This window comes from Cyprinodon tularosa, unplaced genomic scaffold, assembly GCF_016077235.1.
Source record: "Cyprinodon tularosa strain WSP-4 unplaced genomic scaffold, ASM1607723v1 ctg64, whole genome shotgun sequence".
Taxonomy (NCBI): domain Eukaryota; kingdom Metazoa; phylum Chordata; class Actinopteri; order Cyprinodontiformes; family Cyprinodontidae; genus Cyprinodon; species Cyprinodon tularosa.
Genome location: NW_024039385.1, coordinates 358,547 through 417,131, shown reverse-complemented (window position 1 = coordinate 417,131; position 58,585 = coordinate 358,547). Strand labels below are relative to the sequence as shown.

The 58,585-nt window shown below is 38.5% G+C and overlaps 2 protein-coding genes, 2 long non-coding RNA genes and 1 other non-coding gene across 9 annotated transcripts; 2 read left to right on the top strand and 3 right to left on the bottom strand.

The window, feature by feature from the left end:
* Positions 1–15,068: 15,068 nt before the first annotated feature.
* On the bottom strand, positions 15,069–23,447 carry mcm3 (minichromosome maintenance complex component 3). Its single transcript, XM_038308583.1, has 17 exons — positions 23,285–23,447; positions 23,046–23,158; positions 21,725–21,933; positions 21,510–21,640; positions 21,193–21,431; positions 17,992–18,100; positions 17,756–17,909; positions 17,428–17,559; positions 17,010–17,218; positions 16,758–16,932; positions 16,555–16,681; positions 16,325–16,475; positions 16,109–16,249; positions 15,912–16,021; positions 15,683–15,756; positions 15,468–15,564; positions 15,069–15,378 (listed from the first exon to the last, which is right to left on the bottom strand). The coding sequence occupies exons 1-17, from the start codon at positions 23,357–23,359 to the stop codon at positions 15,180–15,182; spliced, it is 2,445 nt and encodes an 814-aa protein (XP_038164511.1). The 5' UTR covers positions 23,360–23,447; the 3' UTR covers positions 15,069–15,179.
* A 9,328-nt stretch (positions 23,448–32,775) lies between these two features.
* LOC119798918 lies at positions 32,776–32,966 on the bottom strand. Its single transcript, XR_005282783.1, has one exon. It is a non-coding gene; the product is annotated as a U2 spliceosomal RNA (small nuclear RNA).
* A 696-nt stretch (positions 32,967–33,662) lies between these two features.
* LOC119798910 lies at positions 33,663–36,818 on the top strand. Its single transcript, XR_005282779.1, has 4 exons — positions 33,663–33,742; positions 35,409–35,487; positions 35,565–35,706; positions 36,201–36,818. It is a non-coding gene; the product is annotated as an uncharacterized LOC119798910 (long non-coding RNA).
* Positions 36,819–41,286: 4,468 nt separating this feature from the next.
* Positions 41,287–46,666, top strand: LOC119798908. 5 transcript variants are annotated; one of them, XR_005282778.1, is made up of 4 exons: positions 41,287–41,429; positions 45,334–45,398; positions 45,501–46,004; positions 46,150–46,666. XR_005282778.1 is itself a non-coding variant. In XM_038308579.1 (4 exons), exons 2-4 carry the CDS (start codon positions 45,335–45,337, stop codon positions 46,374–46,376), a joined length of 657 nt encoding a protein of 218 aa, XP_038164507.1. In that variant the 5' UTR covers positions 41,287–41,429; position 45,334; the 3' UTR covers positions 46,377–46,666. The 5 variants fall into 5 exon arrangements, 3 of the variants coding, with proteins under 3 accessions (XP_038164507.1, XP_038164508.1, XP_038164509.1); XM_038308579.1 differs by having other exon boundaries at positions 45,642–46,004; positions 46,147–46,666; XM_038308580.1 differs by having other exon boundaries at positions 41,302–41,429; positions 45,253–45,398; positions 45,642–46,004; positions 46,147–46,666.
* An 8,254-nt stretch (positions 46,667–54,920) lies between these two features.
* Positions 54,921–56,734, bottom strand: LOC119798911. The gene is made up of 2 exons (XR_005282780.1): positions 55,763–56,734; positions 54,921–55,614 (listed from the first exon to the last, which is right to left on the bottom strand). It is a non-coding gene; the product is annotated as an uncharacterized LOC119798911 (long non-coding RNA).
* Between the last annotated feature and the right edge of the window lie 1,851 nt (positions 56,735–58,585).

The window sequence follows — 58,585 nt, the reverse complement described above, 5'->3', positions numbered from 1 at the left end:
ATGCCCTCCCCCTGAAAAACAAATAACACTGACTCAAAAGATCCCTAGCTTAACTCAAGGTTGTTCAGAGAAACCTCTTTTAGTCTGAAAAAATTACTCATTTCCATTTTTCCTGTGTATTTAGTTCAATCGTAGTATTCCATATTGAAAACCGCACAGTATTTCTCATTTGTAACATGGGGATTTCCTTTATCTGCAGTCTATTCCATACTTCTTATTCCTATTATTGGTTTCAATTTCTATAGATTTATAATTATGTGTGCATCTCTCCTTACATTTCTTACTTTTTGTTTTGTCACTGACACTGGATTTTCTATCCTGTGGGACGATAAATAATGTCTCTGTGCTGTTCTAGTAGCTGTGGATCTCTGTAGAGTTCAAGTTTTTAGTCTCTTTGCTGCATCTTCCATTTGATTCCTGATATAAATGAAGATTTAAATCAATTTTGGAAATAAATGAATTTTAAAATCTAACATTTTACTGTTTGTAAAAGTAATTTTCTTGACTTTTGGCCTTGAACAGTTACCTGCACTGGTCTGCATCAGAACTGCGTTTTCTGCCACCTAGTGGTTAACATGTAATGAGAGGCTTCCATAAGAAAACTGACCATGCAAGCTTTTTGCTGTTATAACATATATAAATAATTGATTCAATTTGGAGGATTCGGGTTTGAAATCCAATTTCTCCTTTGATTTGTTTCTTATTACTTCTTGATTCAGATTCTTTTAAAAGTTAATACAAGTTTAGGTTTCTAAATGAGCTAATTCACCAGTTTCGACATTGGGTCATTTCCTTTAGTCCGTACTGAGGTGCCTTACTGCTACCACCAATCTAAGCATTTCCAGGGTCGCACCAGCGTGCTCAGTGGGCACATTTCCAGGCCTAAGTTTACTGTTTTCTTTCAACTTAACAAGACCCCAAGAGAAAGTCTGAAGCCACAGGAAACTCTATGGCTCAACACCTACAGGTGACAAGATGCCACACCCTGAATTGTTTATATTTGTGATATAAATTATCTCAAGCAGCAGGTTAACAACCTTAATGAAGAGCTGCGGGGTAAGGTGTTTTATCATTATTAGAGGAAAAGTCTACTTTCAGGTTGAATGCAAAGCACAGCTAAAACAAACCCAAGAACAGGAAAAGGTTCAGAACATCAAATGTGAGTCAAATGCTTTAAGCAGCCTATAGATGCATCCAAATTTCCATATATTCCCCAAGTTACAGCTGATGTTAGTTTTATGAGCTTCAGGTCTTTAAAACTGAAAACATGTCTGGAAATTTTAGAGAAATCAGTTGCAGGTTAATAATGGGAGTGAATCTGCATCTGCAGTGTTTTACTGAGTTTGTCAGGCTTAAAAAAATTTATCTTTTAAAAATATTTGACTTTTTCAGTTGTCTTTTCAAGCAGGAAGAACATTGGTTCACCCTCATCTGGATACTGCAGCATATATATTAGTTAATCGGGGGAATATTTGGTGAACATCAGCAGTAGCCCAGCAGGTACAGAATTGGTATAGTGTAGTTTAATAGGAAGTTTCCACTCTAAATCTTAGATAAACTTATGTAAATGTATGAACTAATTCACTGGTAGTCGTACTAGAGTGAAATCCACCAATAAAACCAATATTTATATGCTTGGTCCCTAGTCTGCATGATTCAATATGGAAAAGTATGAGGTTTAACCCTTCACTGTAAGACTTTTCACTGTGAATTTACAGTAATTTACTGGCAGCAGCTTCGCCAGTAAACTACTGTATTATTTACAGTATCTTGCTGTAATATATAAATACAGTATATTGCTGTAAATGATTCTACAGTTAATTACTGTAAATTTACAACAGATCGTATATATTAATTTAATGTAAATTTACAGTAATTTACAGGCAACAGCTTTGCCAGTAGACTACTGTATTTTTGCAGTTCTGCTTACAGTACATTAATTCTACAGTTCATTACTGTAATAATACAACTACTAAAAAAAGTAATACAATTATTAGAAATAAATTATATAAATAAATGAAAGCTGGAAAATATTCAGTTTCTTTTCAAATATTTATTTGAAAAATAGTGCCTCATGAAAATTACAACATTGTCAAATTGTGTGATCTGAATACTGTAAAGGATGGACAGAAAAACTTTGCTCACACTAAATGTCTTCAATTCTAATGCTAAAACTCTCTGGAAACTTGCTTTCTTATACAAATACCCCAGCATTTTCCCTAACACTGTATGCATATTAGGGCTGGGAATCACTAGGTGCCTCTTGCAATATTTTGCAATTCATATAAAATGAGCAAAACAGTAAAGTAAAGCGCACAGTGCTTCTTCTTAATGTACCATATGTAAAATAAACATTTTAGTCAGTGCATTATAATCACGAACAATTTAGCATCATAAACTAAACATTAATAACCTTTAAAATTTGTGCCATCATATTTGGCAAGAACTTGTCAAACAGAGAGATCTCTTGAATTTCTTCACTGTGCTTTGTGGCATCTCTCGAGACTATTAAGAAGCTAATTCCTACATTCAGACAGGGTACTGTGTAAAGACATACCTTCCAGAACTCAATAACTGTAAATACACTTTCTGAATCAACAGACTCAAAACGACTCATTTGTGAGGAAAGGTCTTAAAGTTACCTTCAGAGGAATAGTTTACTCACAGAACGATTTAACTTTATTTTTCGCTGACCTTCATGGTGAGCAAGACTCTGGAACACTTTTTTAATATTTCAAATGCAGCCGGGGATCAGGACGACTACTCGTTTTCCACAAGTCCACAAAACTTGTCAATGTTCATCCATACTGCTCGTCCAATGTAATCCAAGTGTCCAAAGTGGGTAGTGTCCATAATTTACTAAAAACTACGCCATTTAGTATATTTTTAGAGCCTAAATAGAAGTACATTGCATCTCTTGCATCTCGGCAGCAAAGGCTCTGAACGCCGAGGCTTCCGTAGTTTCGTGAATGCGCAGGTGAGCGCTCCATGGAGTAATATATTCTTTTTAGGCTCTAAAAATATCGTAAATGACGTCGTTTCGAGTAAATTCTGGACGCTACCCACACAGGACATTTGGATTACATTGGACGAGCAGTATGGAGGAATATTAACAAGTTTTTGTGGACTTCTAAGGACCTTGTTGGCTCGGGCTCAACCGAACTCTATTATATGAAAGTTGGGGTAAAACGAGAAGTCGTCCTGATCTCCGGCTGCATTTGAATTATTTGCTCACCATGAAGGTAAGTGGAAAATGAAGTTAAATCAATCTGTGGGTGAACTATTCCTTTAACAATATTTTGCAGACTGCACATAGATTAAAGTGCTAATGTGGGGACTTTTCTACATGCTGAACCGTTGCAAATAGAACAAAATCTTGCGAGATCTCACCATGCTCTTACAAAATCTTGTGAGATTTCCTTTGGAAAAAATATCAATACAGCATTTTTTTTAATATCAATATGATACCGCAACATATAACATCGTGCATCGTTATTTTGTCATACCCCTAATGTGTATGCGTGTGTATCAGACAAAGTCCCACTTGAAATCACTGATCTTCTTGATGAGTGTGCTGACATGCGGATTCACAGATGTTGACTTCTTCTGGACCATCTTGCCGCTCTTCTTGCTTTTCACCATCTCATGGCTTGCTTTTGTGCCTCTCTCCGGGTTGATGTCAATGCAGCTTCTGTAAAACAACATCGACAAAAAAAAATTTTTTTTCCTTACGGTTTTATCAGTCGATGAATGTAGCATGTCAACAATATACAATGTAGTGATCCAGTATGTTGAACCACAAAAAGGAGTTTTCAGATGTAACATTACTACAAAGGTAGCATTTGTAGTGTTTGTGGTTGCTATACTTGTGTCAGAGCCTAAGGACCATTGGCTATCACGTCAAGGTTATTGGCTTATGGTGTTGTATGAAGAAAAGTCAATCAAATCAAGCTCTGTGGAACACTATATTTGAAAGAGAAGCTACCTCTGAATGAACTCCAGTGTGCATGCTGCTTCATGTTGGTACTGCAGGTTAAAATTGTAGTAGGAGGAGAAGACTACTGCAAGGCCAAGAACAAAGGATGTCCCATCACATAACACCTCTTTCTCGGTGCTCAACATCCATCGGTTTGCCTGTGCCATATGACCTAAGAAAAAGACAAGTTGGAAACAATAAACAGAGATCCCAGAAATAATGGAATCAGTCTCTTCTGATTATGTTTCTACGGAAGAGGATTAGGGCTACTGCAGAAGAAAAATAATTCTGAGAAAAAAAGTCACAATTCTGCCTTTTCAGAATTTGAAAAAAAAAAATCTCTTCAAATGTTCTGAGAAATAAGTCTAAAATCTGACTTTTCTCAGAAATCAAAAAAAAAAAAAAACGCAACCGGCGACAACCTCATATCTAAATAGGAAAAAAAAAGGCGAATATTGAATTATGTTCACTTACTCTAAGGAGAGGGTGGAGGACGTCAGGCAGCTCCGGGCATCTGTGATGCAGCTTGGTTGTGACCGGTTCACAGTGGCTTTGTGCAGCAGAGCCGCAACTTCGGCTGTGAAGAAGTCTGGGGTGAAGGGGAAGTCGCAACTCGCAAGACTCCTTTGCTAGATGCAGAGAAAAAAGAAGCCTATGGTGAAATCCACTATTTTAAAAAAACAAAACAGAAAACATAATGCTGACTCTTAGTAATTTTGGCCAAGTTTAGCACTTTGCCTGTTTTGTTTCTCTTTTGATGTGGAAACTCAACTGAAATAATTTATAGAGCACTTTAACACAACAGAGGAAACTTATAACATGCTAACTCAGACCTGCCATGTTACTTATCCATTCCCCTGATGTTTTAATGTTGATTTAACATTAAATTGAGACAAAGCTTACACAATTTTATCTAATGTTATCTTACAAAAACAACATTTTTCAACAGCGTTTTTGTAAAACTTATAAACAGCAGAAAACTAAAAAGAGAGAAGTCCTCAAATCCCGTTTCTAAATCAGGAACAAAAAAGTGAATAATGTGAACTTACTCTGTGAACAGTGTGGAGGACGTTGGGCAGCTCCAGGCATCTGCAGTTGGCAGAGCAGTTTTTCTGAGGACCAATAGAATCCTGTTTTCCCGCACTTTTCTTTCACCTTCCCATAATGCTAAGCAGTTTACAGTAAAAGTGCAGTAATATTGTAAAAAGAATGACATTCTCTGAAATTGCTGTAATCTTTTTTTTTTCTCCCAGATTGCATTGCAGTTTACAGTATGATACTGTACGGCAGTGATACAGTAAAATACTGTTCAGATTTAACTGTAAATTTACATCAAAGGCTTACAGTGTTTATTTAGGCACTCAGTGAAATACTTTGAAAATCTAAATTTCATGCCAATAGTGTTATTGGAATCCAGGACAAGACCTAATTACTTTGGTAACATTTAAAAAAGATTTGATGACAAAAATGAATGTTAATGTAATAACAAGAAACACCAGTTTGCCCAAGTATATTAAGAAAAATAACAAAAGTGCTTCTATAAGAAATTAATGAAAAACACTCTGAGTGAAAGAAACACTTTTTCTTTTTTTTGGTACAACATAACCTTAAAGGCATTAATGCTGATACCGGAACTTACTTTTTTTTAGTATATAAACCTAAAAATAATTGTTAAATAGGCTTATTAACTTTTTATCTTTACTTTTTAACTTTTTAATTAGCTTTTTACCCTCTTTTCTTGACTTAACACAATTTACAGTGGGTATTATATCATTCAATGGCTCATGTAATTGGTCAAATGCCAAAATGAGATGTAAGCCATGTAGCAGGATCTGAATGGCTGGATATAGATCTTGTGCTTCTAGACCTCACTGAGGGACGACAGAGGACTCCATTTGTAGAGATATGCAAGTGATGAAAAACAGTAACTTGCCCTATAAAGGGTTAATAACAGAGCTTATTAATTCTGTGAACAATTGGTGCCACTCCTTAAACTACAGACTTTAATCTGGTTGAAACATTGCAGGCTGATTCGCTGTTTTCTATTTCTGTGTATAGGTATAACCACAGCCCCCTCTGCCACTCAGTGTAGTGATCAGAATCTGTTACTGCAGGTAACAGAAAAGCTGGTATAACATCTGCATCCCATGCATGGACTGAAGATGTCTTTCCTCCCAGCAGCTGACTCTAGATCGCGGTCTGTGATGCATGTGGCTCTTTGGATCCTCTCCCATGGCTCTAAATTGTGGATAAAATAATATAAATACCTAACTGATGAACTAAAATAACAAATTTTCAGTTTTAGTAGTTTTATAAAGAATATTTGACCCGAATTTTTACAACAGATTGATATTGAAAGAACCACAAATGAGTTTTTAAGGTATTCTTTCTTTTAATGACCATGGATATTTTGTGTGTTTTTAATAACATTTTTTTTACATAAAATAATACTATTAAGAAGAAAAAAAATATGCTTCATCTGAATGAATCATTTAATGTTTTTTCTTTATTTTACAAGCTAAAAATACAAATAAACGGTTGCTTGTTTAAAAAGAAGGTCACAATTTCCTATGGTAGATATTTAACATTTACAGCCTGTTTTATGAAAAAGTAATGTAATATTTTGCAGCTCTAAATGACTTTTACTTTGCTTGACTCTGGGCTAAATGGCTGTTTGGGTATGAACGGATGCAGACCCCGTGCTCTAGACTCTATATCTATCACTACCCCCAGCAAATGCATCTAAATTTGTTAAAAACTCCACTTTCTCTGTAAAAGACTGTTTTTTTTTTTTTTTTTTACACAAATACTTGCAGCCCAGTTTTACCTGTTTTAAGGGCTCTTAGTTGCTTAAGAAGAAGGTCACAATTTCCTATGGTAGATATTTAACAACATTTACAGCCTGTTTTATGAAAAAGTAATGTAATATTTTGCAGCTCTAAATGACTTTTACTTTGCTTGACTCTGGGCTAAATGGCTGTTTGGGTATGAACAGTTGCAGACTCGGTGCTCTAGACTCTATATCTATCACTACCCCCAGCAAATGCATCTAAATTTGTTAAAACTCCACTTTCTACGTAAAAGACTGTTTTTGTTTTTACACAAATACTTGCAGCACAGTTTTACCTGTTTTAAGGTCTCTTAGTTGCAAATATCTTACAACCTATATTACCAGGTAGGCCTACATGTGAATGGATCAAGAAAACAATAAGGTTTTATTTAGAAAAACAACAAAAAAAAATAATCAGTTTTGGCTGATGGGTTTATAATGGAGCTCAATCTGGATATCATGAATCATGCTATAGTACTGCAGACACACCGTTTAAAAACTGAATCCAAAAAACAAGTTCAATCCACTGGTTTATAGATCAGTTTTAATCATATAGCTTGTCATTATTCAATTCAATTCAGTTTATTTCTATAGCGCCAATTCTCAACACATTTCACTTTACAGTTCACCAGATCATACAGTCAGATTGATTCAAAGTTTTCTATCTAAGTAAGTCAGTTGCTTGCATCGATTCATTGACACAAAGGCAATCTCTCACACTGAGCATGCTTGTAGTGACAGTGGAGAAGAAAAACTCCTTTATAACAGGAAGAAACCTCCAGCAGAACCAGGCTCAGTGTTAGCAGCCATCTTCCGAGGCCGACTGGGGTTCAAGGAGACAGAAGCAGAGATACAAAAGGCAACTGTAAAAGGCGGCACCATCCAGGAAACACACAGCCAGGCAGACGAATAAGTGGCTTATGAACTGGAGGAACGAATACCCAGCAGCCACTAAATATCCTTCCGGTACAGATTATCTTTTTAAAGCCACTGCTGCACTGGAAAAACATTGTAGATATAAGTAAATATTTCTTAAATTAAGTGTATTTAACCATAGATTGAGTAAGTAAATGAGATGGTTTGCCAACTCTTGGAATAATAATTAGATAATATGTGCTTGAAATAAGACAATGCAATGGTATTTTCCTATTTTAAGTGTAAATTGTCTTGTTCCATTGTCAAAATGTATCTTTTACCTCCTCAATCCAAGAACAAATGCACCTATTTTAAGGAAAAATGACTTATCTAGTTTTTGATTTTGTTTTCCAGTGTGGAGCGCATTTCCAAACAAAACAACAACAACAACAAAAAACTGGAGCAGAAGCCCATGACAGCTCCAAGAAAATAAACAAAAACAAACCCCCAAAAAGCATTGCTCCCTATCCTGTTATACAAAATGATCTGAGTTCCTGCCTCCATCTTTTACAATTTTTATTTCTTTTCAACTCCCCCCAGAGTTTAGGGAAATATTTAGACATCTGGATTAACCTGGAATGCTGAGTTTGAGACAGAGTTGGATCAAGTTTGTTTATATATATATATATATATATTTTCTTTTTTTGGTGTGTGTGTAATTAGTGATATTTTATTCTTTTAATGACCTGATATGGTTATATAATAGAGCATTGTTAATCTGGCTCATTTCTGTCTCACGTAATAGTCTTACATTCGACTAAACAGGGGCCAGCTGTGGATCCACTGTGCTTTAGCACTGGCTCCGGATGTCCCTCTGATGTGATGATTTAGAAAATCATAATGTATTATAAATGTATTTATTGTGTTTCTAATCATAATTCTAACATAACTACTACTAAAACGATTTTTTTTCTAATTTTATTCATAATGGGAAGAAGGAAATAAACCCAGTAGGCTGTAATGATAACATCTGAGGTACATCTGTAGCCCGTCTAGAGTCCACACAAGTAAATGAAAGCTTGTTCGTGTTTTCAGTTCGAAAACAATCAGGCAGACATCTGTTTTTAGAGCAATGAGTTTGACGTCGGTGGATTCAGCTCATTGTTGGCTTTCATCAGCTATGAATCTGTGTGTGCTGTGAAATGCAGATGCATGCGAACAGAAACTTGGTCATAGGTTTCATCATTTAGGTAACGCTTGCCTTTCATGCATGTGGCCAGTGGATGTAAGACTGAAGTCCATATTTTGTAGAGGAGCCTCGATGCAGATATGGGCATATGATAAGCGTGTGTCAGTCTCAGAGTTATACAGCTACCAAAGAGCTACTGTTGCTAAATAAAGGAAAACTCCCTTGTGATGAGATTTTAGAGGGTAACCTCTAAATACTGTAATAGTGAAACTTTATGTGAAAATATCTCAAGCATAGGGGATTTTTCTTTATTTCAATATTAGTTTTCATCTAGTTTTGTATCTCTTCCCTCTCTTACTTGTTGGTTACAGGTGTCTTCCTTCTCTCATTTATGTTTTCATAGACGAGTCTTTGTGGATTCCAGCTTGGTTTGAATAATTATTATGATTCATATCCCATTTCCAAATATAGCACAGAAAATTGATGTCCCAGTTCAGGATAGTACCGCAACATATTTAGACCAGCATGGCTGCTGTCATAAGGTTCCACTTGGTAACTGAATCATTATTAGAAGTTGCTTTGGGTAAAAAGAAAATTAATTAATTAATTTAAAAAACATATCCAAAGGACAGAGATGATGAGAGAAAATAGATGCAAGTTGTCATGCCTGCACTGCAAAAACTATCTAAAAATAAGTAGACATTTCTTAAAATCAGTGTTATTACCCCTAATTTGAGAGGGTAAATAAAATGGCATGAGTATTTTTACTCATGCCATTTTATTTAGTACTTCAAATCAGATAATAAGATATTATGGACTGGAAATAAGACAATGCCGTAGTTTTTTTTTCTTATTTCAGATGTAAATTGTCTTATTAAAGTCTCATTTCCATGCTTAATTCAAGAAAAAATCACTTATTTCAAGAAAAATTGACTCAGATTTACATTTTAGCAGTGTGTAATAGCATTGATGGGAGCATATTGGATCAGAACCTAGAGAGAGATGACTGGCTTTGAGCTGCGGTGATGGGGAGCAGATCCAGCCTGTTTCTTTCACACCTATTTGTGTCAAATGTGGGTGTCGAGCTTAAGGCCTGTTTCGCGTTTACTGATAAGGCAGACATTATTCTAAACTCTTTGGTGTTTTGGACCAAACAGAAACCACTCTTAGTCATGTCTAAATGTTCGATCAAAGCCACGTTCACGCACTGAATGTCTCACTGAGCTCCTCCACCATATTGCAGTGATTGCTGTGTGCCGCTGCCTCCAAAAACGCCAATCAGAATAAAGTTTACCAGACAGCTTCCTATCAACCGCCTGAATAAACAAAAATAAGAGACTGGTGAAACCGTTTCACAGCTAGTTTAGAGGCTGAGGGATCTCCCTCCCACAGAAATCGAGGTCTGGATTTGATGGGGGTTTTAATCACTTCTTGTAAGCAGAGGTGTATAGGGCAGGAAGACAGCACTTCTGGGAAACGGCAGAGCTCTTCTGACCATTTTTCCTCTAATAACTTCATTTGCACAGAACTGAAACTGTCCCTGCAGTCACCAACTCCACACAATGATTAAACCAAAATATGCAAAACAGAGTTGTCACAAGCGGGGGGTAAGGTTGCTTAAGGACCCAGATGCAGAGCCGAGGGAAGCAGAGATAGTTCTGACAGGTTTAATTGAAGAACAAGGAAACAGAGGTACAAATCCAGAAATCTAACTAAAAACTTTTTAGTAAAAAGTTTAACAAACCAAAAACCACGGAGACATCCGGGGGAAAACGAGCCTGAGGAGCCACGGGGAGATGAGCTGAGTAGATGAGTACGGCATTGAGAAGGAACCAGCACTGAGTGATGGCAGAGGTGGAGTATTTAAGGAGAACAAAACAAAGGCTGGACTAACGAGCTGAATGAGGAGCAGCTGTGGGTGGAACTGGCAAGAGGGAATCCAAGGGGAAAGAAAACAATCACAAGGGGGCGACAGAGAGTAACTAAAGAATGCTTGAAGATCATGGAAAATAAAAACAAAACAACTGATAACAGAAAACTGAAAACTCAGAGTCACAACAAATGAGAAACATAACAAGAGTTTATTCAAACCATTAGGATGAAGAGAACATTAGCTAATAAGCATGAATCATTCTACTTCTTATACATTACCCATACAGGCACGGATCATACAAACATTTTAGCAAGTTTTCCTAACCTTTCATCTGAAAAGGTTTTTATTTTGCTTATGTCTCATAACATGTCATAAAAACGGAACCAAATACTGCAAAAGACACCTATATGTGTAAACAGATGTAGATAAAACCAATACAAAACTTATAAAATACACAGTGCATGGAAGGCAAAGGAGAACAGTGAGTTTCCAAACTATATTTTAAACCATAAAGAGATGCAGCCTTCCTGTCTGTGCAGGATTTATAGAAAGACTTTGGGACAGAAAGAAGCATCTGGTCTAAGATGCATAATGTCTGTCCTTTTTTCATTAAACTAAATAAATTCAGAGTAATTCACTGCCTGGAATATGTGGAAGGCCAAAATATATCAGTAGATACATATATTACATACATATTACATACATACATACATTTGCTGTGAAACAGATAAATGATTAATTGAATATATTTTCAAAATGCACTTAAAATACTTATAATTATTTAACCTTTATGCATAGATAAATAAATAATGAATCAAATTTATTTTTAGTTTTTCCACTGCTGAAATATTTGGGAGCCTCTGATCTAGAGCACTAAATCACAGAGCTGCTCCTTGATCAACGACAATGGCGTCTTGAGATCAAACAAAATTATGTCATTAAAATTAATTAAAGGCATAAAATCATCACTTCAATATGGACAAAAAAAAACTGTGTGTGCTGATGCTGCAGAAATGTAGAAATGACTTCAATCTACATTCAATTATAAAAAAAAATGTTTTTTATTTCAATTCAATGCAGTTTATTTATATGGCGCCAATTCACAACGCGCACTACCAGATCATACAAGCACCGTTGCTCATTTGGTTCTGCTTTTCTCAGCAGAAACTTGAAAACTTTTCACACCTGTGGAATTTCTTCAGGTTTTGCGATCAACAGACTTCAAACTTTATTTTGTGCCAACAACAGTCTAAAGTTACAAAGTTTTTATCAAATAGAATTCTGAAATGTGAGGCTTGTATTCACATCCAGCCCCTTTTATTTTGAAAATCAAGGAGCACAGCAGACGGGATAGAGGTGAAGCAGTGGAAAAGTTGAAATCAGCGTACAGTCAATCTATTGAGACAATAAGAAAGAATACAAAATGATGTATTGTTTTAGAAACAGAAAGCAATGGAGCCTTCCTGACATGCAGTAGTTTTACTAGACTTCCATACCTGCAAGAGCTTAGATTAAATATATATTAAGTATACAAACTTCTCAAGTACTACCTGATTACAGCCCATTTTAACGGGGTTACTAACATGGAGCAGAATTATTTCTTATTCTTTAAGTCAGTCTGTTTAACAGTGTCACCACTAGAGAAAAGATTGAATCATTAAATCCCAAACTGGAGACATGGAAGGAGCAGTTTAATGAAAATATTTCAATCATCAGAGAATTGACCAGAATGATTTACATTAAGCTTCCTAAATGACAGAAACAAACATCTAATCTAGAAGGAAAATGACTTCATTCTAAGTAGATAAAGCAAACATGTATAAGTCCAGTGAAAGTAAATCACTTTTACTTGCTTTATATAGAGTTAATAGAGGATTATATTTTTACCGTGAAATTCTGTATGAACGTGATGAACTAAGTGTTTATAATTTTATCTATAAGTATGGACTTTGATGTAAAATGATTATTTTTTACCTCTATCTTAAGAATATTAGGGTGAAAGGTCACTGAGTTAAATATTACATTTATAGAGGTGTTACAGGTCAAGCGGTTCGTGCTCCTTATTGGATTAAATTATCGCCCAATTATTGCAACCATGGCTGGGATTAAAGCTATGCTAGAATATACAATTATGGAAAAGATACCCTTGACTTGAAAATAAACTGTATGCATTAAAAAAGCAGAATGTTTCTAACAGAAAAGGACTTTTGCTACTTTCATATATGAATAAAAGCTACTAAAGGTAATTCAAAGTACCTTTTTATGGATCATTCTTTGACTTTTTTCATTAGCTTATTTGTTCAGTGAACTCTGCAGTGTGAGACTTAATGGGATGAAATTTAATAAGTTCCTCTGTAGCCACAGCTGCTCTGGGGCAAACCGGTAAAAGCAGAAGCATGTAGCTTACTCAAAAAAACTGTACGAATATCAACAGTACGTAATCACATTTACAGTAGTAGTCATCCAAGAAGTAAGTCAAGAAAGAGAAAAAACCTATTCAGTAAAAAGGCCACTGAACAACTGAGAACCTCATAACATCTAATTTGCTATTAAAATTATGAAATAAGGACAAAATGGGAAATATTCCGGTAGTTTATATAAATAATCAAAAATAAATGAATGTTATTGATAATATATCCAAGTAGAAGAAACACTTATTCAAACTCATAAAACTCCTGTAACTGTGACTTCATCAAATATAACTAAAGCTTGTGACCAAAATATTAAAAAATTCATTATGAAGAAATAACGGCGTCTTTGTGTGGTGCACTTTTGTTTAAAATAAGCTTGTTCATTATTTAGTTACGTTAATCAGTAAATGTTTGACTCAAGTACTAGAAGTACTGCTTATTAAAACGAAAAATGAAAGTTTGCTTTAGTCCAAAAGTTGTTAAAAAAAAATTAAATGTAACTAGTTACTACCTACCTCTGAAACTAAGATAAAAAAAAAAAAAAAAAACTTTTTAAAATGGAAAAAAATGTATATTTTGAAGACTGAAATCAAATGTTAAGAAATTTCCAAAACTTTACCAAATCAACTTTCTTTAAATGACAGATTAATGAAACTAATCCTTGGATCAGGTAATGTGAAGCTGTTAGTCCCTCCAGTGTCAGTAAACTGTGCATCACTGACCTCCAAAGGCAGCAGATGGAAACTAAGCTTAAAAAAGGTGATTTTAACATTTGTAGTTAAAGCTAACTTATATTTGCTCTGTCATTGAAAAAAATAGTGGATAACTAATACAATTATTTTCTCAAAAACTTCAGGAAATATAATTAGTTATGACCCAGCTTTAGTAAGGGTGATGAAAAAGTCAATGTGAGTAAAAACACAAATTTTAATGAAACTTGAAACTGAAGAGCCAGAGGGAAGAACATTAAAGACTCTTCTCCACATGGCATCTATTACAGCAACCTAAGAGGGACAAAATAACTGTTATCCCTGGTTCAAAGGGTCGACTTCAAAGCAGGACTTCACATCTGCTCTGATTAGACTGTCCAATTTAAAATCACTGCCCAACTTCAAATTGATGCAGGTTGCTTTAAAATGTCTCCAGTGATGGACCCACAGGTATCTACTGATCCAAACACACTTAGCTGCTTTTAGAATTTAGCTTTATTTCATTCAAAACGTCAGAATAAAATGAGGCAAATCTCTGAAAGTCTGCCCCAACAGGAAGCCCAGTGCTTCCTTTATGTCTTTGCAGGAAATGCTTTTCTCTGGCTGAAATATAATCAAGTTTAATAACAGAAGAGAAGCTCTACAAATAAAAGATGATTTAGAGCAGTGATTCCCAACTGGGGATATGCGGACCTCTAGTGGTCTGCGAGAGCATTGCAAGGGGTACATGAAAAATATTTCTTAGGTAGTAAAATAAAATAGGATAGGATCTGTTGAACTGTAAAATAACAAAAAAATAAAACAAGTTCTTCAACCAAACAGTAAGGTTTTATTATATGTTTGAATTCACCTTCAGCTCTGACAAACATCAAAGCCAAGCAGAGGAACAGACTGGATGTAGAGAAATAGTCTTTCTTAGCCTGGTTTCTGCTGTTTTTCCAGACTGAGCTATCAGAGCTCATCAAAGCAGCTCGTTTAAACTTTGAATGTTGAACTCAAAGTAAAAATAAATGGAGTCAGTCTAACTATAATTTCTGTCTTACATATTGTTTCCAGTTTATCAAGTTTAAATGTAAGTATAGGGGAGTTACTCAGAGGAGCTCCACTTTTAAAAAGGCAGATTTATAATATTTTATTTTGTATTTATTTTTGATGCCTTACTTACTTCCAGGTAACATGTTTGAGATGTTAAAGACCCTGATCACCCAATAACAGCAGCTCTTGTTCACCAAAACATTTCTTTATTCTTTATAACAGAAAACATGTTAACTATTTACAGATTTATAACAGAAGAAGACATCCCATAATGTCTTCACGCGTAAATGCCTCTTCCTTTCAGATGAGGAAGACGATGTCATCGGCCACCATGACCTGGTTATCGTCCTGCATTCGGGCCAGGGCGCCGCGCACCTCGGCCTCAGAGAACCGACTCTCCCGCTCCTTGTTGACTTCGTCCATCAGCTTCGTCATCTTCACCGACTGGGCGTGCGCCGACTGGAAGACGGCGAACAGGGACGACTTGAACTCCTTCAGCCTGGAGGACGGGATCAGAACCGCAGGTTTGGGTTTAAGCTTCACCTCATGAGCTCAAAATAAATTCTAAAATGTTCTGCAGGGTCTTACCTCTCAACCGAAAGCTCGGCGGCATCAGCCTGCGCTGTCGCCTCCATAGGCTCCTCCTCCTGCCGGGCCCTGGCTGGTTTCGAGGTGCCGGACTGAACTGCAAAATAAACCTCAGAGTGAGACCTCTCACAGATTGTCTCTTCTTTAGTCCCCAGAGGAAAGCAAAGCTTAAATCCTTTAATCTGGGTTTAATGTCTTTACAGAAGCAGACTTACTATCAGGGACATCCTGCTCTTCGCTGAAGTCATATGGGCTGCGAGGTTCGCTGCCCTGAGAGGCATGCCGCCCCCTGCAGGACAGAAGGACATATTTCATCTATCTGATCCCATTTTGGTGACATTTTTCATTTTATGGCACCAGAATAAAGGGGTTTGAACCAATGTCTAAAAAGGTTGATGCTTTGCATCATTTATTTTCTGTAGAACACTTGATGACGTCCATTACCTCTTGCGGGTTCTCTGTGGGCGCTGGCTGGCAGGCGCCTCCTGCTCGTCCTCCTCCTCTGAATCGGAGTCGCGCTCCTGCCTCGTGCGCTTCTTCTCCTTCTCCAGGACCTAAACGGTACAAGGAGAAAAATAAATAAAACAATGTAGCAGAACTGCTTTTTTGACCCGTTTACACCGCTTTTAAAGATGGCGGACCTTTTTGAAGTAGGCGAACTGGACCAGCTCCACGGCGACCTCCGTGTCCTCCAGCTCCACGGCCTTGCTCATGCGGGCCTTGGCGTGCGCCGTGGAGAGGCGGATCAGCGTCTCCAGAGTACGGGCCGTCACTGGAGAGGTCTGGAGGGGAAGGGGGGTTAGCTCTGAGGGGGATTTATGTTTTGTTTTTAAAGGAGGCGGATGGGATCTGCTCACCCTGGCGATGTCGGCCGCCACCTGCTCCTGGCTCCTCAGCCTGGAGTACTCCTCTGCGATGTGATTGGCTGCTTCCTCTGTCAGCACGGGGGTGATCATCTTAGCGATGTGGATGTACTTCCTCATGAACTCCTTACTTAAAATCTTGTCCCTGGAACAGAAGGAATTCCTCATATACTCTTTGCACACTTTATTAACTTTGGTTTGGTTTCATTGGTTTCCCTGCTTACTTCTTCTTCCTGCTCCCGTGCAGCAGGTTGTTGTGTTTCTCATAAATCTGCAGCTCTTCATGATCCTCCGCTGCGGCGTCCGGGTCCTCTGTGGCCAGCACGTCCACCGACCCGCCCAGAGGCATGGCTGGAGGACAGACAGAGGGATGCATCAGAACGTGCGTCGTGCTCCGTGAGGTCCCCTTACAGGCCGCCATCAGTACCTGCTCCGTCCTGCTCGCGGGGGTCCCTGTAGCGATGCATCCGCAGCACGTGGTCGGAGATCTCCCGGTCGTGTTCGGGGTCCATCTGGTCCAGCATGATGAAGAGCAGGTCGAATCGGGACAGCAGAGAGTCCTGCAGGCCGATGTTCTCCATGGGGGTTTTGTACTGGTCGTACTGTGGAAGAGACAGAGCGCAGTGAGCGGCGAGTTTCAAAGCAGGACGCCCTGCAGCGCAGCTTGTCTCTAACTCACCCTTCCGTAAACCGGGTTGGCCGCCGCCAGTACGGAGCAGCGGGCATTGAGGCGGGCGTGGATCCCCGCCTTGGCGATGGTGACGCGGCCCTGCTCCATTACCTCGTGGATGGCTGTGCGGTCCATGTCAGACATCTTGTCAAACTCATCAATGCACACAACGCCGCGGTCGGCAAGCACCATGGCGCCGGCCTCTAGGCGGCGCTCTCCTAAAGAAAGAAAACAGCCAATTCACAACACATACATCTCAAGGCACTTTACAGTTCACCAGATCATCTAGTCAAATTGATTTAAAGTTTTCTACCTAAGCATGCTTGTAGCGACAGTGGAGAGGAAAAACTCCCTTTAACAATTTATTTATTGCCTGATTCAAACAGGGATATGAGACGGAGAGGAAAGAAAAATGAGGGAAACGTACCGGTCTCCTGGTCTGTGGTGACGGCAGCGGTCAGACCCACGCCAGAGGAGCCGCGGCCAGTGGTGGGGATGGCCCTGGGCGCCGTGTGGAGCACGTAACGCAGCAGCTGGGACTTAGCCACCGAAGGGTCGCCTGAGGGAGAGCAAACAGGGTGAGGAGAAAGGAAATCAATAAAGATGCTGGAAATTTGCCTCCATTGTTAATTTAAAGCTGAACAAAAAATAAAAACTTTACAATAAATGTATATTTTACTGCTAAGAAAATACTTTATATTAGTCGTAAAGCAGAACTCTGAACAGGAAGTGAATGAACTCTCAGGCTGCAGTACCGATGAGCAGGACGTTGATGTCTCCTCTGATGCGGGTGCCGTTCTCCAGGACCTTCTCCACTCCGCCCAGCAGCATGCAGAGGATGGCCTTCTTGATGTATTCATGGCCGTGGATGCTGGGAGCCAGCGAGCGGGCCAGCTGGTCAAACACTTTCTAAGGAGGGAAAGAGGTGGATCAGCCTCTTGGCACAAGATCTCTGCCCTTTAAACCAGCAGCTGACCGGGTTCAGACTTACTACAGAGTGAATCCGACTGAAGTTCCTGATTTTAGCCACATCGTCTGCAGAGAAGGTGCGAGACACTTCTTTGCTCATTTGCTTCACATGGCACGCTATCATGATGGTCCTGTAGGGGGCAGCAGTAAGAGCAACATTTAGCCACCAATTAAATCTATCTTTCTGATAATGAGATATTTCTGTATAATTACACATTTTTAAAGTTCCTACAACCAGTTTTCTACCCCTAATGACGCATCCACTGCTCAATAACCTGCTGTGGAAAGTCCTGTGCTCTGGTGCCCTCTAGTGGACAGTCTTAGTAGAACAGATGTACAGTGCCAGTTAAAAGCAGAGCTTTGATGGAGCATAAAGCTGTTTTTTTCAATAGTTCTCAGACTTGTTCATACAGCAGTTCTAAATATATCAAGTAAAAAATCATGAAAAATTTATAAGCATAACAGCAGGGTTTTAGTAAAAAAAAAAAAAAAAAAAAATCTGTGAGAAATGTTACTATATCTTATACAACTATAATATGGTTCAATAAATCTTATTTACTACACTACATAATGATATACTGTATAACTACAATTTAGTCATTGTGGGACAAAGATTTCCTATTCACTTCTATATTTAGATTAAAATATGTCAGTTATGTGGAAAACATCCAACATGTGTATTCATGAAAGGTATCCAAATATTCAGCTCAACATTTTGTACACTGAAGCTATTCTGGAGGATTTCTTAAAAGATCCGACCTCTCCACTTAGAAAAAAAATAAAAATGTGTGCACGCAAGAGCCCAATTCTCCTTGTGCACGAGTGCAATGCTTTTCGAGGAGACCTCTCCTCGAAAAGCATTGGTATCTTCCTCCTTTTAGGCCTTTCTTTTCTTCTCATACACTTTGTGGACATTTTTTTTCCTTACAACCCTCGGCCATTTTCAAAGAACCGCAGTGGGAAGTTGAGCTTCAATTACTGTCTGAAACTGTAGCTTACTACAGATATACGCTTGAAAGTGTGCATGTGGAGAAATAGATAGCTAACAGGACGACCTTATGTAACGTTTCACCAGAATGATTGAAAATTAGAAGGACCACTTAAAGGAGAAGTTCGGTTTTTTACACTTTAAGCCCATTTTCTGTAGTGTCCAGGATGAAATCGAATGATCGACACCAAAATTTTGACAATTGCTCCTGTCTCTGCTTTTTGGCTCATTTAGAATCACCCCCTGGCTGCTTTAGAATGGCTTCCATAGAGCATGTCCGATAATGTCCTTAAAACAACCTTAAACGTTTTTTTTCAAAATATGCTACTCACCGGGTCGTCAGCGCTGTTCAATGACGTTCCAAAAAAAGTTTTGTAAAGAAAAAAACGTTCCTGTCTTGTTTTATTTAGCATTTTGTAAATCCCATTGAGTTCTGTTGGAATAGTCAATATTCCGCTGCCACCGGAAATGGGGCCTGTTTACACAGTTGTAGTCTTTTCGCTTCACTCTGTGTACTCCGACGTCGAGAATCAAGAATCCACCTTTCGTATTCCATTTTCAGAGTTTTTTAAAAGTGTTTAACAGAGACGTTAGCACCTCGACGTCGGAGTACACAGAGGGCCGGATCTATCAAAGGTTTGCGTGTATTAAAACGTGAGCTATTTCACTGCGCACGCTAAAAAATGTACAAACTGATCTATCAACAGCGTGCTAAAAGGATTTGGTCTTTAAAACGTGCTAAATAGCGCCTCTTATCCATTTAGTACTTTTTCTGCTATGAATATGCAATATGGGGCGTTTACACGCTAAAGTGCGTCTTGTGGGAGGAGAACATGTAAATATATTAATTTAGCACTCGCAAAGTGATTTATCAAACCTGAACGCAATTTTGCTAACGGTATCTGACTCTATATTTAACACGTTTCAAAAGAAGGTGCAAATGGTCTGTATGCGTAATTGCGCACACATGGCAGCGGTTATTGTCGCAAGAAGGAGACATGGAAATGAAGCAAGGAGACGCAGAGAACGCATTTTTTCACTCCGTGTGAATATTTTTGCAATGTACGAGGAAACGATCATCAAAACATATAGTTTATCCAGCATTGCCATTTTGGAGCTGTTGGGGGAACTCCGAATGGATTTGGAGCCAGCCACAAGGAGGACCCACGCAATACCAGATATCACGAAACTCCTTGCAACATTGCACTTTTTTGCATCTGGGTCATTCCAGCGTACGGTTGCAGCGAGAGCTGGGATCTCCCAATCTCGTTTTTTCAGAAGTGCTGTCCGACGGGGTCGGGGTTCTCCCCCTGCACCTGTGGAGCAACATGCTAATGCTGCGGGGATCTCATCCACAGTCACAGGCCAATACAAAACACCTGTTTTTTTTTTGTTTTTTTTTACTGCAGCACATACCACCTTAGGGAATAAAGGTTGCCAATTTATATATATATATATATATATATATATATATATATTTACTTATTTATTTTTTTTGTTGGGGGTCACTGTAAGATTTAAATTTCTTAATGCACTAGTTTGTACAGACTACAAACTACTTTGCCGCAAACCACAAAACGCGCAAAACCATCATTTAAATAGGGCGTCTCCAACAGTTTTGCACCTTCCACCAGTTACGCAATCGCTCTTGTTAAATCACCCGCAAACCATGGTTCAGCCCCTCGCGCAAAATTCCAGTTTGCGAGCGCAAATTACTGCACGCAAAATTGGATCTTGATAAATCCGGCCCAGAGTGAAGCGAAAAGACTACAACTGTGTAAACAGGCCCCATTTCCGTTTCCGGTGGCAGCGGAATATTGACTATTCCTACAGAACTCAATGGGATTTACAAAATGCTAAATAAAACACTACAGGAACGTTTTTTCTTTACAAAACTTTTTTTGGAACGTCATTGAACAGCGCTGACGACCCGGTGAGTAGCATATTTTAAAAAAAGAACGTTTAAGGTTGTTTTAAGGACATTATCGGACATGCTCTATGGAAGCCATTCTAAAGCAGCCAGGGGGGGATTCTGCATGAGCCAAAAAGCAGAGACAGGAGCAATTGACAAAATTTTGGTGTCGATCATTCGATTTCATCCTGGACACTACAGAAAATGGGCTTAGTGTAAAAAACCGAACTTCTCCTTTAAGATGATCCACCCAGAAATTAAAGATCGTCCTCTGTACCTTTGAGGTTAAATGGGCTGAGCCGTTACTGAAAGCTGAATCCTACCTGAAGGTGCCGGAGGTAAACCCTCCCTTCTTCCCAGGCAGGCAGCGGTACGTCCCAACCACCTGAACTCTGTCTCCAGGTTTGACCACGTCCACCAGATCGTTATCCAGGATGATGTCCACAGAGCGGGGCAGCTGGCCAGCAGGGGCCTTCTCTGGCATCTCCTGCACCGTGATGGTCTGGTGGTCCTTGTAGATGGACAGACCGAACTCTGTCTCCAGAGGGTTGTTCTCCTCGTCCTGTCGGGATATATTGATGATGAAGCTCTGGTTTTCCTAACGTTACTCTAGAAGGACAGCTAAACCCAGAGTGCGTACCTTAGTGGGATAAATGGCGCTAGAGGGGAAGGCGTCCAGGGAGGTCATGTCTGTGTACTTCCTCTCCATCGTCTTCTTGGTGGCGGGACAGTAGTGAACGCTGCGCACTACTTTGGGACGGACCAGGGAACCTAAGCGTCGAAGCAGAGAGTGAATAAAGCAAGCAGCGTACACAGATCTACCCCTGAACACAAGTACAAGCCGTAGAAACTCACACTTTGTGATGATGCCCTCCACGCACACCATGCTGCCCAGCAGGCGGGAGGTCAGGGTCCGAGGGGAGACGTGCTTAGAGCCGAAGCTGCCCTCCAGGCCGATGAAGAACTCCTCATGCTGCTTGGCGTAGGTACCGTCCACCGAGGCCACCAGGTCCTTCAGCGCCCGCTGGAACGCCAGCAGCTCCTCGAACGCATTGTTCATCAGTCTGTGGAACAGGAAGCACCATTAGGCAACGACGCTTTTCACACCCAATAAACTCTCACATTGAAACCAATGTTTGAGTTTATCTTGAGAAATATTAGATTCCAGTTTTCTGATTAATGTTGTTGTTGTTTCCAGGCAATTGACTGAATACAGTGCAGGACACCTGTAGCACATTACAGTGACACTAGGGTTAACCATCAAAAGACACAACTAGGAATCAAGATGGGGACTTGTTCCTTTTTCTTAATCCTAGGATTATCACAGCAGTGTTACAAATAGCGATGCCAAATACTAGTAATGAGTCCAGCAACACTGATGTATCGGTGCATGAGTCCAGCCCATAGAGCAAAACTCTGTATCGGTGAGCGAGTTGTTTCAAAAAAGTTATGTGACGATCAATGATTTTAAAATGTGTATAAAAACATCTCTCAACATTATGCATCTGTAATAAAAAAAAATGTCTTGGCTTTTGCAGTTTATCATTAAAATCAAGAATTTTTGAGCAGCCTAAAAGGAATAGGAGGGTTTTGGCCGTTGCCGTATGCCCTAAATGTTCACATAATGATATACATTAACATTATTTATTGGCTGCATATAAAAATATTAAAAATATTTTTACATACTTTATATTTAACCATAGTTATAAAATAATACAATATAACCTACAATAACTAGTATATCATTGCAATAGGTCATCAAATCAATTCAGTTTAGTTCAAATAAGCTGCCTGTAGTGTATTTAAATGTCCAGCAGGTGTCAGTATTCTGCGAGACAGTATCAATACAGTTTGGCAATGAAATACTTTGAGATGCCTCATTAAACCATCACTACCACATACTTAAAGATCTTACCCATAAAGTGATTGAAACGAATGACAATTTAATCGCTGGATTTTAAAACATAAGAAATTAAATGAGATTAAATGAAGTTTAAAGGGTGGAAAGCACTTTTAAAGCTGAAAACAGCTGAAAGGCAGTAATTTTATAAAACATATTGATCTGATCTGGTTTATTACTTCCTCCTAATGACACATTAAGTAGATGTAAATGGCTCAGAGTGTTTCAGACCCGTTTCCATCTAGTTTCATGTGACTCCATGTTTCTGTGTCTTACTTTGCAGCCCGGGCCTCGTTGCGCCTTCTCAGGTCGTTGATGTTCACGATGAGTCGAGCTTTATTCTCACCGATCATATCCCGGACTTTGCTTTGGTAAATTCCCTGGTCTTGCTGCGATTTGAACAGAAACACAGGCGCTACACGTGAGGATGTGTTTTTTCCTTCATGCAATGGTGTCTTTGTTCTGCTCACATCATTTTTCTTTGGAAATATCTAGTAATTTTAAGCCACACTTACATCGTCGTCCAGAAAGTCCAGGTAGTCTCTCTGAGCCTCCCTCATTTCCCGGTCATCTACGACGTCGGTGGCCATTTTCCTCTGATAAATGAATTTCTTCTCAAACAGCTTAAGGAGAGCTTTGCCTGCTGCTGGATCGCCTCACCACAGACTGAGCGAGTTTCGCGCCACTGCGTAGAGCGAGCGAGTAAAGCGTGACACGCGATTGGCTAAAAGGCAACCTTCTATTTAGCATCGTTGGCGGGTAGATGTCAGGCTAGCCAATAGAATGCCACGGGTGGTGGATGACTCCGCCCACTAGAAGAATTGCCGCGAAAACTAGCAGGAAGAGGCGGGGCATTTTTCTACATGTTGCGTTTAATGGTGGTTGACGAGAAGTTTTGGTGCATGTCACCATAGATATCCATAAATCTATGCATGTCACCATCACCATAGACGCCTCATTGGACGCTGTTACTAGCGAGGCCGACGTGCCTAGAGGGCGGCCATCTTGGATCGGACCACAGTTCAGGCAGCAGCTTTCAGAATGAATAGGAGGCGCCTTAGATCTCATTTAAATCACATTAAAGACGAGTCAGAGATATTACAATAATCTCTTGTCACAACCCCTTATAACACCAGAATAAATTTCAAAATTACCTTTTAGTTAGATTACACACATTTATTCAGATGAAAAAATATTTAAACTGAACTGAAATTGGATGAGATATATGCAAAGTTATATACTTTATTATATTAATATGATAGACACAAAGTTTTATATAAATATAAGATCATGTTTTACAAATATATATTTATATAGTATATTATTCCTATTATTTAGTATTTTAAATAATTGCTCGATAAGTAGACAAAACATTTATTTTATATCCATTTTTCATGCATATGTGAACATTTGTTTTTTACCAATTAATGTGGGTCATAAATAAAAATCTACTTGAGTACAGTAACGAAATACTTTGTTACTGTACTCAAGTAGATTTTTCTGATATTTTTACTTTACTACTTATTTTTATGGCGACTTTTTACTTCTACTCCTTACATTTTTACACAAATATCTGTACTTTCTACTCCTTACATTTTAAAAAATTGGCTCGTTACTTTAGTTTTGAATCATTTCAATGGAGTTACCGTTATTTTTTTTCACGTCATCAAAACCAAATTCAATCTAATTGGATGGGAATCTACGTTGCATTTGACGCACCACTACAAGATGAATCGACAGATTCGACGGTATTCATTCGCTGCAAATCATTGCAGCTTGGTGGCGGTGGCGTTAGCATAGTAGCATGGCCGACGAGGTGATTGAAAATGAACACAACGGAGATCTAGTCCTATTGGCAGACATCCATTTAAAATGTAGGCAACGGCATGAAAAAAGTGGTTTCTACTTTTACTTTTATACTTTAAGTAAATTTACAAGCCTGTACTTTGTTACTTTTACTTGAGTAAAGAAGTTTAATCAGTACTTCCACTTTTACCAGAGTATTTTTTAACACAAGTATCTATACTTTTACTCAAGTACGGAAAGTGAGTACTTTTGCCATCTCTGTATGTATATATATATATATATATATACACACACACATACATACACACACATATTGTCTGTGTACTTGTCCTGTTAGAGCTCCGTGTGGCATTTGATACAGTTGATCATATTCTTTTAGAGAATTGAATATTTTGTATAAATTAAATAAACAGCACTAGAATGATTGAAATATCTGATTGATTTCAGTTTGTTCACGTTAATGATAAATCTTCATCCTTCAAGCAATGGTTAGAATTATTAGACAGCATGGGATTAATTTCCACTGTTATGCTGATGATACTCAGCTATATCTGTCTATCAATCCAGAGGAAGCTAACCCTAAACAACGTAAGTTAACGTATCCAAAATACAACTTGTGAAACGTATATCACAGTCAACAAACAATACAGCGCCCCAGTCTTTACCAGTGACACTCCAACAGGTAATATGCCCACTAACAAAGCTCTTGTTCACCCACCTCTTGTTTACCCATTCCTCTACAAACATACAACTATAAACAAAACCATAACAGCTATAAAGCCAGACAAACGAACACCAAAGTACATTTTCATTTATGGCTTCTGCAGTTGGCCTCGTCCTCTTTAAAAAAATACAAAATTCCACAACACATGCAAAGAAAATACAAACTTCCTGTTTATATGAAATGCTTTGATTAATTAAAGCAATTCATTTTACATAAAGGAAACAACATTTTGCATATAAAATGTTTGTTTTATTCACATCACTCATACAAACCTGTAGAGCTTGCGATATCTAGTAGACGGTAATTCGAGGTCCAAATGAAATGACTTACACCAACAGTGGAACAAAAAAGGTGGAAGAATAAATCAACCAATTTTTAATACTGATTAATGCACAAATAAATAAGTCCTTTACCATTTATCTGTTGTAGATAATAAATAATAAAGCAGCCACTGTATTCTATCTTTGGGTAAATCATCTACAGTGCTTCAACCTCAGTAACAATCAGGTGTTCATTAAAGCATTAGAACAATAAAGATCATTGTTTCTAGATGAGAACAGAAATAAATATTTCACAATATAAACCTGAAATAAAATGAGCAACAGATCAACGTCCTTATTACTAAAATACATTCATTCAGTAAAATCTTACATTTGTTTGTATTGTTTTTTCTTTCTTTCTTTTCCTTCTGAACCAAACGATCCACATTATCATCAGAACCATCAGAGCTGCTGCTATCAGTGGGATGTAGAGGAAGATCGTTCCTCGTCTCTCTGCTTCTGGAGTCAAAGTTGGTCTCTGAGTTTGGATCTGATCAGCAGCTGCTGGAGAGAAATCAGAAATATTTATTCATACTTGTTCACGTTCAAAGCAGGAGGCTTCTTCTAGAAGATGATGATGTTTGTTCATCAACGAAAAATGGATTTAGAGGATTTATTCTCACCAGAGACGTTGAGGAGACATTTTTCATAGCCTGAGCCTCCATCAGTCTCCACCTCACAGACATACAGACCAGAGTCTTCAGTCCTCAGTCTGGACACATGGAGTCTGATTCGTCCTTCTCTGAGGACGTCTTTGTCACTCTGGACTCGTCCTGAGAACTGTTCATCCTGAGACTCTGGCACCTCAACACCATCATGGACACGAAAGACGACTGAATGTCTATTAGAAGTAAAGAAGCTGCAGAGAACAAACAGCTGACTCCAGGATCCATGAGGTCTGGTGGTGAAGGTCCACTCCAGAGTGATGTTGTGCTTCTCCACTGAGAACTGGAACATGGGAGCCTTTAAAGTCCATCTCTAGAGGTTTCTGTCTCATGATGGTCTCTGTGCTGTCAGAGCTCTGCTTGATTCTCTTCTAGTCAAACCGCTGGATCAAATGCAGCAGGAGGATTGAAGTGTTAGCTTCACTGACAGACTTTTCACTGATTACTGATGGATTTAGAACAAAGAGAATATGGAAACTGACCACAGAGACATGAGCTGAGGATGATGATGATAATGATGATGAGCAGCGGGATCCAGCAGATCATCTTCATCCTGCTGGAGGAGGCAGAGGAGAAGAGTCAGCAACACATCAGCTCCACCATCACTCAGAGACAACAAGGAACATCTGAACTCCTAGAGCCAAAAGGTTTCCATCACTGCCAGCTGATCAATCAGAATTACACAACTTTTTATTTCTTTATCCAGCAGATGGCAGCAGACTGACTTTAGAAGAACAGAAGCTCAACAAGATCAACACAATTTTTTTTATTGATTTACTAAAAATAATATTTACTTTGTCACATTATATCAGAAATAATAACCCAGCTAGACTGAGTTTCTGTGTGAATGATAAACAGATCTGGATCAAATATTTGTTTCTGACAGAGTGAGGAAATGAACATGGAGACGTTACTTCAGAGACTTTCGGTTCAGGGACATGTGGTGTCAAATGTGATGCTCTCAGACTTTCTCCTGTGTCAGCTTATAACCACGCCCCCATCAATGCTGAGGGAACGCGACTTCTTTGCCAAAACAGACACATTTTCCTTCTATCTTCTCCTCTTGTAGCTCCTACTACTGCGGTGAATGAACTTGGTAAAGTATGGCAGGCCATTTTGACATTTATTAAAAGCACTCCTCTTTTGTTCCATTTGTTGATCTCTAAAATAAGGTTCTTCCTGGTCAAATCTACATTCCTTCTAGTCAGAACTGTACATAAAGATATCCTAAAATACATTTTTGCATTTTATAATTATATTTCAGGATGCAACAAATATTGTACTAGAATAAACTTCCAGATATGTGAAAATCTTTATAAATGTACAGTAGACCTTTTGAAATTTATTAGCTTGACTGAATATATTTCAGATGTTTCAAATGCATTTTTCTTCCTATCTAATATAAAGATTTAAGATATCTGAAATGTAATTCTTAACAGTACAAATGACACATTTCCCATTCATGTGTATTGGGCTATTGCTTCCAGATATCTAAAATAACATTCTTCCTATCTAAACATTTATTCTAAAGAGGATTAATTCTAATTTCAGATCTCCATAATAGAGTTAATGCTAGTCAAAATTACTATTACTAAATTACTATTTCAGTAAATATCAAAAATGAACATTCTAGATATCCAGAAATGCAATTACTGACATATATATTTCTGCTAGTGAAAATATAAACACAGATATCAACAGCGGCTACATCGTGTACAAACTTCCTGTTTTCAAAATAAAACTGTAGGCCTAGATTCTGAAGCCATGAAGCTATCAAACTAGAATATTGATATTTATCATATTTACAAAAAATTATAAATATTTAGAGATTTCATATTAAAACTAAATGGTGTATCTAATGAAACCAGTCCAATACCACGATTTCTTATAGATTTTGAGTCAATTGATCACAAAACCTATTCTGCTAATATCTACACAGAAATATAGCATAGACAAAAATGCTTTTATAACTTACTGAACAACCACTTCCTGGTTGTTTGCAAACTCCTGCTGTTGGCGTCTGCAGGCGAGGAGGGAAGAAATCCATCTCTGAACAGTAAAGAAAAACTGAGAGACAACAACAAATAAAAATGGTTTCATTGAGTAACCAGCTATGAAGTCGCAGTTACATGTTGGTGTTTTATTGTGTTTAAAAGGTTAACCTGTGGTTTCATTGACGTCTTTAAGAAAGCTGCTGAGTTGGATTTTAAAGTCATTCTGGTTAAACAGTCCCACTCTCTGGGTTCTGTGTTAATTATCCTTTTCTTTAGGGGGAGACATTATTGGGCGACATATTTTCTGAAGGTCTGAGCTCATTTCATCCCTTTGGGTTACCTGTCTAACGATACAGCTACATTAATTATGTTTTTGGTTCATTTATTTATAGAATATGATTTAAAATTATAACTATTAATGTTGTCTAGCAGGAAAAAAATACATATAAATACAATTTCATAGATTTCAAACCTGTGAACATCAAACTATATCACTGAAACATTCGTCATCATAATTTCACAATAAACTATTAATTAAAATAGATGAAGAAAAAAATCAAAAGAAACAAAGAGATGAATAGAAATAGTAATGCATTCTACACTTAAGACAACTAAATACAAAATATTTAAACTAGGAATCAACCCATTAACAACTTTCATGTAATGATCATTTAATACTTTTAAACATGAATTTTATTAGCTACCAAGAATTTCTAAATTTAGTTTGACGTCAGGATATCTTACGTATTACTTATAGCACACCTGCAGAAAATCGGTCTCCGCCAGTCACGTGACATTTGTTGCTAAGACGCCATTTTTGGTGGAAAAGGCGTAGTGTAAACAACCGCAGCATAGCTAAACGAAGGACTAAAGGATTGAGTTTGTTTCTCTGACTACAGGTGCTGGTCATAAAATTAGAATATCATGAAAAAGTAGATTGATTTCAGTAATTCCATTTAAAAAGTGAAACTTGTATATTATATTCATACATTACATACAAACTCATATATTTCAGATGTTTATTTTGTTTAATTTTGATGATTACAAATGACAACAAATGAAAATCTCAAATTCATCATATCAGAAAATTAGAATATTACTGAAGACCAATAAAAACAAAGGATTTATAGAAATGTTGGCCAACTGAAAAGTATGAACATGAAAAGTATGAGCATGTACAGCACTCAGTATTTAGTTGGGCCTCCTTTGGCCTGTATTACTGCAGCAATGCGGCGTGGCATGGAGTCGATCAGTCTGTGGCACTGCTCAGGTGTTATGATAGCCCAGGTTGCTCTAATAGTGGCTTTTAGCTCTTCTGAATTGTTGGGTCTGGTGTATTGCATCTTCTTCTTCACAATACCCCATAGATTTTCTATGGGGTTAAGGTCAGGAGAGTTTGCTGGCCAATTAAGAACAGGGATACCATGGTCCTTCAACCAGGTACTGGTAGCTTTGGCACTGTGTGCAGGTGCCAAGTCCTGTTGGAAAATGAAATCTGCATCTCCAAAAAGTTGGTCAGCTGCAGGAAGCATGAAGTGCTCTAAAACTTCCTGGTATGTGGCTGCGTTGACCCTGGACCTCAGAAAACACAATGGACCAACACCAGCAGATGACATGGCACCCCAAACCATCACTGACTGTGGAAACTTTACACTGGACTTCAAGCAACGTGGATGAAGTGCCTCTCTTCTTTTCCTCCAGACTCTGGGACCTTGATTTCCAAAGGAAATGCAAAATTTACTTTCATCAGAGAACATGACTTTGGACCACTCACCAGCAGTCCAGTCCTGTTTCTCTTTAGCCCAGGCAAGACGCTTCTGACGCTGTCTGTGGTTCAAGAGTGGCTTGACACAAGGAATGCGACAGCAGAAACCCATGTCTTTCATACGTCTGTGTGTGGTGGTTCTTGAAGCACTCACTCCAGCTGCAGTCCACTCTTTGTGAATCTCCCCCACATTTTTGAATGGGTTTTGTTTCACAATCCTCTCCAGGGTGCGGTTATCTCTCTTGCTTGTACACTTTTTTCGACCACATCTTTTCCTTCCCTTCGCCTCTCTATTAATGTGCTTGGACACTGAGCTCTGTGAACAGCCAGCCTCTTTAGCGATGACCTTTTGTGTCTTGCCCTCCTTGTGCAAGGTGTCGATGGTCGTCTTTTGGACAACTGTCAAGTCAGCAGTCTTCCCCATGATTGTGTAGCCTATAGAACTAGACTGAAAGACCATTTAAAGGCTTTTGCAGGTGATTTGAGTTAATTAGCTGATTAGAGTGTGGCACCAGGGGCCATCAATTTTGAACCTTTTCACAATATTCTAATTTTCTGATATGATGAATTTGAGATTTTCATTTGTTGTCATTTGTAATCATCAAAATTAAACAAAATAAACATCTGAAATATATGAGTTTGTATGTAATGTATGAATATAATATACAAGTTTCACTTTTTAAATGGAATTACTGAAATCAATCTACTTTTTCATGATATTCTAATTTTATGACCAGCACCTGTATATGGAAAAAAGTAAGCAGAATGCAAAATTACCGTACCGGTGTCGTGCCAAGGTAGTTATCCCTGCGAAAATTTGTATCCCCTCGTCGGGAGCGCGTACGGAGTAGGAAGAACAACCCGAGTTAACTCCGCCTAAATTCCAACGTGCAGAACTTAAAATTTGAAAAGTTTTACATGTATGAAAGTTGAGCTTTACTGTTTTATTCTTTACTTCACGTGTTGTAGCAGAATATCGCCAGTGATATTGATTTAAAACTGATTATAAAACACAAACGTTTGCTTGAAAGCTGGTCGCTGACAGCAGTGTCTACTCCTCCCTCTGAAAGCAAACAGATCCCTGTTCATTAAAAAAATCTCTCATTGTTTCACAGTGTCCAAATGTTCTCATCCCATTGAAAACTGTTGTAAACCATATACTTGTAATAAAAATGAAATAGAAAATGGAGTGCACGTGTAATCATTAAAGACTATATGCAGAAGGAAAATAATTTTTTCCTGGTTGAAATTTAGTACTTAAATCTATATTTGTGTTTATAGTAACGTACAATTTATCTATGTTGTACTATTCTTAATAAACAGTTTGTCTTCTAACATCAGCCGTTTTATTTCATCCCATTTTGCCAGAAATGGCAATATGGGATGAAATAAAACCTGCTGTAATCTGTTCCCCCTGTCTAAATCAGGCAAAAAGGGTCCCAGCTTTTTCATTTTTGGCTTATAAGCATCTTTTATGATGACAATTTATTCCTGAAACTTTGGATGTGATGGACCTTTATTTCTTAAAGTTATAAGGGGGGAACAAATTATAGCAGGCCACCTGCTATAATCTGTTCCCCCCTGTCTAAATCAGGTAAAAAAGGTCTCAGCTTTTTCATTTTTTGCATCATAAAAGATGCTTATAAGCCAAAAATGAAAAAGCTGGGGCCTTTTTTGCCTGATTTAGACAGGGGGGAACAGATTATAGCAGGTGGCCTGCTATAATTTGTTCCCCCCTTGTAACTTTAAGAAATAAAGGTCCATCACATCCAAAGTTTCGGGAATAAATTGTCATCATAAAAGATGTTTAAAAGCCAAAAATGAAAAAGCTGGGGCCTTTTTTGCCTGATTTAGACAGGGGGAACAGATTACAGCAGGTTTTATTTCATCCCATATTGCCAGTTCTGGCAAAATGGGATGAAATAAAATGGCTGATGTTAGAAGGCAAACTGTTTATTAAGGATAGTACAACATAGATAAATTGTACGTTACTATAAACACAGATATAGATTTAAGTACTAAATTTCAACCAGGAAAAAATTATTTTCCTTCTGCATATAGTCTTTAATGATTACACGTGCACTCCATTTTCTATTTCATTTTTATTACAAGTATATGGTTTACAACAGTTTTCAATGGGATGAGAACATTTGGACACTGTGAAACAATGAGAGATTTTTTAATGAACGTGTGGAAAAGAACAAGGATCTGTTTGCTTTCAGAGGGATGAGTAGACACTGCTGTCAGCGACCAGCTTTCAAGCAAACGTTTGTGTTTTATTATCAGTTTTAGATCAATATCACTGGCGATATTCTGCTATAACATGTGAAGTAAAGAATAAAACAGTAAAGCTCAACTTTCAGACACGTAAAACCTTTCAAGTTTCAAGTTCTGCACGTTGGAATTGAAGCTGAGTTAACTCGGGTTGATCTTCCTACTCCGTGCGCGGCTCCCGACGAGGGGATACAAATTTTCGCAGGGATAACTGCCTTGGCACGACACCGGGACTGGCAGCCTCTCACACAAAACGATCGTGTCATTTCTGGTAAATAATTGTGCCGAAAGAACAGCCGCGTGTGGGTTATCTCGACTTTCCACCTATTAAGGTGGTTTTCCAACGATGCACCGCGCCCGAGGTAAACATTGACGTCACCTGGCACAGACCGATAATACTATATATGCAGCTCTATAGCAAGTCATACTATGTCACTATTTTATCATTAAACATTATTGGGGAGTGCACCGTTCCTGGAAGTACTGCAATAACAGGTCGATGCGTGGAGTGGACGGAGCAAGCCCCTATTCCATCTCCCTGTTCCAAAAATCAATTTAATATATGGTCCCCGGGTAGGGGACGTATCAGATATTAAACTGATAAGAACAGATACTACACTTGATCTTAGCCAAAAGGCCGAGAAGCGATAACCTGAAATGGGGCTGAGGAGACCATGTCATTCTGCTACACCTCATTTTAACTCACGGTTAACAATCTTTAGCCTTTAGACGCTCAGCTACGATAGAAAATACTGATTACAGAGCAATAAACTTGTTTTACAACGAAAATTCCAAAGATAAAGGAGTAAAACCAAGAACTAAAAACAAGCCGGTCTGTTTATTTCCGGTCACGCGATGCGCTCTCCTCCAATAGGACTTTAAAAGGATTAAACACACTAAAGGAGCTTTCCTAATATTTATGTTTAGATGTCAACGTAACGGCTAGACCTTAGTGAACGAACCTTTGCATTTTCATTCGATTATATTTAATAGAAATGTACGATTGGAATCCACAACGGAGTTGGTACAACTGCAGCCTACAGCGGCCTCTGGTGGAGAACAAGGGACACTGCGAGCGTCTAAGTTTCACACAATCAGCATCGAAATTTACAAGTTAATTTACAAGGCGGTAATCTCTGCGGGGTTATTTGTTCTTAGTAGACTGCTAACAAGATAAAGAATTAATAGAAATATGGTTAGAATCATTTAAAGTTGTTCTGTAGAAACCGAAGTTCAGCACACTACCCCACAGCGAGAGACTGCAAGCTCAATTCGTGGCAGTGGCTGCGTTGCAGCAGTTCCGGTAACAGTTCTGCCACCGGAACTGCTGCAACGCAGCCACTGCCACGAATTGAGCTCGGCCTGCTGGAGAGCGGCCCATAGCTACCAACTACTGCAACCTTCCCACGCCCCGACCAGAGACAGGTTTCTAAACTGGCTATTCTCCCAACAGTTAACCTAAATTAGTCCAAAACATGAACAAAACAAGCAGTGTTAAATAAAAACATTAACCCATTTAAACTGAAAATCTAAAAATACAGAGAATATGATAACGTTATATATTGGTGAGTTAGCTTAACTGACAGTTAAAGTTATCTTTTAATTCTAGCTATTAATATGGTCAAAGGTGTAACAACTATAGTTAAATCAACCTTGATTACAAAGATAAGATAAATATCAAATAAAACTCACAACTTCGTCGAGTTATCCTCCTCCAGCATGGCTCGTTTAAAACTTGGTGAGCTAACGGCTCTCCTTTCCTCCTGCGTGTCCTCAGACACTTGACCTTCTTCTTTTTGTGCTGAAGAAGAGTCAGTCATTCCGTAAAAGTTCAAAAAAATTCCAGCACTGGACTTGGTTTCCAAGATTTGAAGATGTGTCGCTACCTCTCCAGAAAGCTTTCTCAATTCAAATGTCTGGATCCGCAGTGAGTTTGAGGCTTCTTTTTTGTCTTGTCTTGTTGCGTTTAATGGCGGTTGGCAAACAACTTTTTGGTGCATTACCGCCACCTACTGGTGAGGAGTGAGGATCGGAGCGGCCCTATTCATAAAAATATTTTTATTTATCTATATATCCCTATCCATAACATTACTTATATATATTATTACTATAAATATACTAAATCATCCTGATAATTCCAGTTAATATTAAATATTAAAATAAATATTGATAACATTTTTTGACCTTTTCTGCAGAACATCTATGGAATGTAATTTTCTTTCTCCTTATTTAGGTCTCTAACCAAATTCTTTCGTTCTTCTTCATACTTCTTACAATACATCACTACATGTTCTGCTGTTTCGTCCACAAAATCCACATTTTCCTGACATGTTTCCCTATTTTGAATAATGTATTATTTAATTCTTTATGCCCAAACATAAGTCTTGAAATAACTGTTTCCTCTCTTCTGCTTCCTCCTGCTCTCCTCATTTCTCCTATAAAACCATCTTCCTCTCCTCTCTTCTTCCCATTGTTTTTGCCACCTTACCTTCATCCTTTGTTTAATGATACTTAAGTTAATCATCATATCAATGGTTTTATTTTGTGATACTTCCTTAGCAATCTTGTCTACAATTTCATTTCCTTTAATCTCTTTATGTGCTGGCACCCAAATAAATATAACACTAATTCCCATCATTTGAACTTGATATAAAACTTGCTGTATTTCAAAATGTCTGATTTACTTTAAGAACAATGATTTGTATACTAATTAAAGCTGCTGTACTCGGATCTTAATGGTCTTACTTCCTCTATCCATTGTAATGCTAATAATATTGTTAATAATTCTCCTGTATAAACTAATAATTTATTATTTATTCTCCTATTTACTTTGATATTGAAATCTGGAACATAAAATGCAATATATTGCCTATTACTCACACTTTTAGATGCATCTGTATATATTTTAATATAACCATAATAACTATTAACATATTCCTGTATCAGTTTATGATAAATATTGCCTTCCTTTTTCTTTTCTAACCATGTCAAATCCACTGTAGACTAAGATTATGATGAAAACAACATCCTGCCCAGATTTCAACTTGGTGTCGAGGAAATTCTGTAGATTAATTTGTCATATTTTTTAGAGGGAAAGCCGGTTGAACATGGAAGCAGTGTTCTAGCAGTCGCATCACATTGGAACAGAGTCCATCCTCACGTGTTTGTAGGTATGTTGGTTGTTGTTTGACTAGAGAAGCATCACATGCAGACAGACTCTGAGGACACTTTGCTTTCATTGATGAAGGAGCTGAAGAAGAGGATGGAGCACACAGACCGACAAGGAGGAGAGACATGGCTCCTCTATTTCTCCTTCCAACGTTCTGGAGTAAAAAAACATTGACGACCCCACAGCTAAACCATCAGTCTGCTACACCCAGTAGAAGAAGGTAATGAACCTTTATTGCTTCCAGATTTTCATCAGTATTGGTGAAGATAGTAAAAGCAGATCCAGAACAAACAGATACAAACGCTACAACCATCCCATCAAGGTGGTCTAACCTTTAATCTTCATCTTTCCATCATGAATGGATGTTCACCTCTATTTGTATCTCTGTAACCAAACCTTTACCAGAACCAGAAGTTCTGACTTTTCCATTAGACCACAGATAAACAGTTAAGAAGCAGCTTCTGATCCAGTATGGGAGAATTTGCCCCTGGTTGATCTCTGAAGGGTTTTTAGAACTTATTAAAGCAACAAATGCAGCATTTTCAGGCATTTCCTCCAAGCATCCATTGTTTACAGTTATCACTTCTATTAACTTTAGCTTCTCCCTGTGTGTTTCCCTTTTCTATTGGTTAAAGTTTTACCTCTCCCAGTGTTTATGTGTTTAAATGTCCCAGACTAGCGTGTTGTTCACTAACTCCTGTTCTTCTTTTCCAGATGAGGTCATCTGCTCCTTGGACCGGCGCCTCTGTGTCTGTTGGACGTCTTCTGTCCTGATAAAGACCCGCTCAGCTGCAGTAGATGGGCACTGACATGGAGCTGCTGGAGGTTCCTTCCTGTTTGAAGCTAGTTTTCCTCTCTACTGTCACCACTTCATTGCTCAGGAGGGACTGCTGCAAAATTAACGACTGGATGTGATTGGCTGAGCTTCCTTGGATTGAAGACGTTTCTCTGAATGCCATGATAAACTCAATTTATCTTCACCATGTTGTAAATAGGATCTAATTGGATGTTTGTGTTTACAGTAGATGTGATTCTGTGTTTGTGTTGACTTCTGTTACATGTTCCCGTATTAAAATCGTCACGTTCATTGCCTTTAGATGACATTTGCTGGGACTTGTTTCTATTTTAAGACTGATTTATATTAAATCCCCTCACTGGGTCTGGTTCTGTTGAAGTATGCTTCCTGTCGTTCTATCTTCACCTGTTATTTCTCACTATAATAAAGGTTTGATTGCAGTAATGTGAACAGGATCTGTTTGTATTTTCTGGTAAAGTATCTTGAAATAAGTTTTTGTAAATTGGTTCTTTATAAATAAACCAAACTGAAGTCAACTGGAGCAAGAGTCCTAATATTACTATAGTCCAGCGCTTTGGCAGATTGGTGGTTATTATTGTTTCTCTGTTGGGGGGTCTGATCTGACAGCTCATGTTAACAGAATAATTGTTCTTGTCACCTTGCAGTGTCAAAACAAATTAGCTCTAAAAAAGGACAGTGAGACGTTCCTCCTGCAGTTCTTCTCATTTTATTGACCTTATAGACAATCTGGGAGTTTAACAGCAGAGCAGAAGGGACACATCAACACTGAGGCACACAAAGAACAACAAACAAATATGGGAGAATAAATAAAGATGAATGTTAAAATAAAACAGTAAAAAATATAATCAACTAGGAAGATGGCAAGAATTAAATGTTTAGTGAACCCAAAGGCAAACGGCTTTGGTTAATTTGAATAAAACTTGGTTCCAAGGTGCTTTTTTCTTCTTTTAATTAAACATTTATATCTCTACCATACTTGGTCCCTCGGGGTTGCATTGCTTGCTGCTTTTAACAGAAACCAAGTAGTTAATGTTTCCGGCTCTATATTCTATCAGAGGAAATGAGGGAAATGGATTTAAATGGATTAATGATCCTAAACACATTTAAACTGGTTTTAGAAAAGATAAAGCAGCTTTAAATGAACATCTAGAACCTCGGCCTTTGTCATGTCTGGATGACCATGTTTAAGGCTACGTTCTCACTGCAGGCATTAATGCGCTGTTCGATTTTTTTTTTTTTTTTTTTTAGGAAATCTGATTGTTTCACGTGGTTGATCACATTTCCAAATATGTAATCTCCTTTGTGAACTGAATTAATTCAACTTAAGGAGCGTGTTCTGTGTTTACGGAAGTAAACATGGAAGGTAGTGCTGGAGCGCATTTGCAATCTTTCATTTCTTTCCCAGCCTCAGCCAGTGCAGTAACAACACAATCTTTTCAAGATGGTTGAAAATAAAGAATGCTCTCCGCATTATCGTCCGCCATGGTTGTTTTTCCTGCTGCTGCTACGTAGCAAGATGCAGAATAGTGACTTTAGTCGAGTATTAATGGCATACAGATCAGTTGAATGGGTAAGATTTGACTAAGTATCAATACTTTTACTCAAGTACTCCTGTTGAGTATTACATCCAACACTGCATGTATGTAATGACAACTTTGCTTACCAACTTCAAACTCTTGAAGTTAGTAGGAAGAAGAGTACAGCATCAAAAGGCGGGATTTCCTGAAAATTAGTCATTCACAGCCGGGTTGCTTTGTCCGGTGGGTAACGCCTTCAAAGCAACAAGAGTTGACCCGAGCAGATACATACATCAACAGTTATTTAATAGGATGTTTTCAAAATATGGTTATTAACAACTGGTTAAAAAAAAAGGTTAACCTGGTCAAATATAACCTCAGCAAAAAGCTTATCAGGGTGAACTGTTTAATGGGTGAAATAGGGCTTAGGGAAATAAATAAAATCAATGGGTGTCAACGGAAAAAGCTGCTGTTTGGTGATGAGTTTGAAACAATGGAGAAATAAAAACAAACAAGTCATGTGTTTCAATGCTGACGTACGGAAGCTGAGAGCGGTCATACCCAACTTTTTTTTTGTCCTTTCTCGAGATAACGAGAAAACATTTTTTTTATTTCTTCTCTTTAACGAGACTATTAACCTGCATGAGTAATAAATGAGGCGGGCCAACAGCCCTGGATTCCCAGTCCATCCATGCCTGCTGTGCCAGTGGTTATGCAGTCGTGGTACCATGTGTGCGCAAATATTTTTTTTTCCTATTTCCTTTCACTCCTTGTCAGGTCGTGGTGGATGATTGGATTGCATGGAATGCAGTAGAAACAAATATGACTGTTTTTCAATGAAAATCTTTCATCTGGACTTATTTTGGGGGTTAATGCATCTTATACCTGTTACAGGTGTAACACCGGGGCTGTTCAGAAAACATCCGGCGCTCAGCCAGTGGAGGCATAGGTCTAATTGCTAATGAATCAGAAGTGGAAGCAAATCATCAAACCATCAACGTCGTCTCTTTACCTAAAAGTTAAACACAGGATTATTTACAGAATTACACATAGGCTGCTATGACTTATAAATCCTCTCCTGCTGTTGTGGTGTTGAATAATGCAACCAGTTTTAACACACACCAATCATCTAGGCTTTGGTTATCTTTATATAATGAGAAAATTAACTTGTTTTCTCGAGAAAACCACTGTGAAAAAGATAATATCATTATCGTCATCTTTACTGTAACATTACCTCTGTCTTTGTTACGGAACGTTTATACAATATAATGAGAATAAATCTATTTTTTCAAGTGACAGCAATACGCTGCAGGTAAAAGACGTCAGGCTTGTTTTTTTTTTTTATTAAGGTATAGGTACTGGCGGGGCGCCCCCTGGTGGTTTGCGCCCTTAGCATTTGCCTATATAGCCTAAGCCACATGCCGGCCCTGTTTACCCTCATTTGCCAGTTGGCTGAGTGTTCACAGTAATTTATATGACAGTCTGAATATTATTTAATCAAATCAATTATCTGCCATCTCTCCAGGAAAGGGCATTAAATGAATAATTATTCATCATATATAATTATTGGATCACATCTCAGTTGTGTTTATGATCACAGCTCTATTTCATTTTTCTAGACAGAATAATCAATATACCGGTGCTGTCCAAGCTTACCTCCATCATGGACAACACCTTCCACCCTCTGCACCAGTCTGTAGAGGAGCTGAGCTGCTCCTTCAAGACTTTTACACCCCGTTTGCAAAAAGGAGCGCTACTGCAGGTCATTCATCCCTGCTGCAACCACACTATACAATGTGATACTTCAACAGCAATAACTTGTGCAATGTATAATGTGCAATTACTACTTGATTTCCTGTGCAATAACCTGTTTCACTATATTTGACACTCAGTGCAATTACCATACATATAAATATAAATATCACTCTATATTAATACCCTCTATAATAACCCTACTATTAAAAAACAAAAAACTCCCCCCAAAAAAGCTTTCATATGTGGACGCACTGTATGTACTGTATATTTCCCATGCACCTTTTCCTTCCTTTGGCACATTCTTCTCCTTTGAATATTTGAGCTGATGTAACTAGTAAATTTCTCCACTGTGAGATCAATAAAGTAAATCAATCAATCAAATATGTTTTCTTTGGAAAAAGCTGAAAAATTCCAGTTTAAAACAGCTTCCTGATCAAAGCTCCAGTTTAACTGGAGCTAAAAGATCATCTGAAACGTTAATGATCCCTGAGAGAGTTTCAGTTTCGCACTCAAGCAGCAACTGATCTGATTCCTAAGATGGAGGTCAAAGGTCAGAGCATGGATCTCTATTTATTTACTTGATTGCTGGTGGCTTGAAAAAAGTGAATCCACCGGCCGGCATGTTGGTACTCCCCACTCCCACAGAGATGCACAATAAAAATGCCTTCATGTTCTTTTACATTTGAGTGCAAAAAAAGGCAGTTTGCCCGCTGTAGGAAGACGTTTCCCAGGTAATTTAACATTCAGTGGATGTGCTAATCATAACACTGTATTCTAGAATAAGTGCACACATTTTAGTTTACACTGTTATGTTCTGCTTGATTTAATCTTTGTTTTTTTTGAGCCACCTTAGTGCTGGCTGCTCCAGTCCTTCAGGAGAACAGAGGTGGAGAAGGGGTGGAGCCAGCCCATTGAAGCTGCAAATTGGTTTACACCACTTCTCATCAGCAAGAGGGGGGGAATGGGATTTTCCTCTGTTAATTTCAGTTAGGTTTTTGTGTGTTTCCCCCTTTGTATCTTCTATGTGGCCTGATCAGCCAGTATTTAAGTTTTCCCTTTGTCTCATGTAGCAGGTCTGTTTGTTTCAGTAGGTCTTTTGTTAGCCTGAGTTAAATTCTGTTACTTTGACCTCTTTTATGGGCCCAACTTTGTGATTTGTTTTTTGTTGACCCAAGTTCTTTGTTTTGGGTTCAATAAAAAGAAGACTGTTTGGATCTAAACCTGTGCCTGATCTTCCTTTGACTGCTCAGACCATCACATGATTGAATAATATCTTTTGCATCCAGAAATGTATTTTTTGCTTACAAACATTTAATTAAGGATATTTGTAGGTACAATTCTATAAAAATGTAGATTTGACCAGGAAGAATCTTATTTTAGAGTTCAACAAATGGAACAAAAGAGAAGGTATGGAAGCCCATTTCCGCCTCGTGAAAGTAAAAAAATAATAAATAGAAAGTCATAATTATGAGATTCAAAGTGATTATTATAAGAATCAAAGTAATAATTTTCGACTTTCAAAGTCATAATTATTAGTTTCAAAGTCAAAATTATGAGATAGAAAGTCATAGTTATTAGTTGCAAAGTTGAATTTTATGATTATGAGTTAGTTTGTATCTCATAATTATCACTTTCTATGTGTCTTTTTTTTTTTTTTGGCGGAAACGGGCTTCCATAGATCCTGCATACATGAATCTCTCCATTATACCCGATCCTTTCCAAACTCGCATACTTTTCTCCTAACTTCACTAGTGTCGTGTGGGCTGCTGTTCCGCTGCAGAAAATGTGTTATTGCTGTTTTTTTTCCCTCGTCTTCAGTGAAAGACACATCTACTTATTTACACAGTAGATCAGGTCAGTCTGTTTTCCTTTATTGTTGGTCAGTTTTTAATCTGTTAGTTTCTCCTGTTTAGGGTGTGGAGGATGAATGTTTGTGAATGCTTTGGTAACTAGTGTTATTAACAAACTGTAACTTGTTATAATAGTAAAACTCTGAGCTGCAGAGATTACAAGAGAGGATTTATTGAATTTAGGATAAAAACTGATTGTCTTTGTTCTGACAAACATCTGGAGAAACAGTTTGAGACTCAGAAACAAAGATGGAAACTTAATTTAAAGCAGTTATTGAGATTATCTGCAAACATGACCCAGATGTTCAGAGGGGATTTAGAACCTGGACTTTAAACTCCTCTGAGGTAACGGTCTAGTTGTGAGAACCTCGTCCACGGACAGGATCGGAGTTATTGGCTTCAACAGGAGGAGACGCCCACTCTGGTTACTATGGTTACCGCAGTGGTTAGGTTGGAAACTGAGGTGGTGGCATTCATCACTTTGCAAGTGGCAACAAAACTGTTTTACCTTTAGTTAGGGTGACCAGACCTCCAGAGACTGCAGTTGCTCAGGGGCCCCCAACCTCTTAGGGGCCCCGTCACTGACACCTGGTTGGCCCCCTACGCAATTGTGGACTAGGACGTCCCTTTGCAAATGTGATGGTAGCAAAAATTTGTCTTAAAAACACCTGATTGGACACTGACTGATCTTATATTTATATTTATACCGCATATTTATATTTATACCGCAACACATGGCAGATTTCAACAGGATGGTGAGCCGTTTAAACATGACACCAATAGCAAAGCAGACAGTGGTACTTTTAATTACTATGTTAATAACTGTGTATAGTTCATTACACAGTTGGAAAAAAATACACTCCTATTCCTATAATATGTTTCAAACCAAAGTAATGATTTTAAAAGAACAATGTATTGGAGTATTTAATTTTTTACACTACGGCTTGGAATTATGGATAATCCGGAGTGTTGATTAAAACCATAACTGTTACGTACAATGTGTTAGCAACGATGGAAAACAAAAAGAGGTAATTAAACTGGAACGCCATTTTTTTTTACATTGGGCTCTTTGATTTTACGTTATTACATCATGTTCTAATCACCCATATGAGTTTTGTGTCGGTTGGAGCCGTTCTGAAGATATTCCGTTAGGTTATATCCAAGTAACGTCTTCCTATGGGCAACGACTTGAAGGCACAAACTGAACTGTTCATAATTTGTTCTTTATGTTACGCCAGCATTCATAATATGTAGGCGAAACACTGTCCACCAGACATCCGCGGTTATATTTTTTATATTTACATTTTTTGTGTGTATGATGTCATGTTATTGCATGTTGCATATCCCAGTAAATTTGTTTCCCCTTTAAATCTGCAGCTCTCCCTACTCTCTCTGTTTAAAAAGATTAATGAAACTATTCACTAATATAATGCTGCCAGAAACAACATTTCTAGATCTGTAGAAGCTCTGCAGTCTGTCTGTTCAATGAGAAAACATGATAATTTTAACCTGTAACTGGGAGTCATGGTCCTCTGAGAAGCAAAGCTTTTTTTATCTACTAAAGAAGAACAAACTATGTTTTCTCAAGTTTCTTGCATTATAATACCAACTTGTTTAAACTTTCAATCTGTTGCCATTTTCAGCTGAAAAAGCTCTGTATGTCTAACGAACAGATTTTTCGGTAGCATCTCTAATTTTTTTAACCAACCCGTCTCCTAACTTTTACATAAGCATCTATGGAAGTAGCTGCTGGTTAATATTCACTGAGTGCTGCTGTGTGTCTCTGCTCCAACCAGCTACTCTCTAAGCAGTGAAATGAACACAGATCAGACGTCTCAAAGCAACAGATCCGATGATGTTGGACCGAGATGCAGGACACTGGAGCAGCGGGAGAGAGGAAAAAAACACTGACTATAAACGCTCCCCCCAACCTCTGTTACCCCCGCTGGCTACCTGACTCCCTCCCCCGGTAAAAGTAGAACATGTCCAGGAAAAAGATGACGGCTGGTCAATCTACTTTAGTTACTGTTAGCAAATGCCTAAAAGCTTTACATATCCAATAACATCCTACCTGAACCGACACTCTGTCTGACCTCAAAGCCTACATATTTCAGTGATGTTCTCATTCTGTCAGAAACAAAGACTTTATCTGTTCATCATTCACACAGTAACAATGAGAGTACAGTCTATCTGGGTAATTTCTGAAAGTCGTGGGAAAGTCATATTTAAATGTCAAATAATTCTGGCTTAAACATGTATATAAATGTACTCTTTATCAGATGATATTTTTCACAATTTAGAAAATTTCTATATAAAAAAAATCATGTCCTTAAATCTGTGTTGTTTTTTTTCACTATCTTCTGCAGTCCAGTTAGTTATACCTCAGCCTGTACACCTAAATTCAGCCAATCATATATCAACGGTCATCTGTCAATCAAATTTTTTCGGTCATAGCATCTTGATTCATATGTGGCAGCTAATATACGCTATGGTTGAAATCAGAATCCTTTCCTTTCCCATTGAGTTCTGTCCCAGTGTTCACGGGGATGGACGTCTGTGTCTCCAGCAGGCGTAGAGCTAACAGAACTGGCAGCGTTGCGAGGCAAGGGCTCAAACATGTACGGCTGGAAGCCTTCTACACCAAACCAAGCTTCTGCCGCTCTGGCGTCCTCTTCCACTACATCTTCGTCCCCCATTCCTCCTTTAAATAAAGAATGTATGATGGAGGAGACCCATCCACGACCTCCGACACTAAACTCTCCTCCTCTTGCGTGTTTCCTCTGTCCATAGCGTTCCTTGACAGTGTCGTTTCTAAGACATCAATTTAGTGCTACTTGGTCCAAATTTCCCATTGGGAACCTACTAGCACTAAGTTGCTAACTGGTTAGCAAGATGCTTCCGACAAACCGGCCACAATCAAACTTTCTTGTGAACCTTCCGCCACAACAATCCCGCCCTCTTGATAATCGACCAATCACATTAACTTTATTAGGGGAACCACTCTGGAGAATTCAGAAATGCAAAAGTTTGAACAGCTGCTTCCCTACGACTTTAAATAGTGTGACTCTTGTTTAACTATATCCATCCATTTTCTTACACGCTTATCCCAGGTGGGGTCCCTAGGGGTGATGGTGCCTATCTCCAGCTGTTTAATTATTTTACAAAGTAAATATTATTTTTGCTAAACCTTATTTTATCAGCCTTATAACCATTTCACACCCAGTGGAAGCCTGAAAATATGAAAAACTTATTAAGTTTTTAAGTATTTTTTTTTAAAACATTATACAATAATCTCTGCTACAGAATAATATTACAGCTGAAGGTTTGGACTCACTTGTCCCACCTCACAGACCAAAACACTGCAGATTAGAACAGAATGATTTCAGATATGTACGGTAATCGTTATAATTAGTTGATAAATCATTAATTCAATGATATAATCAATATTAAACATTTTATCTAATATAATTTAACTCCCAGTTCCATTTATTGATCCTTTAACAGAGAAGACATAAAAATAAAAAACTCATCAACATTTCAGATCATAAACAGTAACTGCATAGTTAGTTTGCCTAGTAACTATTACTCTGTGCAGTAACTGAGTTACTAACTCTGCTCCTGTTTGGTAGCAGTAACTAACTAGTCCTATTCTAACTGGCATTACTAACACTGATTATTGCCTTAGTTACTGCAGTAGAGTTGATCTTGTAACTTGTTGAGCTTCTGTTCTTCTAAAGTCAGTCTGCTGCCATCTGCTGGATAAAGAAATAAAAAGTTCTGTAATTCTGATTGATCAGCTGGCAGTGATGGAAACATTTTGGCTCTAGGAGTTCAGATGTTCCTTGTTGTCTCTGAGTGATGGTGGAGCTGATGTGTTGCTGACTCTTCTCCTCTGCCTCCTCCAACAGGATGAAGATGATCTGCTGGATCCCGCTGCTCATCATCATCATCATCCTCAGCTCATTTCTCTGTGGTCAGTTTCCATCTTCTCTTTGTTCTAAATCCATCAGTAATCAGTGAAAAGTCTGTCAGTGAAGCTAACACTTCAATCCTCCTGCTGCATTTGATCCAGCAGTTTGACTAGAAGAGAATCAAGCAGAGCTCTGACAGCACAGAGACCATCATGAGACAGAAACCTCTAGAGATGGACTTTAAAGGCTCCCATGTTCCAGTTCTCAGTGTGTCTGCTCCTCTCTTCCTCTCTCTGTCTCTTCAGCAGCAACATTTGTAGTGAATGTGACCCAGAGCTCCTATCAGGCAGAGGAGAAGCACAACATCACTCTGGAGTGGACCTTCACCACCAGACCTCATGGATCCTGGAGTCAGCTGTTTGTTCTCTGCAGCTTGTTTACTTCTAACAGACATTCAGTCGTCTTTCATGTCCATGATGGTGTTGAGGTGCCAGAGTCTCAGGATGAACAGTTCTCAGGACGAGTCCAGAGTGACAAAGACGTCCTCAGAGAAGGACGAATCAGACTCCATGTGTCCAGACTGAGGACTGAAGACTCTGGTCTGTATGTCTGTAAGGTGGAGACTGATGGAGGCTCAGGCTATGAAAAATGTCTCCTCAACGTCTCTGGTGAGAATAAATCCTCTAAATCCATTTTTCTTTGATAAAATCCTGAGAACTGAGTTGATGAACAAACATCATCATCTTCTAGATGAAGCCTCCTGCTTTGAACGTGAACAAGTATGAATAAATATTTCTGATTTCTCTCCATCAGCTGCTGATCAGATCCAAACTCAGAGACCAACTTTGACTCCAGAACCAGAGAGACGAGGAACGATCTTCCTCTACATCCCACTGGGACTGACAGCAGCAGCTCTGATGGTTCTGATGACACCGTTGATTGTTTGGTTCAGGAGGAAAAGAAGGAAAACAACGTTGATCGTTTGGTTCTTAAAGGAAAAGAAGAAGAAAACAAAACTGTCAAGTGTCAGATTTTTCTGAATGACTGTATTTTAGTAATAAGGACGTTGATCTGTTCCTCGTTTTATTTCAGGTTGATGTTTTGAAATATTTATTTCTGTTCTCACCCAGAAGCAATGATCTTTATTGTTCTAATGCTTTAATGCTCTAACAGCTGATTGTTACTGAAGTTGAAGCGCTGTAGATGATTTAACAAAAGCTGGAATACAATGACAGCTATATTATTCCAGGTTCTGCAGCAGATAAATGCTATGGCACTTTGTTTATTTGTGCATTAATCAGTATTTTTAAAAGGTGTTATTTGTAAAAAATATTTATTCTTCCACCTTTTTGTTCCACTGTTGGTGTTAGTCATTTCACTTGGACCTGGAATTACTGTCTATAAGATATCTCAATTTCTACAGGTTTGTATGAGTACTGTTAATAAAACAACAGTGGAAACATTTCGTATAAAAAATGTTTATGTTTCCTTTATGTAATATGAATTGTCTTTAATTAATTAAAAGCATTTCATATAAACAGGAAGTTTGTATTTTCTTTGCATATGTTGTGGATTTGTTGTTTTTTTTTATCAAAGAGGACGAGGCCAACACTCAGTTAAACAGAAAAAGATGGATTTTTGTATTTGCACATTTTGAAGGCTTTTGCTCTTGGAGGACAAAAGGGTGAAATAGGATTTGCTCACAGTTTGATACATCACAGAGGAGGGGGAGACAGTAAGGTATCTCTAGCCTAAATAGCCTAATTTATGAGAATTCCTCCTTAGCTGGCCTTGATGCAGAGCTAGATTGTAAATCTCTGACTCCAGCTCCTTTAACAGAATCAGTATGGAAATATTTAAAAAGATGGTAAAGAACAGAAGTAGCAGTAGGATCAGTGGATTGTTATCACCCAATGAATCCTAATCCTAAAGTAATTATTTTCTTCCTTTGCAATGAGTCTTTTTATGTGTAATCTGAAAATAATTTTAATAGTTCTTACTGAAATGTAAACTAAAACATAATTAAAATTTCCAGTCACTCATATTAAAACAAAACCAAAAAAATCTCATATCCTTTCACTGAGTTGTAGAATCGCTCTCTATAAATATTTAATTATGTATGAATAAATGCGATCATTTCTTAATAAGATCACCATCTAAAGGACAAGCATTGTTTGTTTGGTCTAGTGAATGATTTTTTATTGTTTGCACGAAACTAGAACAAAATCTCCTGATTGAATCAGGAAATAAAACAATGTGATTGGCTGTAAGGAGAGCGGAGACAGAGGACGCTCTGAGTTTACTGAACTAAACCTGCTACCGACCAGGTTAGCTCTGAGGAGAATGTTACTATGGCAACAGATACAGAGGTTGAGGAAACTCTCTTTGTGAAAAAGAAAGGAGGACGAGATAAAGCATTCCCATGCTAGCATGCAGAGAACATCAGAAAGGGCTTTAAACAGGTAATATTTCTGCTAAATGTATTCTACAATAGTTTGTAATCTAGTTTTAATCTAATTATAGAACAACAATAAATGTTCCTGACTGCCACTCCTAATAAATGCATAGTCAGCGTTGGTATCAGATGTGAGACGCACAGAGACACCTTGGTTCAGTCTCAGAAGTGAATCCAGATCCGTGGCTCCTGGCCAGGTCATCCCAGGCTGGTATTAAGTAACGATGGGCAGTGGCATCAATATGCCTTTTTAAAGGGGGCTAAAGCCTCCATCCAATGTTCTCTAGCCCTGCTAAATAAGGTGTTTGTTTTTTTATTGAGTCTGATTTATTTGTTTCCTTTTCTTTTTTACAAATAACTTTTGGAAATCCAAACTAATGTGTTCAGAATATGATTAGGAATAAATAATCATATAGGCTGTCATAACTAACTGAACTAAGATCACATATTTGTCAGTTTCCCTTTATTTCATAGTGTCAGTTAAAGGGATCTGTCAGTGAGTTCATTCCAATTAGTGGCCTGTGTTTTCCTTTCTTGCAGCCCAGCACACAGCAGAGCTGTCTGCAGCAGCGAGAACATCCTGTCACCACCTGCCACCTTCACAAAAGCAGCACTTCCTGGACATAAGATTAGATTTAGATAACTCATAAAGCCAAAAAGTACCAGAAAGCGGAGAAATAGACTGGTCACCCTACAGTTCTAATTATGGTAGCAGTTCAGACGTCAGCACTTTGATGCATCCATTAATCCAATCACAGACCTGATTCAGATGTTTGTAACGTGAGCTTCTCATGATTGACAGTGGAGACAGTCGACCACACAAGAAAAAGCAGAGAGCTAATCAGGAGCTTGTTGGCGGTCTAAACTCAGGTTAGCGGACTTCAGCTTTAGTGGCTGTTTTCTACTTGGTAATAAAGGAACCAAGTTCTCCCTGTTTAACAGGTGGACTTTGCTCTCCAGCTTCAGTGGAGTGGAAAAAGTCCCTTTTAACAGGAAGAAACCTACAGCAGTACCAGGCTCAGTGTGAGCGGCCATCTGCCAGGCCGACTGGGGTTCAAGGAGGCAGAAGCAGAGATACAAAAGGCAACTCTAAAAGGCGGCCCCTTCCAGGAAACACACAGCAAGGTAGACAAGCTCCCAGCCAGCTGCCATGTCAGAGGATAAGAGAGCACATCACACCAGTCACAGTCAGAGAAACAGGACTACACTGCAAAACAGGCTGATCTCCAACATCTATAAACAAAGATGTTGATGGCAGCAAAACAGCTGATGTTTCTCTCCAGAATGGCATCACAGCCAAACAGGAACAGACGAGCCAATGCTACTATGAGAAAAAGCAGAGAGCATAATGTTAGAGATGCAACTAACATACTGCAGTGGGAGAATAAAGATAGAATGAAGCAGAATGGTGAAAAATGGGTCCCTATGTCCTCCAGTAGCCTAATCCTATAGCAGCATAACTATAGAGATTGCTCAGCATAACCTGAGCCACTCTAACTGTAAGCTTTATCAAAAAGGAAAGTTTTAAAAGTAGACAGGGTGTCTGCCTCACGGACTAACTGGTAGTTGGTTCCACAGGAGAGGAGCCTGATAACAAAAAGATCTGCCTCCCATTCTACTTTTAGAAATTCTAGGAACCACTAGTAAACCTGCAGATTGAGAGTGAAGTGCTCTGTTAGGAGCATAAGGAACAATCAGATCTCTGATATAAGATGGAGCTTGGCCATTTAAGGCTTTATATGTGAGAAGGAGGATTTTAAATTCTATTCTGGATTTAACAGGAAGCCAATGAAGAGAAGCCAGGATAGAAGAGATATGATCTCTATTTTTAATTTTCATCAGAACTCTGGCTGCAGCATTTTTGATCATGTGACGGCTTTTAACTACAGTTTGTAGACTTCCTGATAGTAAAGAATTACAATAGTCCAGCACTGAAACAGCTCTGGTGAAAGTCACTAACGATATTCTGATGGCCTCTGATAATGTACTTGTACTTGTCCTGTTAGATCTCAGGGCTGCATTTAATACAATTGATTATAATATTCTTTTAGAAAAACTTGAATATTTTGTAGGAATTAAAGGAACAGCACTAGACCGATTTCAGTTTGTTCATGTTAATGATAAATCTTCCTCATGCTCAAAGGTTACCTGTGGAGTACCACAGGGATCAGTGCTAGGACCAATTCTCTTTACTATATATATGATCGCAATCGATAGAATTATTAGACAGCATGAGATTAATTTCCACTGTTATGCTGCTGACACTGTTGTCCCAGCTCACCAGAAGATATGAATATATTAAAGAACTAGAACTGGAAGTTAGTTTATTAATAGGTCATTAAAATCAAGGGCACAGCAAGTTATTTATTATCAGTTGAATGATTATAACTGTAACTTGCTTACTAACCAGGGTTTTAGCCCCTTTCCTTAAAAGGTTAGACTCCTGAATCAAGCTGTTAAAATTCCAGTTGTCTTTCACCAATTTAGTAATTTAAGCTATGGCTCTTAGCAACGTTATCAACCACCAACCAAATCAATGTGTCTCTGTTCATCCGCATGCTACTGAAAGAAGAGTGAACCCAGCCTAAGTGATCAATCGTTCACTGTGTAAAATGAACACTAAAGGCCACGGGTTAAAATACAATGGTACCTTTATTAGCTACAATCACACAGTATTATATCTCATAACTAAGCAGACACTAAACAATACTGAAAATAAGCTAAATTAAAGAAATAACAGGGGAAGAGGGGTTTAAGAGTCTGTTCAAAGTCTGTGATGTTTGAAGTTTAAAGCTTAATGCATTTAATAGTGTCCTTTATAATAGCAGCAGATAAAATGTGAATAAACCCTGATGCAGAGAGGTTAACTGCAGTCAAAACAGTGAAGTTTCATTCAGTTTATGGTGAAAAATGAATAATGACTCATTAAACTATGATGACGCTGAAAGACCCGTTAGCTTAGCTGGCCCCAGGGGTTCTGGTTCTGGTCGGGTCCAACTGAAACAAAGAGAGGGTTAGTTCACAATGTAGCAGTTAGCTTCAGCAACACGTGACTCAGTCTGTAGTGAGCATTAGCATTCATTAAAACCTTTAAAACCATCAGCAGTTGAATCAGAAAGCTTATTTCTATAAAAAACACCAACACAATTATCTATTCTACCTCTAGTTCACCCAAGCAGAGCATTTATTAAGCATCAGATGCGAAGGACGGGGAAGGATGCAGTTACTGTTTTTGGTTCAGTGGACGGAAGGCCTTCAGCCCAGTCCGGTGTTCTCAGGCCCGTCTTCGGTTCAGTCCTTTGATCCAACAGCAACTCAAAGAGATTTGGATCAATCCGATGCAACAATAAGAGGCAAATTACAAGGGGATTCATTTTATAACTCACAGTACCACACAGGACGTCTCCCTTTTAGCTACGGTGGTTAGCACGTAGCCGCGGCCTCTAGTAGCGGCTTCTACTGGCTTCTTCGGCAAACAACGATCGAGGCTCCTTTGTTCGGCAGTTAGTGCTCGATTAGCTGTGCTCTGTCTTTGCTGCAGCAGGATTCAGGATACACTGCCTTCATTCGGTTTTAAGGACACGAAGAGTAAAAACACAGCATTCAGCTCCTTCTGAATCGCAGAAAAAAGGCAGTCTGACTTGGTCCAGCGAGGGGTGTGTCTTCAGAGCAGCTTACTTCTGGCAACATCAGCGAGAATAGATTGCAGCAACACTCAGCTAGATCTGTCTATTAATCCTGATGAAGCTAACCCGTTACATAGACTACAGGTATGTCTGGAGGACATAAACACCTGGATAGCTATCACCCTATACTCTGTTTATATTTCTGTTTTAGTCTGTGTTGGTTTGCAGCAACTTCAGGAAACAGAAAATGTTGCTGAGAGGCTGAGGTCGGCTGTTCCTTGTCTGACGAGCTCGTTGAAAAAAGGATCAGCTGAGATCAAAATGCTGTTAATGTGAACTTTATTAACAAAAAGGAATAAACAACATAGATTAACGTATCCAAAATATAAATTATCAAACATATATCACAGTGATTTTTATAGTAGTCAACAAAAATACAGCGCCCCATTCTCTACCAGTGACACTCCAACAGGTAATACGCCCACTAACAAAACTGCCCACATCTGGTTGACCCATTCCTCTACAAACAAACAACCAAACAAACAAATAAACACAAAACCATAACGGCTATAAACCCAGACAAACAAACATCTAAGTATCTTTTCATATATGGCTGCTACAGTTGGCCTCGTCCTCTTTGATGAAAAAAAACAATTCCACAACACATGCGAAGAAACTATAAACTTCCTGTTTATATGAATTGCTTTGATTAATTAAATCAATTAATTTTAAATATAAACATTTTGCATATAAAATTTTTCCACCTTTGTTTTATTCACATCACTCAAACAAACCAGTCCAGGTAATTACAAGCTGAGATATCTTATAGACAGTAATTAACTAAAATGACTAACAGTGAAAACAGTGGAACAAAAAAGAAAACCGAAGATTAATACACAAATAAACAAAGTGCCATTGCATTTATCAGCTGAAGAAACTTGAGTAATAAAGCAGTCATTGTATTCCACCTTGTGGTAAATGATCTAAAGCGGAGGTCTTCAACAGGGGGTGTGCGACCCTTAGGGGGTCCACAGAGGTACTGCATGGGGGACGCAAACTTTTTGGTTGATTAGACTTTTTTTTATATTCCCCCCTGTAATTTTTTCCACTAATTGAAATATCTTTAAATCCACATTAACATGAATTCAACAGACTGTAGTAAACAGATAAATGGAGGCAGAAGATGTCTTTCAGTCATCAATGCACACATTCAGAGACACACAGGAGCTCTTTCAAGCTGGGCACCGTTTCATTCACAACACCTGTCCCATCAACCAGGAATCAGAAATACTTTAATAATCCCAGGAAGAAATTACTTTAGTTACATTACTCCATCTGTAATAGAGTGACTATAGGACCAGTTTGATAGAACACTATTTAATACAATAAACAGGTAAAAGCCAGTAAATTAGAATATTTTTAAAAAACTTGATTTATTTCAGTAATTGCATTCAAAAGGTGTAACTTGTACATTATATTTATTCATTGCACACAGACTGATGCATTCAAATGTTTATTTCATTTAATTTTGATGACTTGAAGTGGCAACAAATGAAAATCCAAAATTCCATGTGTCACAAAATTAGAATATTGTGTAAGGGTTAAATTTTGAAGACACCTGGTGCCACAAACTAATCAGCTGATTAACTCAAAACACCTGCAAAGGGCTTTAAATGGTCTCTCAGTCCAGTTCTGAAGCCTACACAAACATGGGGAAGACTTCAGATTTGACAGCTGTCCAAAAGGCGACCATCGACACATTGCAGAAGGAGGGAAAGACACAAAAGGTTATTGCTGAAGAGGCTGGCTGTTCTCAGAGCTCTGTGTCCAAACACATTAATAGAGAGGCAAAGGGAAGGAAAAACCGTGGTCAGAAAAAGTGTACAAGGGATAGGGATCACAGCGCCCTAGTCAAGATTGTGAAAAAAAAACCCCATTCAAAAATGTGGGGGAGATTCACAAGGAGTGGACAGCTGCTGGAGTCAGTGCTTCAAGATCCACTACCAAGAGACGCTTGAAAGACATGGGTTTCAACTGCCGCATACCTCGTGTCAAGCCACTGTTGACCAAGAAACAGCGCGAAAAGCGTCTCACCTGGGCTAAGGAAAAAAAGAGCTGGACTGCTGCTGAGTGGTCCAAAGTCATGTTTTCTGACGAAAGCAAATTTTGCATTTCCTTTGGAAATCGAGGTCCCAGAGTCTGGAGGAAGACAGGAGAGGCACAGGATCCATGTTGCCTGAAGTCTAGTGTAAAGTTTCCACCATCAGTGATGGTTTGGGGTGCCATGTCATCTGCTGGTGTCCGTCCACTCTGTTTCCTGAGATCCAGGGTCAACGCAGCCGTCTACCAGCAAGTTTTAGAGCACTTCATGCTTCCTGCTGCTGACCTGCTCTATGGAGATGGAGATTTCAGGTTCCAACAGGACTTGGCGCCTGCACACAGCGCAAAATCTACCCGTGCCTGGTTTACGGACCATGGTATTTCTGTTCTAAATTGGCCAGCCAACTCCCCTGACCTTAGCCCCATAGAAAATCTGTGGGGTATTGTGAAGAAGAAGATGCAGAATGCCAGACCCAAAAATGCAGAAGAGTTGAAGGCCACTATCAGAGCAACCTGGGCTCTCATAACACCTGAGCAGTGCCAGAAACTCATCGACTCCATGCCACGCCGCATTAATGCAGCAATTGAGGCAAAAGGAGCTCCAACCAAGTATTGAGTATTGTACATGCTCATATTTTTCATTTTCATACTTTTCAGTTGGCCAACATTTCTAAAAAATCCCTTTTTTGTATTAGCCTTAAGTAATATTCTAATATTGTGACACACAGAATTTTGGATTTTCATTTGTTACCACTTCAAATCATCAACATTAAATGAAATAAACATTTGAATGCATCATTCTGTGTGCAATGAATAAATATAATGTACAAGTTACACCTTTTGAATGCAATTACTGAAATAAATCAAGTTTTTCTAAATATTCTAATTTACTGGCTTTTACCTGAATATAATTAGGGGGTCCCCGCTCCATCTCGCCATCAGTTTGGGGGTCCTTGGCCTGGAAAACGTGGAAGACCCCTGATCTAGAGGGTTTCAACCTCGGTAACAATCAGCTGTTCCAGCATTAAAGCATTAGAGCAATAAAGATCGTTGCTTCTAGATGAGGACAGAAATAAATATAAATATAAAATAAATATAAAAAAAAAATCTCGCTTTTTTTAGTCATCTTGGACGATTACAATTTTGATCGATTCTAATTGAAGTATTAAAAACTATATGCATCTATTTAAAAATTGGTTTACTTTATTAAAAATATATTGAGCAAAGTAACAAATATTTAGCCAATAATAAACATTAAAAATATATAAACTTAAATATTCATAACAAAAATCTTGTGCAAGTAACACAAATATTCACCCAGCAATAATTGTACTGATTTTTTATCAGTAAAAAATGCAATCTATATATTTAGTAAAAATGCACGAAAAAAAGATAATTTCCTAAAATATGCAATTTATCAAACAGTCAATAACTTGTATTTATCTTCTGGGAAGTAGGTGGTCTGTAAGCAGCAGCTGCTGAGAGCCCAGTTCACATCATTATAATTAACTCATGAACAGCTGGAGAGATCGACGGGACCAAAGGTCTGAAACAGTTGCAAACAACAAAGGGTCCAACTTTTCTCTGAGCGCTTGTCGTGTTTTGTTCTACAGTTTAAGTAGCGCAATCTCTGCTAAGTATTTGCGACTCTGCGGGTCATATTTTGAAACACACACTTGTTGCATGAGAAGGAAGCCAGGCTCCTCTACGTTGTAAATGGGCACCATGTCCATCCCTATATGAACAGCTACAGCGTCAGTCATCTGTTTCCACCGCACACTTGTCGTATGGCAGCACTTTAGAAAATGAGACGGCCAGGGTTTGTTGTCTTTTCTTGTCGTGTTTGTCTTTGCCCGTGCAATCGACGCTGCACTCCCAAAGCTGTGAGCACTGCTCCCATTCTGTGAGGTGCCTTTGCCAGAGAGGCTGAAACAACTTAGCTGTGCTGCTAGTCTTGGTTTTCATAGTATTTCGACAAACCTTGCACACTACTGTAGTCTGCTCTGTCTCTGCCTTGTTGAACCACTTCCATATATTTGATGAAACACGAGTCCTTTTTCTCGGTACCAACTCTTCAGATAGAGCAGTGGCCATGGCCTGAGTAAACAGTGCAGCTATCAGGGGGAAGGAAGAAAGAGGCAGCGGAAGCAAATGTGCAAGTAAAAAATGCTGAAGAAAAGGCAAAATTTCTAAGTATGGACTACATGACTTAATCAAATTAATTCAATTTATCTCCAAGCCCTACTGAGAACTGGAATATGGGAGCCTTTAAAGTCCATCTCTAGAGGTTTCTGTCTCATGATGGTCTCTGTGCTGTCAGAGCTCTGCTTGATTCTCTTCTAGTCAAACTGCTGGATCAAATGCAGCAGGAGGATTGAAGTGTTAGCTTCACTGACAGACTTTTCACTGATTACTGATGGATTTAGAACAAAGAGAAGATGGAAACTGACCACAGAGACATGAGCTGAGGATGATGATGATGAGCGGCGGGATCCAGCAGATCATCTTCATCCTGTTGGAGGAGGCCGAGGAGAAGAGTCAGCAACACATCAGCTCCACCATCACTCAGAGACAACAAGGAACATCTGAACTCCTAGAGCAAAAAGGTTTCCATCACTGCCAGCTGATCAATCAGAATTACAGAACTTTTTATTTCTTTATCCAGCAGATGGCAGCAGACTGACTTTAGAAGAACAGAAGCTCAACAAGTTACAAGATCAACTCTACTGCAATAACTAAGGCAATAATCAGGGTTAGTAATGCTAGTTAGAATAGGACTAGTTAGTTACTGCTACCAAACAGGAGCAGAGTTAGTAACTCAGTTACTGCACAGAGTAATAGTTACTAGGCAAACTAACTATGCAGTTACTATTTATGATCTGAAATGTTGATCAGTTTTGAATTTTCTTGATCTTTCCTGTTAAAAGATCATTAAATACAACTGGGAGTTAAATTATATGAGATAAAATGTTGATAAAATTTTTAATATTGATTATTTCATTGAATTCATGATTTATCAACTAATTAAAAGGACTACATCTAAAAACATTCTGCTCTAATCTGCAGCGTTTTGGTCTGTGAGGCGGGACAAGTGAGTCCAAACCTTCAGCTGTAATATTATTCTGTAGCAGAGATTATTGTTTAATGTTTAAAAGAAAATAAATGCTTTAGAACTTAATAGGTTTTTCATATTTTCAGGCTTCCACTGGGTGTGAAATGATTATAAGGCTGATAAAAATAACTTTTTTTAAGGGTTTAGCAAAAATAATATTTACTTTCAAATATAGTTAAAAAAGAGTTGCACTATTTCAGAAATAATAACCCAGCTAGACTGAACTCTCAGACTTACTGCGTGAATAATAAACAGATTGGAACATGCAGGCGCTGCCTTCAGGGCGAGACTTTCGGTTCAGGGGCGATGAGATAGGATATGTACTGCTCTCAGGCGTTACCCTGTGTTGGTGTCCTGTTTCTATCTTAGATTTTTCTTAGGTCTCAACTAAAATATGGCAAGCCATTTTGACATTTATTAGAAGCACTGTTCTCTTTATTGTTCCATTTGTTGTCACTAAAATAAGACCCTTCCTGGTCAAAACTACATTCCTACAAGCCAGAAAGGTACATATAGATATCCTAAATTACATTTTTTCAGCAGAAATCAATTATCAGGTTGCAAAAAATATAACTGTACTAGTAAGAATAAACTTTCAGATACCTAGAAATCTTTACAAATTTTAAGTGGCCCTTTTGACATTTATTAACTTGACTAAATATATATTCCAGATGTTTCAAATGCATTTTTCTTCCTATCTAATATAAACATTTCAGATACAAATGAGTCATGATTCCCATTCATGTGTATTGGGCTATTGCTTCCAGATATCTAAAATAACATTCTGGGGGTGGGGGGAGCCGACCGTGGTGAGGCCCATGAAATAAGCCCCACCCCAGACAATGTTGTTGTGTTGTGAAAATGTTGTAGATGAAGGTGTCTAAAATGCAAAATAAAATTGGGGTGGGGGACGTCATCAGAAGGTGGGGCCCTCCAGTAACAACCCCCTCCCCAAAAACCTACATGTGTGTCAGTGTGATGGAGCAGGCAGAGGGAGGATTCCGGGGATGGGGAGCAAAGGACTGGGATGCTTACTGCACTCCCAGGGAGCCAGCTCCCCCCCTGACTCCAATAGGCCCTCTCTGTTCCCCGAGAGCCCCACCGGAGAGGGGGGCCCCACCAGTTGCACCACCATAGCCCGGGGACCAGGAACCGATGGCAGGGCCCACAAGCCAGCCAGCCACAGGGCAGACACCGCCCCACATCCTGTTCATCCAAAAAGAAAAAAGAAAAAAAAGGGGGAGACAACTCTGGCTGGCCAGCCCGCACGCACCAGAACCCCCACCCCGGACGAAGCCCCCACCGGCACGGACCAGGACCGAGACGGAGCAATTCTTGATTTTAAGGATTTACTTGAAAACTTAACGCAACTTTACAGGAAACATAAAATCATCCACTAAATTAAGTCTTTTAAAGTCCAACAGATCCTGGGAAGGGTGAGGTAAAAAAAACTATTGAGCTCCAGTCTCCCTCTGATTCCGGCTGCACTCGCTCCCCTGGCATGAAGATAAACCACACCCCTTCGTAAGTTTTTAAATGTCACAATAAAAGTCATATCTTACTCATGATATCAGTGAACTGTACATATGCAAGTAGCATTTTTCAATCCTTTTAAATCGCTTGAATCATTAAATCAAAATAATATTTATCTTACTTATGAATTTTCATATTTTTAAATAAAATAAAAATAAATATTCTAACTCAAATAAACTGCATTTAGGCTTTACACGTGTCCTCAGAGGAGTTTAAAGTCCAGGTTCTGAATCCCCTCTGAACATCTCGGTCGTGTTTGCAGATAATCTCAATAACTGCTTTAAATTAAGTTTCCATCGTTGTTTCTGAGTCTGAAACTGTTTCTCTAGATGTTTGTCAAAACAAAGACAATCAGTTTCTATTCTAAATTCAATAAATCATCTCTTGTATTCACTGTAGCTCAGACTTTTACCATTATAACAG

Coding starts and splice junctions, on each gene's coding strand:
- mcm3 (XM_038308583.1), bottom strand. CDS start 23,359: ATGGCCACCGACGTCGTAGATGACCGGGAAATGAGGGAGGCTCAGAGA. Junction 17,560..17,755: donor CATCAACGTCCTGCTCATCG/GTACTGCAGCCT, acceptor GCTCTCCCTCAG/GCGACCCTTCGGTGGCTAAG. Junction 16,476..16,554: donor CACGGGAGCAGGAAGAAGAA/GTAAGCAGGGAA, acceptor CTTCTGTTCCAG/GGACAAGATTTTAAGTAAGG.
- LOC119798908 (XM_038308579.1), top strand. CDS start 45,335: ATGAAGATGATCTGCTGGATCCCGCTGCTCATCATCATCATCATCCTC. Junction 45,399..45,641: donor CCTCAGCTCATTTCTCTGTG/GTCAGTTTCCAT, acceptor CTGTCTCTTCAG/CAGCAACATTTGTAGTGAAT. Junction 46,005..46,146: donor ATGTCTCCTCAACGTCTCTG/GTGAGAATAAAT, acceptor ATTTCTCTCCAT/CAGCTGCTGATCAGATCCAA.